The sequence below is a fragment of the Physella acuta genome, unplaced genomic scaffold (assembly GCF_028476545.2).
Source record: "Physella acuta isolate Inbredline_101_S28 unplaced genomic scaffold, ASM2847654v3 ptg000097l, whole genome shotgun sequence".
Taxonomy (NCBI): Eukaryota; Metazoa; Mollusca; class Gastropoda; family Physidae; genus Physella; species Physella acuta.
The window spans coordinates 152574-224662 of NW_026731617.1; the positions used below are offsets into that span (position 1 = coordinate 152574).

The 72089-nt window shown below is 34.3% G+C and overlaps 4 protein-coding genes across 7 annotated transcripts in view; 3 read left to right on the forward strand and 1 right to left on the reverse strand.

The window, feature by feature from the left end:
• Nucleotides 1-2999: 2999 nt before the first annotated feature.
• Nucleotides 3000-4755, forward strand: LOC131930111 (N-formyl peptide receptor 3-like). The gene is made up of 2 exons (XM_059286489.1): nt 3000-3812; nt 4705-4755. Exons 1-2 carry the CDS (start codon nt 3000-3002, stop codon nt 4753-4755), a joined length of 864 nt encoding a protein of 287 aa, XP_059142472.1.
• A 3457-nt stretch (nt 4756-8212) lies between these two features.
• LOC131930124 (uncharacterized) lies at nt 8213-34018 on the reverse strand. 4 transcript variants are annotated; one of them, XM_059286529.1, is made up of 11 exons: nt 33869-34018; nt 24973-25314; nt 24590-24702; nt 24191-24392; nt 23745-23930; nt 23412-23483; nt 22983-23228; nt 18278-18350; nt 16210-16228; nt 11152-11201; nt 8213-8486 (listed from the first exon to the last, which is right to left on the reverse strand). In XM_059286529.1, the coding sequence occupies exons 1-11, from the start codon at nt 33915-33917 to the stop codon at nt 8483-8485; spliced, it is 1356 nt and encodes a 451-aa protein (XP_059142512.1). In that variant the 5' UTR covers nt 33918-34018; the 3' UTR covers nt 8213-8482. The 4 variants fall into 4 exon arrangements, with proteins under 4 accessions (XP_059142512.1, XP_059142505.1, XP_059142497.1 ...); XM_059286522.1 differs by having other exon boundaries at nt 11152-11168; nt 18270-18350; XM_059286514.1 differs by having other exon boundaries at nt 18270-18350.
• Nucleotides 34019-34316: 298 nt separating this feature from the next.
• Nucleotides 34317-43964, forward strand: LOC131930120 (uncharacterized). The gene is made up of 5 exons (XM_059286500.1): nt 34317-34464; nt 37794-38117; nt 40816-40931; nt 43191-43383; nt 43765-43964. The coding sequence occupies exons 1-5, from the start codon at nt 34347-34349 to the stop codon at nt 43962-43964; spliced, it is 951 nt and encodes a 316-aa protein (XP_059142483.1). The 5' UTR covers nt 34317-34346.
• A 22030-nt stretch (nt 43965-65994) lies between these two features.
• LOC131930099 (uncharacterized) overlaps nt 65995-72089 on the forward strand; it is a 7237-nt gene continuing 1142 nt past the window's right edge. Inside the window, exons 1-7 of the mRNA XM_059286462.1 lie at nt 65995-66273; nt 66392-66709; nt 66890-67008; nt 68170-68383; nt 69165-69359; nt 70107-70178; nt 71186-71491. Coding sequence (XP_059142445.1) covers nt 66219-66273; nt 66392-66709; nt 66890-67008; nt 68170-68383; nt 69165-69359; nt 70107-70178; nt 71186-71491 — 1279 coding nt within the window. The 5' untranslated portion in view covers nt 65995-66218. The remainder of the gene's footprint in view (nt 66274-66391; nt 66710-66889; nt 67009-68169; nt 68384-69164; nt 69360-70106; nt 70179-71185; nt 71492-72089) is intronic.

The following is a 72089-nucleotide window of genomic DNA, read 5'->3' on the forward strand; positions in this document are numbered from 1 at the left end:
TTTTTGTAAGTTTTGTTTAAACTAGTAATGTTATTGGAGAAATAAATAATGTATTGAAATTTAATATTAGGAAAATCTATTAAAAATGAAAACGGATGGTAAATCTTGTTTTCATTGTGAGGTAGACGACGAAATTAACTGAGGCACTCAACTGATAAAGTATGGACGTTATGATACAAAGCATGAAATCTACTTGGCTTGGAGTGTTCGAACTAGCGTACATTTCTTGCAGAAGTTTGGAGGGGACCAGAATTACGACAAAAACCACGCAGACGGTGGCAAACATTCGAACCACTTTCAGATCTTTCATTTTCTTAGATACAAACGATGTTTTATTTTTAGAAGATTTCCGTATTAAAATACAAAGCTTAAATACAATTAATCCGGCACAGACAACGACAATAGCAAAAGGAACTGAAGTTGTGATTATAAAACGGTTTAAGTTAAAATAACTTGAAATCGAAGTAAAACTCTGAAACTCATCCGTTTGATCAAAATGAAAAATAAATTTACTTAAATAAATTGATATATAACTGTTTTCAAACAAAGATGCGAATGCTGAATATATTAAAACACAGATCACCATTATCTTGGTCAGGGTTACAGTGATATATTTGGAAAAACTCAATGGCAAACAGACATTGATACATCTCTCCACTGCTATCAGCGCCACTTGGTGAAAACTTGCCAGGATTGCAAATCTGTTTAGTACAATCATAATGTTCAAGTATTCAATTCTTATGCTGGCAGTTAACGAGTAGAAATGGTGAGCACAGATCACAAGAAAGTTATACTGTATTCCTGTGACAGAAAACAGTAAGTGAGTCACAGCCAGTGACGCTATGACAACGTTAGTGGAGTCAGAGAGTCCCTGACGCGCTACATCTGCTATCGTCAAGCTGTTTCCCAGGATGCCAAAGATGCTGAGCAGGTAGATCAGGACGATGTTTAGGTAATGAAACCCTGTCTCGTACATAGAGAAAAGTACAAGAGATTCTGGGAACTTTTGGGCCCCTGTCATATTGAAAGGTCTGTTACGGGCCAAAAAATTTGCCAGCTTCTCCATTACTGAATGAAATGAGATATTTCTGAAGCAAAATGATAGTGTACAAAATTGTTTTTCACTACAAGAATAACCTTTTAAACAAAAATGAACAATCGTTTTTACTCCTAAAATAGTTTTTCACCACAAGAATATACTTTTATACAAAAACGAACACACGTTTTTTTCTCCTAAAATATGTAGTATTCAATTCCAGCAGAAATTGAAAACTATCTTTATACTTAACACAAATTAATAATTATATATGATTATATGTAATAAAATATGAATATATAATAAGAATATTTATCAAATATGTATAATTTTTAAATAAACATTAACTTTAAAATGAAGAGTATTTTTTTCTTCTATTTTTTTAAACATACTACTATGTTAAATGTTAGAGAGTTGTTTGAACGTCTTGGCTTTTTTATTTTTAAAATCTCTCTCACATTTGTGTTTTTAAATTTTAAATAAATGTGTTGTTTCTATTTAATTAAAAATATAAATACTTACAAACAACGATTATGTATTTTTTTCCCGCAACATTTTCCGTTAATATTTTTTTATGTGGGTATTACGAAGTTTGAATGTAATACTTCAAAGCGAACTTTCTCAAAACAATCTCACAATAAAATTTTATCATCTGGTTAATGGATATTTTACAATGAGTCATCGTTCAAAATAAATCCAGCGTAATGCATTATCAGTTCTACCCATAAAAATAATAAATCCGACAAAGAAGGGTCATCACATTTAACGATAAAAATAAAAACCTCGTAAAATTCACACATCTTTTTCTACTATATTAACAATCACAAATTCTAATGTCAAGAAAACGACTTATCGTTATTTAAAAAACCCCTTTATTTGTCATTTCAAAGACACTTAAGAGAATTAAAGCAATACAATGAAACAGATTTTAGGAAACAATAAAACTATAACAATAATTTTCTGTTGAAATTTTCTTTATTCTCGATGGCACTTAAGAGACGAGATAAAGCTTGAACTGCTGAATTAAATGTTATTTCTATTTTCTACATTTACTGTTATAACACCATCATAAAATTCTTGTTCCATTTTTGTTAATGGAAACATAAGAAAATTGTTAAAACGTTTATGAAGGTTTATTCGATAATTGTCATTCTCGTTACTTCAATTTACCGTCCACTCGAAAACTATTTATTGTTGAACAGATTCTTTGTTCTCTGTCTTTTTGGGTTCGCCTAGCCGTTATAAAACCACAATACAAAATAATTCTATCTAAAGAAGAGTTTGAATAAAAAAAGGTCGCAGATTACTGAAACGTTTGGGTAAGAAAGTAACAGCTAGTGTATTTATATATATATATATATATATATATATATATATATATATATATATATATATACATATATATATATATATATATATATATATACATATATATATATATATATATACATATATATATATATATATATATATATATATATATATATATATATATATATATATATATATATATATATATATATATGTATTTATATATATATATATATATATATATATATATATATATGTATATATATATATATATATATATATATATATATACATATATATATATATATATATAAATACATATATACATATATATATATATATATATATATATATATATATATATATATATATATATATATATATATATATATATATATGGCTAGAAAAAAGATTACTCTTTTTATTACACCTCAAGATTTTATTTGTAGTTTTAAAATTGTCGTTTTATTTACATGTATTGTTATAGCTTATAAGACATAATTCAGAACAAAATACTTGGCATTGAAACTTTAAATTTTTACACTGTACCAGTAATCAGAAACCAATCAATACTCAGAGACCAATCAACTCATAAAACGTCGAATTAAAATCCGCGTTACTATTGAGACTAAGTTCTTCGAGTCGCTAAAAGATGGATGTATTGACTGAAATAAAACAAACCCAGGATACCTTAAATGTACTTGGGTTCAAACCAACAGTCAACTTTTCAGAGGAGCCCAGCGAAGATCTACAGATTGGAACACCATTTGTTAACTGTTACCCTGTTGTCATCGCATTCTACGTCTTCTGTAGCTTTGGCGTGTTTGGAAATTGTGTGACAGTTTTCATTGTGTGCCGGCACGGCCTCAACACGACAACCAACATCCTTCTATGTTCTCTTTCTGTGTCAGACTTAACTTTTTCAATATGCAACATTGTTGAATACTACAATATGAAATACTCAGAGACTCTCAACATGGAGACGATATTAAAAAGCAAGTCATCCCGTTATATTTTACATTTGATTTATGATCTGAGCTTATCTTTCAGCTACCACATTGTGGCTTTGATTTCTATTGAGAGACTGTTAGCAGTTTCTTTACCCTTCTCTGTCTCCAAATTCAGCACTCCACATCGTATCAAATGTGTCATCATTTTGTTATTTCTCTACGTGGCCGCTGTCGGCTCTTCAGAGAACAACATCACATATTACTACCAGAACAAAATATTCACTAACAACGATATGACGATGTCAGGATTGACAGGCATCGTGCGGACTCGTATTGTCTTCATCGTGTACAGGCTGACCTTTGTGTCCACTGTTCCACTGACCACAGTATTCCTGTGTACGTCACTCACCATCATCAAGTTGGTGATGACGTCAAGGAAAATGAAAAACCTAAACAACAACAAGCGGATGTCCAAAACGATCAAGAACATGAGGGTGATCAAGATGTTGGTGATGGTGTGTGTTGTGTTTATCGTGCTTGTCTCGATTGTCACCGTCCTACACACGGTGTTTAACATCACGCTAGATCCAGGCGAGGACGTTACGTTCGTCTGTTACGTACTTCACCAAATGATTGCATCGGTTAATTTTATTATTTATGTCAAAATGAGTTCTAAGTTTTCTAACGCTTTAAATATTCATCTTTGCCGTAAATGTAAGCCATTGTAGATATAACTTTTGATTGTTAAATATTGAATCTTTATAGAAAATATTTATCAAAAAACTTTATATGATTTGGCAAACCTCAAATTTGTTGTAAAACTGTTGGTTAAAAGAAATTGACATAATCACTAGGTTAACTGTTTCTTGTGTATGTATTTTAAACTTGATTTTCTCAGAAACAGTAAACTCCATTGTCCGATTGTTGCCACCTTAGCCAACTTCTTCTATTTCGTACTTAATATATTTATATCGCTATAAACCTAAACGAATTTTTGTGAGATGAAAAGATGTCACGATTAATAAAATTATCATTTAATTTTCTCTCTCCAGTCACCAGACTAAGCCTCTAGTAACTTGTTAAGATTTGTATAAGTGCATACTTTTAGTTTTTTCGCATATTTAAATTTAGTAGCCCATACCCACGAAGTTAACTAACTGATTCTTTATTTGAACGTGTGGCTTTCTCACCATTGTATAGAAATTTATATTCTACTAACTTTACCCGGTAATATTTTATTTTTAAATTGCACTTTAAAACGGCTACTGTTTTGGCGCCTTTTAATTTAATTTTTTTCCTTTGATGTAATATAACTTTATATTCTCGAACTATAATAGATCAAGTAGGTCCCATTTAAGCAGACAATTAGGAAAATAGATTGTGTTGGGTATATTGTAAATTGTTTAGCTACAGCTGGGGGATATATCCAGCAGCTATGCTCTGAGAGTTTCACCTTGAATTCCTCTACAGAACCCAGTGATAGTTCTACTACCAATATACCGTATGACATGTCATTCTATTGTCACGAAACTTGCACGAAACAGTTGGTAAAAACTCCACTGCAGTGTGTTTATACTTCCGATTGACATTAACTCAATGGACGATTGCAATAACTAAGACAAGCCTGCGATTTATCCACGATTTATCCACGATTTATCCATTTTGGTAGACATTATATTACCAACAGTTACAATCATGCTTTTTGTGTTTAGACTAGTTTTTACTAGTTTACTTCCCCTTATTTCTAATTATCTTATTTTTTCTAATTATATATAACGTTCTAAAACATTTTAATGAATTTTGTACACACATTTTCCTATATCTTCAATGGTTGACAGACAACTACAAGAGCTCAATATATTTCATAACACTTTTTATTCCTACATACAAGGGGTTACTGGTCGTAATCAGAGGCGTAGCGACCCTTCCAGGCGCCCGGGGACAAACTTTCGATTTGCCCTCCCCCCCTTCAAACTTTTGATTTGCAACCCCCCCCCCCCCCCCCTCAAGCTTTCAATTTTTTTTCCAACCCATTTTGACGCCCCCTAAGGTCGGCGCCCAGGGACATATGTCCCCCCCCCCCGCCCCCCCCCCCATCGCTACGCCTCTGGTCGTAATAAAGAAAATATCTGATTTGTTTAAGAGTTTTATTATCAGTTCGCCGTTTGCCGGAATAAGCAACTCGCCACATAATTATTCCAAAACGTAAATAATTGTCGGCAAAGATAGGTCAACTCTTTCAGTTTTATATAAAAAAAAACAACAGACACCCAGCATTGAATTAGCGGTAGACTTAACTAATATCTATTGGTAGGGCCTCACATTTCAAGACATTATCTCTTCGTGGCTTTTATTACATATTATCATTACTATTTTTTTAAATAATGGCTCCTCTGTCTATATACTGGACCCCTATATGTGTAATTTGACACACGACTGCATGTCATATTTAACTTGAAATCTGTGTAGAACTAAAAGTTTTGAGGCCATCAGCGTGATACAATAAATGATAGCTGTATACAAATCACACACCGTTGCTAAACATTTATCGTTGGTATTTTTTTGCTTCATCAGTAGTACTATGTGGCCCCATGTGCAGGAAATTAGTAGCGTTTTATACATTTTTTTGCGTCTTCTTTTTAATAATTAAACATTCAAAATATGATTTTTTTGTTCTAATTCAAAATAAAGATTGCTTGAAAATAAAAATGAACAGTTTCCAGCTTGAAGTTTTTAAAAAAATATTAATGTATTCTGATTCATTTATCTCGGCATATGAAGGGATAGTGTGGTCAGCACCATGCCCAGCCGCCTTTACTTTCCGTAACGTGAGTTAGGTACCTATCAGAGCAGGGTGGACTCAGGGACGTTCCACTGATTTGAACCCGGATTCGAACTCGAGACTCTCAGGTTAGCCGTCCCATTTTTTTCTTTTTCTTTAGGGGCTACAAATTATTCAATTCCCCCCCCCCCCTACAAATTTGTGTCGAGCTGTCTTCTTCCACCCAAACACGCAAACATCTTGCCGACTTCAGTGAAGTTGGGACATGTCATAGAAAGTTCATTAAAACCAGAAAAGCAAACTTTTTTTTTTTAGAGTTGGTCAAAATTGTAAAATTGTGGCAATTTAATATTGGTAATATGTCGAGCTCTAATAAAATAAAGAATGCTTTTCAGACTAATTAACGAATCGTCTTTCAATGTAAGGAAACCAGATCGATTCCAATATTTTTATAAAAAATTGAGCTGACCCCATTCTTGTGGGGTGTTTGCTGGGAAACAATTTTTTATCAGTAGAATATGAAAAAAGATTTTTCAGTGAGATTGTAACAGAAGGCCATTACATTGATGTCAATTTTAAGAAAACATGTTGTGGACTACAAAGCTCTACCTACAAATTAATTTAAATTTGTCTTCCATGTCAACTATTCTGTCTGGCACACAATACTTGGTTATTTAACTCAAATGTTTACTTAAAAAACTTTTAAGAAACATATATCACAATATGTGTGCACTTATACTTGTAATACGTTATTTTATTTTTACTTTTCATAGATCGTTTAAGATTTTGATCTGTTTTTTCGGTTGCTTCAGCAATCTTAAACTTTTACACACGATACACATGTTAACAGTGACAGTGCTATTTGTAATCTTTAAGACGTATTGTCTCTGCTGCCTAAAACTGTCCTCTCTTAACAGCTATTCTGTTTACAAAAGTTGTACGTTTTAATCAACTTTCGCAAAACCATCACATATTCTTCTATCTTCTTCTCTGATTTCTGGTTCCTTTAATTAAAAATGAACGTCTCAAATGTTTCACTGGTTTTGGCATCAAAATGCTCGCCAAACCCTTTAATAATTTTATTCATTTTGGATTTTTCTGGCATGTTCATGTCAATGTGTACCTCCAATCATTCAGGGTAAAAAACATTAAAAAATAAATTAATTTCTTTAATATTAAGAGGTTAACACTGGGTTAATACTGTGTGACTGTTAGCGACAAAATTCTAACCCATCTTAGGAAGCAGGTAAATTTTACTAAAGTTTAATCTCTCATTGATAAATGATTTATTTGCTGCAAGTGGCGTTACTGTAGGATTTAATTTAATTTTTAAAGATCCGGCAACCTAACATAGATATCGACCAAGTTTTTATCACAGAAACGACTATTTACCTCATTCTTTAAATGTCAGCAAACTCATCGTTAGTTAGTCATCGTAATATTTAATGACAATACAAACATCATCTTTATTTAACGTTGTATTCTTTTTATTTACATTATAACCAGAATATTAAAGGGAAAATGTACTCAACATATATATATGATATATTTTTTAACTAGTAATGACTGGGTAGGGTTATTTTTAATATGGACATAAATCATGCATTTTGTTTTCAATTTCATCCATTGAGTTACAGAATTTTTATATATAAGTTTTATTAATTTATTATATTAACATATTATTTCATGAAATATCTCAAATATAGTTAAAGTAAAATACCCTTTCGAAATGAACTATTCAAATGGAAAGGAAAATAAAAAAGAAACGTCAAAAGAGACGTATAGATGCTTTTCAGAAAACAACTGGCAAGAGCCGGATTATCAAGAAAATTGCTAGAGACTGGAAAAGACAAAAGAGCTTTTTTCGGCAGCCCCGTGTGTTGTATCCTGTGCAGAAGATGATGACCTCATAAAACCACTCGGTCCTTGGGTCTGGTGAGGTAAAGTTCATCTGTTTTCAGAGGATATTGTTCTTAACGCTTTTCCCCAGTCGTTTTTACTATCTCTAACTTGGTTCAGACATCAATAAGAGCTGAATGGACTCAGGGAAATTCTACAAATTTGAGCTGACGATCTGTCTCGGGCTTTTTGAGTTAGCTGTCGTACACTGTGACATCTGACAATGCCATCACGCAAATACAAAGAAAATGAATACTTTTTATTTTAAGGTACAATTTTATTTACACCGTTTTTTTTAGCTGTGAGGCAAATTCGAAAACACTTGCAATCATATACAAACATTTTTAGTTAGCAAATAATAACAGCAGACCTTATTAGTAAAAAACAAAATTTTATAACTACATATATTTTAATAACATTGCAAACAAATCTCTTATATTTAATCTATCCCTTGAGATTACATGAGGCTGAAGTTACGTTGATGTTTCTTCATGATTCCGTAGATCACCTATTAATTTTAAAAAGAAATATATTAAAATTTTGCTTTAATATGAAGACTTCAAAGACGTTTCGTATATACTTTTAAAACTACCGATTTTTTTCGGTCGCTAGACATAGGGGCTTACTAATGATTTGTCAACTTCCCCATCTTTTGTGTCGACTTAGAATACCGAGGTAGCCTGACTTATCGAAAACATATATGGAACTAGATTTAAGTCAGAAAAAAAATAACTTTGATCTAAGTTTGAAATTACTGTTGACATTGACCGTGAGAACTAGATTAACTTTCCCCTATTTGTCGCTTATTCCTAAACTTATCAGAACTCACAATACCTCTATTTTTTCACTTACTTGCTGTTTGGGGGTCACCCATAAATGACGTCACGTTTTTTTTTGACGATTTTTATCTCCCCCCATCCCCTCCGTCACACATCGTCACAAAAAGCCAGGACCCCCCCCCCCCTAAAATGATGTCACACCTCAGCCTACAACCCCCCTCAAAATTGCAGTTGAATTTTTTTTAAAGTCGATATTTTTCCAAAATATTGTCTGAACTCTGTCAAAATATACTATTTTAATCAATTCCTATTACACTTTATTAAAACAGTTTTCTAAAACGCGAAATAATGTCTTAAATACGTTTTCCAACATCGCTTTTTTATAATGAAAAAGTGTGACGTCGCACCATCTGAACCCCCCCCCTCTCCCCCTCATCACACACCATCACAAAATTATGGACCCCCTCCCCTCTTCGAGTGTGACGTCATTTATGGACGACCCCTTGAGGAAAAAATAAAAGTGACGTCACCGACAGCATCAGTTGCTCATGCTATGTCGTTTGTTATTGGCCTACTCCTATTATGTTTAAACCAATCTGATATCATCTGAATTGTTTGTTTTTGGTGGTGGTGTTAATTTAGCTATTAAATCAGTGGTTCCCAACCTTTTTCGAGTGAAGACCCTCATGTATAAAAAGTAAGTGACCCGCGACCCCCATAGAATTAAAAAGTCAAAATTAGTAAGGAAATTAATACGCACTAAAATGATATTTTCTAGTAGACTTTTAATATGCATTATTCTTGATACACCTTTTAATACTATGTGTGTAATTACATGTTATAGTTATAGCCTCAAAATTCGCGGTTGAATTTTTATTAACGCCAACCTCATGTCATTCTCAACATTTAATTCATTTCTTTGTTTTGATTTTAATTGAAGAAGTGTTGAAAATCTGTTCTTGCACAGATATGTAGACACAAAAGGAATAAACTTTCAAGTAGGTCAATATTTGAAGACAATGTATTAACTCTTTGAAAATTAATCAATATTTTCCTTATAAAGTACTAATGTTCCGCACAAAAATACACACAACGTTAGCTGTTTATTTGGTGCGCAATTACTTTTTCTATAAGATTCTATCATATTTTTAAAAAAATTAAGTGTTAAAAAATAAAGATATTCTTAATGATTATTTTTTTTTAAAAATTCAAGGCTACGATTTTTTTGAAAGTTATATTCAATTTCATGAACTAATGAAATGGTTAGTTGAGCACAATTTTAGACTCCAGAAATGTGGACCATAAAACGACTGTTATTTATTGCTATTTTGCAACAAAGCAGCAACAGCAGAAGAAAAAGAAGAATTGTATATCTTGCATGTCCTTCTTGACCTCATAGGTACCTAACAGAGAAATAAAGAACCTGATGTGATACCCGAATGCAAAAGTGGGAGTTGAAAACACAAGCAAGGAGCTTATTATGGGAGGAGAAGGCGTGAAATCGTAAACGATAAAATCTTCACACAAAAGGTCATCCACAGGACTACCTGGGCATTACCTGATGAAAACACTGATTCCAAAATCAAATCGATCACAATTACCGTATGATGAAGAAAAAGTATCTTGTTGCGATATTCAAAACCAATATGAAATAATTTAGTAACACCTCAGGCAGACTACTCTGTAAATTTAACATTAGCTACTTTAAAAAAAAAAAAAACAGGAATCCTTCATCTGTGAATAGAAAAATTCTAAGCCCTCTATTTTTTAATAGAAGAAAGAGAGGAAAACAATGGGCGAACAAATTTAAAACATCACCATGTACTAACATTCTGGGAGAGAATAAACAAGAAATGCGAGGAGTAAAAATAGTGGATGACACCAGCAACATGGACTTAAAACTAGAAGTAGAAGAGATTTCAAACAAAAGTTCAACCATTGCCAAGACCAAAAGGAAAAGGAATTTCTCACAACTTTGTATTGGGAGGCTAATCGAAATGTAAAACAAGAGAGTGCCAAGTGATACAAATCGATTCATTCATGAATTGACTAATATTTGATGTGTTAGAAATTGCAAGCTTATATTTTATACATGCTTCATCTATAGCTAAATTGCCAACAATCTTTACGATAAGATTTGAGTTCAGGCTACACATTCTATTGCTAGTAAAAGAAGTATTCTGCTTTTTGCTTTTGAAAGCTCGCAATATGACCCTTTGGTAAATGATCCTGCTAATTGAGTATCGACCCGGAGATTTTGAAAAAATTGTATATATAAATATATATATATAATTGACTAGAATTATGTAGGAAAACAATACTACAGAAGACAAAATAAAGAAGCAAACTAATCAAATCCAAAAATATATTTTAAATACTGGATTCATAACTTACTTTTTTGTTTCCATCTCCTTATGAGAAATATTAACATTGCAAATAATACTCTGCAGAAATATATAAAACTTAAGAAAAAAATGTGGATATATATTTAAATAAAAAAACAATTACATATATGTACACGTAAACGTACGCTCGCACACAATTCAGTATCTGTCAAGTCTTCGGTAAGACAGAAGTTCACCAGTCGTCACAAAACATTCAGGAGGTCGGTAAATGTAAGGAAACTCATTGTGGTCTTATCTTCTACATATTGTTTTTATGTACCATGAGCAACAAGACAACGTTACATCATACTATGTTAAATATGAATTCAATTAATAACAGTTTCTTGGAGTGTTAAGGTAGACCATTAAGTGAATCAATGCCTGCAATGATCAAACGTAAAATAAAAATTATGTATCTCTTAACAACAGCAGGCCTATTTTATAAACTGAGCGCTTCAGTTAACTTAATCATTAATCTTCATTCCCAAAACTCTATATAGGTTGAGATGACAATTCCAGTGAAATCGGGCAATATATATATATATATATATATATATATATATATATATATATATATATATATATATATATATATATATATATATATATATATATATATATATATATATGTGTGTGTGTGTGTGTGTGTGTGTGTTTATATATATATATATGTATATTTGTGACAAAACCGCTATTTTTATGATTTTTTGAAAATATGATATAACATAATCGAATTCTAAAGAATTTTTAGAAATCGAAGATAATGCAAATATCAAATAAAAAAAAAATTTGAAGGCATCAAAGGAAGAATATTCCCACGTTTTCTTTAACTTGCTTTCTCTGTGTCTGTGTTTGTTTGTCTTTCCAATCAAATCTTGCGATCGAAATTTCTGGCACTTCCCAGTTAGCTAGCGCGCTGAAATTTTCAGGGAAGCTTTCTTTTGGATGACCATTGAATATTCAATTGTTATTATTACTAAATTGATCAATGGAAACATTTTATTGAGCATTTTAGACCGCTATATAATCTATATATATAATTCTCCTCTGCGAGCCATTAGAAAAAAAACGAGCGACGCGTACCTCGCGCGCAGTGAAGCGAACGATCCCACGTCGCCACAGGCTTAGGGGAAGATAATTTAGTTTGAACCGAGTTTAAACTTACACGAGGTAGGCCAGTTTGGGGGAGACGATATGGTCGAGTGGTTGGGCACATGATTGCTATCCCACTCGACACGGGTTCAAATCTATGTGTTCTAGTCAGTAACGTATTCACACAACGTGTTTTTTACGAGTTGTCTTTTTACGAGTTGTCTTTTTACGAGTTGTCTTCGTTTACCCAAAAAAAAGTGAAAAGATAAAATCGATAGCAAGATTTTAATGCAAACAAACAAAGACTAAAAAGTAGAAAATAATAATCATTAAAAAAGTTTTTAAAAACCCACGTTTTCTGATTGAACTAAAAAGTAGAAAATAAACGCTATACATCACAATAATGCAAGCGATCACTCTACTATAAGCGATCAAAAACGTGGGGCGCCGTGATTTTCTTACAGTTTCTAATACTGTTGACTCTCTACAAGCTCCCTAATAAAAGTCAATAGTATTATCTAATCAATAGTAATATAACTTTTACTTCGGCGCCCCACGTTTTTCATCGCTTATAGTAGAGTGATCGCTTGCATTATTGTGATGTATAGCGTTTATTTTCTACTTTTTAGTTCAATCAGAAAACGTGGGTTTTTAAAAACTTTTTTAATGATTATTATTTTATACCTATGTATGAAATTTAGCCCACCTACGTGAATTAGTACTTGGTTAAAAGGCATTTAAGAAAACGGAAACAAACTAAATTACAATTTCTGGATATATAAGATACTCAAAACTTGAGAAATTTTGTCACCTAAATAAAACAGTACTCAAGTTTTAGTGTTTCCCACGTTATTATTAATGAAGTACAACTTTCTTTTACCGTAACCCGTTCAAATACATTCATTTTAAAATTTACTTCACTTAACTTTAAATATACTCACGATATAGGCTTTTGAGAAACTGGAAGTGGATTTCCTGGTTACCGGAAATCGCTCCAAAGTTGAGAGCAAACTACTAATATTTGATATAACACTTTTCTAAGTTTGATATAATACTTAAATATGCAATTTCCTCCACTTACAGAAACGATATTCAAGTTATATGTATTTTCAGACCTCTTAAGAGGTTCTTATTACACAAATAATTACGGTTGTTTTTCTCTGTTTTTTATGATTATTTGTTGACTACTGCAAAATGAATTAAACTTTTCCGACATCGTCACGCAGCAACATTAAAACAGTCTTTATAGACGTAATAAGACGATGGATGCATGAACCGCTTGACCAAATTGTACATTAGCTAGAAGGGATCCAGACAAAAGGCCGATAACACAAAAGGCCGACAAGGCGAAAGGCCGACTGCCAAAAGGCCGACATCCAAAAGGCCGACAAGACAAAAGGCCGACAAGACAAAAGGCCGACTGCTAAAAGGCCGACATCCAAAAGGCCGAAAAGTTTTATAAATAACAAACTACAATTACAAGCATGTTTAATATCTAAAATATGTAATTATATACGATATATTGGTCCATATATAGGAAAATCACAGCGGTAATTTTACACAAAACCAAAATTTACGTACCAATTTCGGCACACTTGTATCACAATCACAACAGAAATAATGAATCCAACGAATATATATACACTTTTTTTCACGCAATTCGCAATTGACGAAACTAATTCAAATATTGTCTGTATTTAACATGTAGTCATGTCATGGACCGCGATTGTTCTACTTCATTCGGTTTCCTTGATTTATTTGCGAAATATAGTGGTAACGCCACCTATCTGTTTATTCTTTGTACACTCCCGTCATCTCCAAGCGCATGGACCCCATTGTTCACCTTATAAGGATCGCAACTAGCATTGTCTCTTGGCTTTCCACCTTGTTGCTTGTAGGCGGTGATGCCGGCGGCTTTTGACTTGGTTCTTTTATGATTATCTCACCTCGACTACATAGAAGGAGCTATGAAAGACAGCAGTGACAGTATTTCGCAATATTTAGGTGTTGATCCGTTGTATTTAAGACACAAGCGTAATTTCCAGTCGCTTGACCTGATGGTTTACCTTATAAGGATAGCAAATAGCACTGTCTCTTCTCTTGAACGTCTCACCTTTTTTTCAAGTCTTTTTCGATGGTTGTCAAGATAGGAGCTATGCAGTAACACATATTTTGCGCTATTAGTATTTTTTATGATGGTCGGCCTTATGGTCTGTCGGCCTTATATCCTGTCGGCCTTTTGGCTGTCGGCCTTTTGTCCATGTCGGCCTTATGTCTTGTCGGCCTTTTGGATGTCGGCCTTTTGTCCTACACCCAGCTCGAAGAGAGGATTGATAGGAAACAAATAATTATTTATTTCTATGAAACAAAACAACATTCTTCATCTTTGACAAAGACAAAGTGAATACACCGATGACTGACGGAAGGATGGAATAACACACTACCTAGAGGCTTATATTATAGATTAATTAAATTAAACAAATACCGGCGTTTTATTTCGTCTACCTTATTTATTGAGACGCGAGTTTGTTCAAACTATCGCTAAGCGCCATAAGGTATTATGTGTGTAAGCCTTAAGTTTAATCACCTTTATACTGGTGAGGTAAAACACCCCTTGTTGATCGGCAAGTACCAGGGCTTCCAAGGGTGCTCTCGGGAGTTAAACTGAAACCGTGAGCGAGTCCTGGCTTGGTTTAGTCATGGTTAGTGTTGGGTGCTCCTCATAAAGATATGTAGGCACCAAATTGCTTATGGAGAAGACCAAGCGCTAAGATAGCCAATGGGGAAATATTTGCAACAAACCGAACCCTACTAATGGGACACTACCGCTATAATATGAGTGTTTTTAAATGGCAGAAACTTTCGAGTGAGTATTTTCAATAATTTCCCACAGTTTCATGACGCTCTATGAAAGTATGTAATCCTAATATATAATGGACCCCGTGCGCACTTCTCTCTCTCTCTCTCTCTCTCTCTCTCTCTCTCTCTCTGTCTGTCTGTCTGTCCACAAAATATTTTCGCCGGACATCACATCAGAAACTGCAGCGATATATGACTAACTTTATACGGACTTTTGTTGAAAATAATATGTTAGATGTTTTGAATGTATAACCACAATTTTATTTAAAGAAGAAAAATAAAAAAAGGCGTATTCGAATGTAGAAAAACAATTTTAATTATGCAACCGGAAAAGTGTTTAAACTTGGGACAAGAACGCATTTAACAATGACGTCGCTTATTGTTTACACTAAAAAAAAGAGCATGAAACTGATGACGTCATCTTCCGAGTTTAGAATAAAAAGAAATGAACTATTTCATTCAAATATGATTTAGAGCTATGTACGCTATGAAATGTATACAATACGATTTTCTCGGCCTAAACTTAAAAAATTATTTCATCTATTTGGATTCTAGATCTAGAGATTCTAGATCAAGATATTCTAGATCATCTTGATCTAAAGATTCTAGATCATCTAGATCTAGAGATTCTAGATCTAGATGATCTAGATCTACGGAAAAACTAGACTTACACAGATGTAGACCCTACCTAGATCTAGAATCTATTCAAATAATAAATTTCTATACTAAAGTATTTCAGGCCTTAATTACTTTATTGAAATCTTTGTTCATCTATGCAATGTGCTAATCTCTATAATATATAAAGCTAAGTTGTCGGGTGCCCGATAGGGCACTTCCCGGCGCCGCAGGCGCTTCAAATTTGGCAGGATTTTGCCTTGGGTCGACAGAACACGGGGGCCGGTTGGCCGAAAAGTCTACGATGAGGGGGTCAAAACTGACCTCGACTGACCGGCGCCTTATATGGGCGAATTAATTAAGCATTCAAATTCTCAATGTTTTCGAAAGCCTAAGCGAAGCTGGGCAGCATGCCTAGTATTCCATAAAAGACAATATTATTAAAACAATTTCTTTATTGTTTTGGTAAAATGAATTATAAAAAAAATATTTGTATACTTACAAAACAATCAGTGTGAGAACTGTTTAAAATAAAAAATAAAAGAAACTATTAGAAATTCGTTAAAAGCAATATTGTATTCTTTAAATGAAAACGATGAAAAATTAGGCTGGTAATAACATGATTTACGTGTGTACGTTGTGAATTTTTTAATAAAAAAATATCTAATTACAATTTTATTTTTAAATCTTAAAATACAAATGTGTAATTAAATGGCGAATCAACTATCTCAAAATAGCAGGTTATTTTTTTTTCGGTGAGATAGGTTGATAGGGTATGGACTTATAAATTATTATGTTGAGGTTTAGCATCCTAAAATCTAGTAGGTTTATATAAGTCAAATACTTGGGAAAATTCAAACTTTCACAGTCAAACGGAAAACAAAATGTGACGTCACATGGAACATATACTAAAATCTATATACTACTAAAACTCAAGTTTGTTTACGTTTGAATATTAATTTATGTATTCATTTTTGTTTGTTTGTCTATTTTTTTACAAGAGAGAATCTGCACTATGTGTGCAGCTGTAAATTACTATTTAGATAGAGAACAATGTCATTTTCGACCGAACTGTCAATCACAAATTAATTTAAAGACGTTAATTAATTAATTGATTTATTCATTGGTAGATTAACCACATTAATTATAAAAGTTCAGAACAATGACTTTACTTATAGTGAATAGTGACGTCACATGATTTATTTACTTTTTAAAAGAATAATGGCGGCTTCCATCGAATATTTTGTTGCCCAATCAAAAGTTTTACGCACTATAAAGCTAATTTTATGGAATAGACTAATTTGGGATAAAATTTAATTTTAAATAGATCTAATACTAGAGCCTATTCGCGTAAATCAAGTATCTTACGCGAAATAAAAGTAAAATATATCAGTAAAATCGTCCCTGTTCGAGACACATCATGTCAATGTTAATTTAAAAATTTTTTTTTTTAAGATGAGAATGACAAAGTTGCCTATTGTGACTTGGCGGGATACAGGGCAGGTGAAGTAGAGTTCAACTGTTTCTTTTTCCTCAGTATATGAAGGGATAGTGTGGTCAGAGACACGCACGGCCGGAGTCGTTTTTTTTAAACGATAAAAACATGTTGTCTGAGACTTGGAGGGACACTGAGAAGTTGAAGTAGAGTTGGGTAGGTGTAGTGTCTACCTGTGACTTCAGCATTTGAAGGGATAGTGTGGTCAGGCCCATGCTCAGCCGAAATCGGTGTTTCAAAAGACAAAAACGTCTTTTTGAATGTGGCGTCTGGTTATTTTGTGACAAGTGACAGACCTGATGTCATTTAAGGATGACCCCTGAAACCCACAGTTATCTAATGATAACGTGTAGTCTAATGTATTCTAAAGCCGGAAAAGTACACACAATAAAATGACGTCATTGATTCTGGAGCAAAAAGTTTCACCCAAGAACGTTTACCCCCCCCCCCCCCTTCCTTCCCCCGAACGAAATACATTTTATATAGAAAATATATACTTTTACCAGTGTCAGCCCCCCCCCCCCCCTCCCGCCCCCATTCCGATAACAAAGTCTGAAAGAAACGCAATATGAATGATTGAGGTTTAGCGGCCATAAGTAGGAAACGTGTTTAGATTATAGAAGTAGAGTCTACGTTTAGTCTGCATGATCTACAAATGCTAGCAGCGTTTCTTTCAGGTATTGTTCTCCCTGTAGGAGGGGCGGGGGAAGTAGAACTTGAAACTTTCAGGGGGGGAAGTATATTTTCTATACTAATTCTATGTCTTTATGGGGCAGTGGAGTCGGCTGGAAGAAACTCTAAATGCGAATTTTGTCAAGTTTGAACTGATGTGCAAAGTTTAGGGGTACGACTATGACTTTATTTATTATGAATATAAAGTAACGAATTCTGGATGAAAATACATTTTCAATGACATTTTTTGTTTCGGATTTAAAGTTAAGTTGGGGATTTTGATTTTGGTTTCGGTTTAGAGAAAAGACGACACTATCAACCATTTATCTAGTATTATAATATACATACAAATATAATTTCTAACTGTAAAATGCGATTTAAAAGCAAAACATTACATGCATACAATAGTATTTTAGGCAATTCCTGATCGATGATTCCAGCCGCATTTACTTCATCTGGTTCTCTTTGTACATTTTCTGAAATTAAACATTATAAAGCCTCCAAGCTTGTAAAAACAAGTTATCACCTGGTTTTGTTTTGGCTTATCGCTTGCAAATCGCATGTCATGTAATATTTATATTGTTTCTTAAATTTAAAAAATGCATTTATCCTTCGGGCTACCTGCACATAAATAGAAAAAAGTTTCACTTCCTTTCTATTGTTAATCAATATATTATTTATTGTGGGGTTTTTTTTTCAGGTTAAAAAAAAAAACGCATCTCGATGGCCTCGGTCAAAATACCGTCTAACTCCGAAAATGTAAATTTTACAGAAAAAAAAAACAACTTATTTTTTCATTCCACATCGCTCTAATTATACTTTTTTACTTTCTCGTATAAGAAGTATAGAGGAAGAATTGTAATCGTGCAAATAAAAAATCGAAATGTGTACATATATATATATATATATATATATATATATATATATATATATATATATATATATATATCGATGGTCTCGGTCGCAAACCGTCGAACTCCGAAAATGTAAATTTTACAGGAGAGACAAAAAACTGATTATTTCCTTCTCGATCGCTCTAATACAAATTTTTTTAATGATATCTCCGAAGAAACTCTCTACCGACTATACTGTAGCGTTTTAAAATGAGTTTTGTTAACATTTACAACATTATAGCAGGTTTAAAAAGATAGACGGTTTGCTCGGTCTAAAATTCTCGGTGCAGACTTAGCTGTTTTCATCCGAGAATTTCGGTCTCAGCCGCGTTCGTTCGTTTTGTCCAGTGAACGTGATTTAGTTATGTTTATGTTTTTAAGTTATAATTAACACTTCATAATATTTAGATTATAGTTTTGGGCTCATATTTAAATTATTTGAGTTTATTCTACATTATTGGGGTCAGTTTAATTTTTAGTATAGATGTTTTAGTATGGCTTTATCGCAATCGACTGTATTCATTATGTCTGTATAGACTTATTAACTGTTGACGGTTATGCTTTATTTATTACATCTTTCTATTCTCACAGCTTATTTTATTTAATCTGGTGGGTGCTGGGTTTGTAGAATGATAATAGTAAAAACAGAAACCGTATTGTCAGATATATTATGAATGAGACATAACACACTAATCACATTAATACTGACTTACTGTTTACTTATTTTACAAAAATGTAACAAAAAAATGTGTTTATTTTTAAAATTTATTCTTTGAATAAACGTCACATAAAGAAACATCAAAATGGCAACGTATTTTTTAAAATCAGGGAAATCATCATAAAAAGGTGTGTTTATGATTTGCTTTTAGGTGCTCAAATATGACAGCTTTTATCTTTTTTTCTGCTCTTGTACAACTTGACAGGGGCTACAGATTAGATCATAATCTTACGACCCTAGCTTAGCAATTGCCAGCTATCTGCTAATTCACTTTGAAGTAGACAGTAGCATCAGGCTTGTACTGCAGTGCACGAATATCTGTCGCTTTGAATTCTTGATAGGTCTGACTGGTCTTTTGAGATCGGCTGGTCTCTTGTATGGTAAGGCTGCTCTTTTTGAGAGAGGTTGGTGTCTAATGTCTGTTATGTGAGGCTGGTCTATTGTATGTTACGATTGATCTGTTGAGAAAGGCTGGTGTCTTGTATGGTAAGACTGGTGTGTTGAGAGAGGCTTGTCTATTGAAAGGAAGGGACTAATCTTTAGAGAGAGGCTGGTCTCTTGTATGGTAAGAATGGTCTGTTGAGAGAGGCTGGTATCTTGTAGGGTAAGATTGGTTAGTTAAGAGAGATTGGTCTTTTGTATATTACGACTGGTCTGCTGAGAGAGACTGGTCTCTTGTGAGTGCCAAGTTTGTTGATATATTCTGTGTCCTGTATGGTAAGATTGGTCATTTAAGAGAGTTTGGTCTTTTGTATGTTACGATTGGTCTGTTGTGAAAGGCTGGTATGAAGACTGGTCTGTTGAGAGATGCTGGTGTCAATACGATTTGTCAGTTGACAGAAGCTGGTGTTTTGTATGGTAAGACTGGTTTATTGAGAGAGGCTGATCTGTTGAGAGATGCTGGTATATCAAGAGAGGCTGGTATGTCGAGTGAGGCTGGTATGTTGAGAGAGGCTGATCTGTTGAGAGATGCTGGTATGTCAAGAGAGGATGGTCTGTTGAGAGAGGCTGGTATGTAAAGAGAGGCTGTTCTGTTGAGAGAGGCTGATCTGTTGAGAGAGGCTGATCTGTTGAGAGAGGCTGGTCTGTTGCTAGAGACTGGTCTGTTGAGAGAGGCTGGTTTGTTGAGAGAGGCTGGTCTGTTGAGAGAGGCTGGTCTGTCGAGTAAGGCTGGTATGTTGAGAGAGGCTGGTCTGTTAAGAGAGACTGATCTGTTAAGAGAAGCTGGTCTGTTGAGAGAGGCTGATCTGTGGAGAGAGGCTGGTCTGTCGAGTAAGGCTGGTATGTTGAGAGGCTAGTCTGTTAAGAGAGGCTGATCTGTTAAGAGAGGCTGGTCTGTTGAGAGAGGCTGGTCTGTTGAGAGAGGCTGATCTGTTAAGAGAGGCTGGTCTGTTATGTGGTAAGACTGGTGTGTTGAGAGAGGCTGGTCTGTTGAGAGAGGCTGGTCTCTTGAGAGAGGCTGGTCTGTTATGTGGTAAGATTGGTAGGTTGAGAGAGGCTGGTCTGTTGAGAGAGGCTGGTCTGATGAGAGAGACTGGTCTGTTGAGAGAGGCTGGTATGTTGAGAGAGGCTGGCATGTTATGTGGTAAGGCTGGTCTTTTAAGTGAGGCTGGTATGTTGAGAGAGGCTGGTATGTTGAGAGAGGCTGATCTGTTGAGAGAGGATGGTCTGTTTAGAGAGGCTGATCTGTTGAAAGAGGCTGGTATGTCAAAAGAGGCTGGTCTGTTGAGAGAGGCTGATCTGTTGAGAGAGGCTGATCTGTTAAGAGAGGCTTGTCTGTTGAGAGAGGCTGGTCTGTTGAGAGAGGCTGATCTGTTAAGAGAGGCTGGTCTCTTGAGAGAGGCTGGTCTGTTATGTGGTAAGACTGGTCTGTTGAGAGAGGCTGATCTGTTAAGAGAGGCTTGTCTGTTGAGAGAGGCTGGTGTGTTGAGAGAGGCTGATATGTTGAGAGGCTGGTATGTTGAGAGAGGCTGGTCTGTTATGTGGTAAGACTGGTCTGTTGAGAGAGGCTGGTATGTTGAGAGAGGCTGGTATGTTGAGAGAGGCTGGTGTGTTGAGAGAGGCTGATATGTTGAGAGGCTGGTATGTTGAGAGAGGCTGGTTTGTTGAGAGAGACTGGTGTGTTGAGAGAGGCTGATATGTTGAGAGGTTGGTCTGTTGAGAGAGGCTGGTCTGTTCTAAAATTAATCATAAAAGCATTTACTAAAGACAACTAACCATGTCGTTGAACATGTACGCCAAACATTTTGTAACCTACCATATAAACATTTCTTAACACGTATCTAAACCCTCAATCTAAAGCTAGTAGTGAATTAACAATAATTAAATTTATTGCATATCCTTGTGGAAATATAATTCGAATAATATTGTTTTGATTGATAATCAGTTTGGTTATTGAAATAGGCTATATTAAACAAATACTATTTGTTTAATATTCTTTAAAATGATAAAATGTAATAGAATAACTGAACATAATTAATCAAATATCCTTACCTATAAGTACTGTTAATGCTGTGCTGTAAAATTGTGTGATTGCGGCGTTCCCGATCAAAAGTGTACTGACAAATATAGCGATATTCGTTTTGCGCCGAGATTTTTAGCGCTAGAAATAATAGGCGGTTTGTTCAAATGATTATATCTCAATAATCATCCTACAGATTTCTCTAATATTTTCAGGCATTATGGGGAATCATATAGGCTTTTGATTTATGAAAAAAAAAATCGAATTTTTTTGAGTTAGACGGTTTGCGACCGAGACCATCGATATATATATATATATATATATATATATATATATATATATATATATATATATATATATATATATATATATATATATATATATATATATATATATATATATATATGTGAACACGATAACTTGAGTACCATTACGGCTAGGTTGATGAAATTTTATAAATAAGTATTTTATAAAATGTGTATTTCTGTATCAACTTTTCAGCGATTTTCGAAAAACGGAAGTGGAAATTATTTTGTTTCAATTTTTAAAAACATATAACTTGAGTACTTTTTCAGATAGATTAGTTAAATTTCACATGTAAGGAAAAAACTAGTTAGCTTACTTCTGTCAAATCTTGAGTAATTTCCGTTGACCGAAAGTAGTAATTTACGCTATTTCCGTTTTCTCAAAAAAAACGCATGTAAATTTTTAAAGTACTAATATCATTCCGCACTATAATACACATTTTGTTTGGTGTTTACTTGGTGCGCAATTCTTTTTTTCTAAGAGATTCTATTATATTTTTAAAAAGTTTCAGTAATTAAAAATGAATTAAAAATCATGTCTATATCCCGACATACCATCCCCCTTAGTGTTATATAAGAATATTCGAGAAAGTTTAAGGTAGGTCACTCTAGGTTTATTTATGATATGCACGAAGAAACTCTCTAAGGACTATATTATATATGATTAATTTATCAATATTATTGGCATATAGATTTAATAAAGAAGTATTATAAATGTATAATCTGCTTACTACTTAAAAGCTGATTCAGGCCAAATCTCGATATACAGGCATGGCCACACTGTTTGTCTCTCATTAATGAAGTGTCATACTGGCCTTTTTCTCTACACCATTCTAACAAATCAGTGACGTTTGGAAAACAAGATTCAACTTTTTTGTCTTTTGTGCAAAATTCGTAGTTGTAGAAACATAAGCCATGCCGACCACATATTTGCTGCCGTTTGTCTGGGCATGAAAACGTTTTAAGGTCCACTTTATCTGAAAATGGTAATAAGTAGAAAATGCACTTGCATTGACATTAAAAAACTATTTTTTACTAATTTAATGCACTGCATCAATGTCTGATTTGATCTGTTATCTGGTTATACTAATATTCAATCGAATGACTGGCGTTATCATCGTAACAAAGTGATGTTACGAATACTAATGTAATATAATTACCTCGGATCGTTAGTTTATAATGCATTTTTTTGCTTTTCCATCCAAGAGAGTTTGAACCAACACAAATGAAGTCTATACAAAATAAAGGTAAAAATCATTTTAATGTAAAAACAATTTTTTAAACCAAGATAATATTTAACGTTAAATTAGTAGTATAATAATTTAAGAGAGACCTGATGTAAAGAAAAAGTTAAATTCGCATAATTTACAGAATTAATTGTATCTGCCTGTAATATATACTACGCAACAATTGATTGTGGAAAGAATATGTATTAAAAGAATTACCAATATAACGTAGTGGTTAAATCATATATTAGTATTAACGTATGCTACCTGTTAAAGGTAGTTCCGCTTTCAAATCAAGTAATGCTTCGTCGTTCCCGATGGCCAAAATGGTGCTATTGTTATACCATCGAACTTCTGTTGTCAAATTACTAGCGTCAGACTTAGTACAGGCACAGTTTATTCTCTCACCCTCATTAACGTTAGTCTTACAATTAAATGCAACCTTTGGGCGATCTGAAATGGAATGAGACTGAGGTTTCAGCAATTACTAGGCGATACGTGCTGTGAATCAGATAACAATAAGATCTCCAAAATTATAGTTATAAATAGTGAAAATATACATGTGACTGAAAAAAATACAGCCGTGTGTCATACGTTAGTTCCTGATAAGTATACACATTTTATTCTCAAGAAGATTGCATGGTTAATATATAAGAATAATCAGCAGCAAATTGATTATGGCGACTGCAAGGCAACATTAAATGTCTGCTTACCAATTTTCAAATGAACATTCACATGGATTCCATAGTTCAAGTCATCAGATAAACTTGTCAAATTAGGATATGCAGTAACACGAAAACTATATTCATGCTCTTCTTTAGTTATTATCAAAGGCAAAGAACAATAAGAGATCACATGATAAGGGTGGTGAGGTACTGGAGCATAGGCGTGATCAACGTTAAAGTTTGATGGTATCTACAAAAAATGGTAAAACTCGTTGTAGAGGTGGTTGGGATAGAGGGAAAATTGGCAATTGAAAAAAAAAAAGATTGGACGTAAAGACGCTTACGTGTAACTTTTAAATTAAATTATGTATATAATACTATATTACGTATAAATGTTATTGTATAATATTATTGTATATTTTTATTAAAAAATTCGAATTAACTTACTTTTGCTAACGCATCTGTAAACAGACATAGACAGTTTGGATACGATTCAAATACTAAAGTCAGCTTTGTAGGCTGCGTCTCTTCAATGTAACTTTGGGTGTAAATAATTTTTCCTGTAATTATTGTACCAGATATCAAAATATTTTGAGTACAGATTTAGTATATGTTTTTTTTTAAATCAAGACTAAACGTTTATTACTGAGCAAACGTATTTTTTAAACAAAGCATAATGGAAAATAATGCTTACTGAGAGCTTCATTTAATACTTATTCGTTTGTGAAGAACATTTTTTACGTTTAATATGTTCACTTAATATATAATAATCTAAGCATTTGTAAGTAGTATTAATATGAAATAGTTTTTTTTTTAAAAAAAGCTCTTACTGTAGAATCTTGATTGCCAACTGCATAACAATACTTTGCTATTTGAAATGTATGCCGTTAAACTCCATTTAATCACTTGATCAGCTTCCAAAGCATTTGGTAAAAAAAATAATTTGTTTTCAATGAGCGTGCCATATACTTGGTTATGTCCAACAATCCTATCACTGTACTGAATGAGTGTTTTACATTTTCCTGCCATCCTGCAGTTACACACTGGATCATCGTCTTTGTGCCAAGTGATTGTCACATCTTCTGGAATATTCTCCCATATGTGAGTTAACACACACAGACTGTTTTCCTCGCAGAAGATCGTGGTATCGCACTTGTCTTGACCAAAGATTACTAAAAAATATTTTTATTATATTATGTAAAAAAAACACGTTCATCTGATTTACATTTTCCTATCGTCAACGCAAATGCTACAATTTTAAATGCTGTAAATCTTTAAACGTTATATTATTTTTTCCGTCAAAAAAATGTAGGTGCTGTATACGATCCGTCTCTGTAGTGTGTGTCTGTAAACAAGATAACTTGAGTGCCGCTTCAGTTATGTTAATTACAAGCTTTTATGTAATAAAGCTCTAAAAAGGAGAAAATAAAGTATTCTCTTTAAATATATAACTAGCCGTTATCGGCTAGGCTAGGTTCCATCCACGTATTGCGATGTCTGTATGTAAATGTTAGGGCAGATATGTATGTGTTTTAAGAACATTAAAGAGTTTTACATATTGCTACGTTCAAATTAGCAATAACATGTGATTTTAAAAATTAACCTTCACATTCCTCATTATCTTGGTTGGTATACAAATACAATAAACATCAGAGTCAATCCATTAAACCTAGGGTCTGCAAACTACGGCCCGCGTGCCGGATGCGGCCCAAGAGGTCCTCTCATCCGGCCCGCGGCTATCTTTTTATCCACTGAATAAATGTTGTTTGAGGTGACTGAGAGACTTGGCCCAGAAAATTCAAAACAATTTGATAATATCGCGTTGGGTGCAAATACCACTGCCCACCGTGTTGCAGACATTGGTGAAAACATTGTGACTCAAATAGTGAAAATTGCATGCAGGTTTCGTCATTTTTCCTTTGCAATCGACAAGTCGCTGGACAGCTGTTCCACCTCTCAACTTCTTGTGTTTCTTCGAGGAGTGGATGCAGACATGAACATAACACACGTACTGTTACAGGAGAGGATATCTAACCATAGATAGTTCAGAGACATGCTAAAATATACAAACACAGAATCGCAAGATTTACCATATTTCACAGGAGTAAGATGACTGATTTGCAAGAAAGTTCTGAGCAGAGTATTTAAGTTAGGAAAGGAAATAGGTGACTTCCTGAAAAGTAAAGGCAAGCCACAGCCATTAATGCATGATGAAGAGTGGGCTTAAAAATTGGCCTCTGCTGCAGACATAACTAGTCATTTAAATTTTCTGAATCTAAAACAACTTGACGCACTCTCTGCAGTGCAAGGTCTTTACAACTGCAGCAACCACTGAGTTCCTCGCGTCATTTGCATGCGAGATCATCAAAGACATCAAGCTGCTGTTTCAGTAGCGGTTTTTCGACTTAGATACAAAGGCAGAAAAAAAGAGACTGTTTCAAAACCGATTTGAAGCAAATGTGGCCAGTTGCAAAGATGAACTGCTGCTGGAGGTCATTGAATTGCAAGCAAATGACTTCCTTAGAGACACGTTCAAAGAAGGACGAGTGGAAGACTTTCCTATTATAGTGAAACTTTTGCATGAAAGTACCTTTAAAATTTTCAAATAACATACCTGTGTGAACAAACATTTTCAAGAATGAAATACGTGAAGAACAATTTGAGAGCAAACTTGGACCTCGAGTGTCTTGTTGTCCCCCGACAGTGTTTCTTTAAGACTTTTTTCTTCGGGGGGGGGGCGACACTTGAAATTTGTATATATTTCTATATAAATTATATTGCGTATGGTGAGGGGCGGTATACGTTCTTATGGGGGGGGGGGGGTGCGCCACCACACCAAAGAGATGCCTGGAAAAAACTCTGGCCCACAAGAACTGATATTTGATAGTTAATGCGGCCCTCAGGCTGAAAAGTTTGGAGACCACTACATTAAACAGAAAACCGCTTGTTACTTACATTCAAACTCCTGGTGAGCAAGATATGATATAATTAAAATATACAAAAAAAAAATACCGGAAGAGTATCATGTAAAACTGAATAGTGTTTTACACTGTAATAGCAAGCATTTGCATTTCTTCCAGGAATCTCTTCTGGCCCTGCCACCCCCTCCCTCGCCGAAGAAAGTCTATCCCCCACCCTGAATGAAATGGAATTTATATAGAAAACATACTTTTACCAGTGTCCCCCCCCGTACCCCCCCCCCCGTACCCCCCCCCCCCCACCCCCCGGAAAAATTTAGTCCGCCCCCTCCACCGAAAACATTAAGTGCCCCCTCACCCGGAGAAAATATTATATATATATATATATATATATTTATATTAATATATATTATATATATAGTAAATATAAATATTATATATATAATATATATATATATATATATATTATATTTATATATATATATATATATATATATATATATTATATATATATATATTATATATATATATATATATAATTATATATATATATATATATATAAATATAAATATAAATATAATATATATATATATATATATATATATATATATATATATATATATATATATATATATATATATATATATATATATATATGTATATATTTTTTTTCATTGTTTTATGCAGCTGAATGTATTTGTATTGGAGTGTTTAGTTTTTGTTAATATCTACATTTGTTTCTAAAAAATTAAATCTAATATATAAAATTCTGTATGTTTGTCACAAAAGAATTTTTAAACGTTTGTCGCAGATACTTCCATGGATTTAAGTGTTAGATCATTATAGTTTTATGGTCTAAATTTATGAGTTAAAAAATTACTATCGAAAGTCTTTAAAAACAATTTTCATTTTATATACTTAGAATAATAATTTTCAGTTATGAATATTACATAAAAGTTTTAAAAATTGTATCAACGTTTATACAATTTCTAAAATTCTATCTGAAATGTATTTGCATTTTGTCCTTTAGTTCACATAACGTCCCTTGATTTGGAAAACACAGTTACTTCCCTTTAAAAAAAACCATTACATCGGGGGAAGGAAGAATTTACTTTTTATTACTTTGTTTTGGTGTTAAGAAGAAAAAAACAAATAACTTAATTAGCGGGGATTGATCAAGTGCAATGTCGTTGGTATTTTTAATACTGTCTTTTATTTATTCTATACACTGAACATACTGTTTACTAATTATTTTTTAAAATCAATAACATTTAATAAGCCAGGTCCTACAAATCCTATATGTTTATTTCTTTCCATTTACGAATAAGCTTGGAGTATTATAATTTTGTTCACTAAATTGAAACAGGCGCGTCCGCCGGCGCCCCTGCACGGTTCGATTTGGCGCCATGGGCTATCATGTGAGCGCTATGCTGCATAAACAGTTCGATAGACTAAGGATAAGAAAGGTTACTATAGTCTTTAAGTGAAACAAAGCCGGGCGTCCTCCGGCGCCCCGACAGTGTGCTATTTGGCGCCCCGGGCCTTTCCGTTTACGCTATGGTACCTACGATCGCGTAAGTGAGTTCAAAAGACTATGAATAAGTTGGGTACTATAGTCGTTTACTAAGTTGAATCAGGCGGTTACGCCGCACGTCGTCATGGTGCGATTTGGCGCCCTGGGCTAGACTGTGGACACTTTGATTTCTTTTTTGCGTTTGTGTTTTCTTTGTGTTTGAGTTTGGGTTTGCGTTTGTGGTTGTGTTTGCGTTTGGATTTGGGTTTGGGTTTGTTTTCGTTTGCTTTTTTTCTTTGCGTTTGTGTTTTTGTTTGCTTTTTTTTCTTTGCGTTTGTGTTTTCTTTGTGTTTGTGATTGTGTTTGTGTTGTCGTTTGTTTTTGTGTTTTCGTTTGTGTTTGTATTTGCGTTAGTGCTATGTTTGCGTTGTTTTTTTTGTGTGTTTTGGTTTTGGTTTGGTTTGGTTGTGTTTGTGTTTGCGTTTGGATTTGTTTTCGTTTGATTTTTGTTTGCGTTAGTGTTTGTGTTTTCTTTGTGTTTGTGGTTGGGTTTGTCTTTGCGTTTGTTTTTGTATTTTCGTTTGTGTTTGTTTTGTGTTAGTGTTATGTTTGCGTTTTTTGTGTGTTTTGGTTGGTTGTGGTTAGGGTGGGCAATGCCGGATAAATACTGATTACTAAACATACAAGTTATGGTCCTTTACAGATACGTTTATCAGAGATGCCAGTGCAGGGCCTGGCCGGGACGGCTAGTAATTAATAGACACAGAATGGTCAATAATATTAATACCTAACTTAACCCTTTATCTGCTAACGGTTCGTATAAGTACCACTTTAATTAAGCGCCCGTATTATTTTTATTTTAAGAATAGTTTTTAAAATCATTTTTATAAGTAATAGTATTGTTTCCCCTGAGTCACGGGTAGTTGGCGGGATCGATGTTTTTGATAAGTTTCTCTATTTTCAATCTCTTCCTGTGGCGGTAGTTCACATTCGTGTAGTACAGGTCTGACACATGTTCTTAATTTGTCTTTGATTTACCTAAATATTCAAGTTTTCAAACCCAATATTTTGTATTGGCATCTCAGTTGGTAGGTAAGTGTGCTTAACTTCTAATTATACAATTTTAATCAAATTGTCTTTGTGTTAGTTCAGGAGTCTCCAGACTTTTTAACCCGATGGCCGCATTTACTATCAATTATCAGTTTGGGGGCCAGAATTTCTTCCAGGTATCTCTTCGGGGTGGCTGAGCCCCCCCCCCTCTCCGAAGAACGTTTACCGCCCCTCCCCCGAAGAACGTTTAACCCCCCCCCCCCCCCCCCCCCCGCCCCTCTCAATGAAATATAATTAATGTAGTAATATAAAAATACTTAAAACACATATTAAGTATCCCCCCCCAGAGAAAAAGTTTAAAAGAAACACTGTCCGGATCCAAGTTTGTGCTCAAATTGTTCTTCACGTATATCAATCTTGAAAATGTTTGTTCACACAGGTATGTTGTTAAAAAATTTGAAAGTTTCTTTGATGCAAAAGTTTTATATTAGGAAAGTCTTCCTTGGGCAAAAGCTCATAAAAACCCACCCGCCCTTCCTTGAACTTGTCTCTAAGGAGGTCATTTGCTTGCAATTCGATGACCTCCAGCTGCAGTTCATCTGGCCACATCTGCTTCAAATAGGTTTTGAAACAGTTTCACTTTTTCTGCCTTTGAATTCAAGTAAGAAAACTGCAGCTGGATGTCTTTGATGATCTCGCATGCAAATGACGTGGGAAACTCATCAGTTGCTTCAGCCATTAAGACCTTGCACTGCTGAAGTGTGTTAAGTTGTTGATCTGTAATTGTTCCAAAAACATGACAAGTTTGTTTTTGAAGACCTTAAGGTCGGTGTGTTGATTAGAAATTAGATTTCCCTGTCTTGAACTTTTAGGTACAGAACATTAAAATAACTTGTTATGTCTGCAGCAGATGCCAATTTCTATATCCACTCTTCATCAGACATTAATGGCTGTAGCTTGACTTTATTTGCCAGGAAGTAACCTATTTCTTTTCTTAACTAAAATACTCTTCTCAGAACTTTCTGACAACTTAGCCATCTTACTGCTATGTAATATGGCACATCTTGTGATTCTGTGTTTGTATTTTTCAAAATGTCTGTGAACTATTTGTTCCTTATTTGACCTTATTAAATTCACCATTTTCATCACATGATTCAGTACACCGCAAATGTCCATATATTTAGCACACAAAGCTTGCTGGTGAATAATAGAGTGCAGGAACATTGGTTGTAGAATATTTTTCTCATTCACTTGTCAAACCAAGTCTTTCTTTATGTCACTCGTGTACTTTCCTCCATCAAACGTCAGGTTGTTTAGACAAAACTATTGTCTATCAATATGATACAAAAATTGTTCCCTTTTAATTCATGAGCAAATGCTTAAAGTATTCATATATTTTTCTAGATATTCTGTCAACTGAGTATCATCTGATAAAGAGAATAAGTGTCTCCTGGAGAAATTACAATTGGCTGAAAGGAGCTTGTCCTTCAACTTCACTACACTGAATCAGAAGATAATAATGAGTTAACCTCTGCTTCATAATGAAGTGATCAAACAGACTGCCAGAGTTTCAAAAGACACTTTTCCTTTGATTCAGCATTTTGTATAGTAAGAATAAGGGAGAAGGACATGTTGGCAACTTCTGCTGTGTTTGGTACAGTCAGAAGAAAGTGTCTGTATATATATATATATATATATATATATATATATATATATATATATATATATATATATATATATATATATATATATATATATATATATTCTAGCGTACCAGTCTCCATGCGTTGCCGCGGGGATAATAGAAAGTCTGCGGAAATATGTAAGAAGGGTTTCATCAATGCGTTACCAATCCTATGTTCTTAGAGCGTGAACTTGTTTTCTAAAAGTGAGATATATAAATGTAAACAATTATCATAATTATCGGGACACGGGTTTACCTTCACTACCGCATGAAAACCTTGAATGTAAATTAATCACTCAGCAAGATAATGAGGTAAAACCAACTTCGATGACCGTCCATGTGTCAGGGAAGCAGAGGGGCGTTCTCGGTAGAAGCAAATTACACTACATCAGAGGCGCCGCTGACTGCCCCTGGCTACTTAAAACTAACATAGGCGCCATCATGCTCATAGGATAACCCAGAGTGCCAAATAGCATCCTGTTAACAATGATGCAGTTTAAGTCATTTGTTAAACTGACACCCTTGAACTGGATTTTTTCTTTAACACGTAAAATAATTATTTGCAGGGGCGGAACTACATTGCCGCCAGACCCCGCAATGCGGGGTGGCCCAGGCCGTTTAGGGGCCCACAGCCGACCATGATCAATTTTTTTTTTATAGTTAAAGAATAATTTTCTTGTAAAAAAAACAAACATATCTACTACAGTTGTGATGTACTACAGTAGCTAACACACACTGTATCGTAAAGTTGTAGTGTGTAAGATAGGCAATCATTCAAACCGCTTCCATGACTTATTTCCCTTTTTTAAAATAGTCAAATACGTGTGTTCTTAAGAAACTTTAAGTAAATTTGCACTAAACAAATTAAAAAGCAATTACATCTCTTAATTATTATTTTTTAAATACATAATAAAAAATGAAATAGTAAAAAAGGAAATGTGTTAAAAACTAATAATATAAATACAAAAAAACTTTAAATAAACATAAGGCGAGAAACCATTACACATACAAAGCTTTATTGCTTCATATTCTTTTGACCGACTTGCTACTTAAGAAACATTATGTCAAACATTGAAACAAAGAATTTCAAAACAGATTAATAGCACTTACTCATGATGTGTTGTTGCTGTATTGTGTTTTAATTAAAATAAAAACGAAGAATTTTTAATTCTTCAAACTTCGAACAAGCCCGAATTCTATGTTCGTATTTTGGTATGTATATATATATATATATATACATATACATATGAATATATATATATATATATATATATATATATATATATATATATATATATATATATATATATATATATATATATATATATATATATATATATATATATGGGGCCCAACATTTTTTTTTTGCGGGGTGGCCCAATTTTTCTAGTTCCGCCACTGATTATTTGACGATATTTAAAGATCAGTGTGAAGGATGTAATATGTTAGCGTTACTAATGGTCTATTATTAGATGCTGAGTCTGAATTTCTGATTGGATCGTCTAAAAATAGATGCTAATTGCATCATTCGCAAAGTGACGAAACTGTTTGGATTTTTACGTACAAAAAGAAACATCCCGGTTAACAATCTAACCTTGGTAAATTTTTATGATTATTAAAATAAAAAGTATTACAGCTTCCTCAGTGGTCAATGTCAGCCTTTGGGGGGCGAAACTGTAATTTTTGTTTGCATCCAAATTGCACCATACCAGGACGCCGGCGGGCTCCATGATTAAATTTAGCGAGCGACTGTAACAACCCATCTTATCTATTATATATCACACTGTTGAGACCGAACGGCAAAGACCAGAGCGCCAAATTGCATCCCCCCCCCCCCCCCCAGCAACCTTCTCGGGAGTATTCATCAACTCTCTAAAGTTTAATGACATTCGGATAAACGTTGTCGAACCGCATATGACTTTCATGTTTTTAAATATTTCGTATATAGAGAAGAATCGACCCCTCCCGTTCGACGCGCTTGCGAAATAAAAAAAAAAATTTTTCTACAGAAACCTCACCTGGAGTGTTTTAATCATCGTCCCAAAGTTTGATGGGGATCGGAAGAACGGTGTCAAACCGCAATCGACTTTTATTTGTATATACCGTATATAGAGAAAAAAAATCTGCAACCTCCCCAAAGAATATTATCAAAAACTGCCCAAAGTTTCACGGTAACTGGATGAAAGGTGTAGTCATGCATAAAAGACAGACACACAGATAGACAGACAGATACACAAACACACACATACATTGCTATATATAAATATATGTATATAATATAATATATATATATATATATATATATATATATATATATATATATATATATATATATATATATATATATATATAATATATAAAATATAGATATATATATAAATAAATAAACATATATATATATATATATATATATATATATATATATATATATATATATATACATATAGGTATGTTTGTAAATGCAGAAGTAGATGTAAATGAAGCTGTAGCTATACATGTGTAAGTACATGTACATGTTGGTAATTAAGGCTTTGAATCGAATTTAAGATTGAAGTCCTACCTTTCCAAGTTATGCATAAGCAGATTAATAACTTTAATTGTTCTGTCATTTTAACGAACTTTAATGATACATTTTATCCTTGATTTAATTTGGTAAACGTACAATAAAAGCAATGAGACATCTACACTAGATGTTTCTAACTGAATCTGCCTATAGTAAAGTTATTCAAAATGGCGGATAAAAATGGTCTGTGTATTCATAACGCATCTAAAAAAAAAACATCATATAGACATGACAAGCATAGCCGTGTTAACGCAGTTATACAATCATAAATGTATATATATATATATATATATATATATATATATATATATATATATATATATATATATATATATATATATATATATATGGCTAAAGGAATACCCAAATTTATGTTTCCAGTGTGTGCGGCACTGATTGTTCAGAATCGGGTCAGGTTCTATTCAATGACATTCCGCTGTGTAATGTGCAGCTGAAAATATAGTAATAGACTGACATGTGTGTAAAAACCTATTTTAAATTTCTTTCACCACCCAAATTAAATAGAATGAAAAGTATCAATGGAAGTTGGATGTTTATATTTACTGCATTACTATATATAAAACATGCTAAAGGTAAGCCAACGTCTTTAATTTGTATTGCAAGTTTTCATATGTTGAAATATATATAAATGTTAATCTATAGACTTATATACACAAATAGGTATACACATACACATAGACATACACATAATTATACATGTAATTATATATATATATACATAAACGTATCCATACACATATTTAAAAACATACACATACACATACACATACACATACACATACACATACACATACACATACACATACACATACACATACACATACACATACACATACACATACACATACACATACACATACACATACACATACACATACACATACACATACACATACACATACACATACACATACACATACACATACACATACACATACACATACACATACACATACACATACACATACACATACACATACACATACACATACACATACACATACACATACACATACACATACACATACACATACACATACACATACACATACACATACACATACACATACACATACACATACACATACACATACACATACACATACACATACACATACACATACACATACACATACACATACACATAAACATACAAAGACACAGACACAGACACAGACACAGACACAGACACAGACACAGACACAGAAACAGACACACAGACACACAGACACACAGACACACAGACACACAGACACACAGACACACAGACACACAGACACACAGACACACAGACACACAGACACACAGACACAGACACAGACACAGATACAGATACAGAGATACAGAGATACAGTGATACAGAGATACAGAGATACAGAGATACAGAGATACAGAGATACAGAGATACAGAGATACAGAGATACAGAGATACAGAGATACAGAGATACAGAGATACAGAGATACAGAGATACAGAGATACAGAGATACAGAGATACAGAGATACAGAGATACAGAGATACAGAGATACAGAGATACAGAGATACAGAGATACAGAGATACAGAGATACAGAGATACAGAGATACAGAGATACAGAGATACAGAGATACAGAGATACAGAGATACAGAGATACAGAGATACAGAGATACAGAGATACAGAGATACAGAGATACAGAGATACAGAGATACAGAGATACAGAGATACAGAGATACAGAGATACAGAGATACAGAGATACAGAGATACAGAGATACAGAGATACAGAGATACAGAGATACAGAGATACAGAGATACAGAGATACAGAGATACAGAGATACAGAGATACAGAGATACAGAGATACAGAGATACAGAGATACAGAGATACAGAGATACAGAGATACAGATACAGATACAGATACAGATACAGATACAGATACAGATACAGATACAGATACAGATACAGATACAGATACAGATACAGATACAGATACAGATACAGATACAGATACAGATACAGATACAGATACAGATACAGATACAGATACAGATACAGATACAGATACAGATACAGATACAGATACAGATACAGATACAGATACAGATACAGATACAGATACAGATACAGATACAGATACAGATACAGATACAGATACAGATACAGATACAGATACAGATACAGATACAGATACAGATACAGATACAGATACAGATACAGATACAGATACAGATACAGATACAGATACAGATACAGATACAGATACAGATACAGATACAGATACAGATACAGATACAGATACAGATACAGATACAGATACAGATACAGATACAGATACAGATACAGATACAGATACAGATACAGATACAGATACAGATACAGATACAGATACAGATACAGATACAGATACAGATACAAAAGGACTTTCAAAAGAACTAGAGACCCCGTCATTTTGGCTCTCGACAAATAGGCTCGTGTCATATAGGCTCCCGACATAAGTACTCCAAATAATAAGGTTCCTGACAATAGGCTTCCGTCATTTAGTTTCTCGACAAAACGGCTTCCGTCATTACGCCTCCCGACAAATAGGCTCCCGTCATATATGCTCCCGACATAACAGCCTCGTCATTACGACAAAAGGCTCCTGTCAATTTGGCTCCCGACAAAAGAACCCTTGAAAATACGTTTCCGTATTGATTGTGACACCTGCCAGTGGCTACCCTTCATCAATATTCTCTTGTTCGGCAGGCCTTATCTTTATATTGTTTTTTCTAGTAATATAATCAGTATGTTTTAAATATAAGGGTAATCTATTTATGACTTTAATAAATGAGTCGGTTATAGGTTTTTCCAACTAAGTGTGTGGGGAGAGGGATCCACACTATACATTCCTACATGCAGTATGCTTGAAGGTTATAAAAAAATGCAGTTTTCCTGTAAAAATCATGTATATAATACATTTACACTTCTGAGTTCGCTTTTAAGCAACATATCTTTACTCTTGTAAATTAAATATTATCAAAATTTTAGAGTTGTTGGAATTTAGCTTTTAAGGGCTCGATTTGTTTGTGAATTCCTGTTGGTTCACGAAAAACAATTTCATTCAGGCATTCAAGAGAGGTTACAGTGCTAGTGGAGGTATGTAGGGAGTCATTGTGTCGGGAGCCAATATGTCGGGAGTCCATTTGTCGGGATTCTGAATGTCTGGAGCCCTTTTGACGAGAGTCTATGTCTCGAGTCAATATGACGGAGGCCCATTTGACGGGAGCCAATACGTCGAGGCCCTTTTGAACGAGGCTATTTTGACTGGGTCGTTTTGTCGGGGGTCGGTTTGACGCAGACATATTAACAGAGCCTTTTTGACGGGGTCGATTTTCCCGGGCCGTTTTGACAGAGCACCGTTTGAGCTATATATATTAGATATTCTTATACACGCACACTCATATACCTTTTCCTATATACATACGCGTGCGTGTGCATAAGCAAAGGCATGGTCATGGGCATGGACATTAAAATACACGCTTATATGATACACGTTTAATAATTCACAATACATCATACACTATACTTCAGTAAACACACGTACCGGAACAGTACACATACAAAAGGGGTATCTAGAGCGTGAATCTTTTTTCTTGTTTTCAAAAACGAACTCTAGGCCTACTTGTCGTAAATAAGATTATATTAACACAATCAAAGTGAAGTACAGTACAGTATTTTATACTAGAGTGGAGTCTAGTCGAGGCGAGTAGAGCATAGCAGAGTGGAGCATAGCACAGCACAGCACAGCAGAGCACACCATAATAAAACATGTTTTTACATAGAACTAATTTCGAGTCTGTAACATTATCGTAGTCCATTTCTGTAAACATACAATATTTTGTCTATTTAAAAAAAAAGTTCAATGTACTCTTTTCGTTATTTTAGGCTTTCAATTAAAAAATCAAGTACTTTGTCTTGATGGGGGTCCATGTAAAATTGTGCACAGATGGCCGCTATTCCCCAAAGAAAATATTACTTTTACCTGGTATAGGTTTAATGAACCTGTGAGCAGCTGCACTACACAAGGACATTGTACAACATACAATGGCTACATTGACTGGATTATAGCAGCTTACAAGCTTGTAGATGGCACAATGTTTAATAAGTTACAATTTTTAGTTTTATCTAAAAATATTAGTGGTCAATGGATCTTGGAGGCAGATTTTGAATCAGGTTCAATACGATTTCCATTTACTGTGCAAACATACAGTAAGTATATAGAATGTGTGTACATAGACTAAAGTACTCAATCAACAATTTTTAATATGAACTAGACCACCTGTTATCCTTGGATAACTGTTTGTTACGGGGTTCATCCGTAAATGAATCAGCTTAGGTATTTTTGTCTTTTTAAAACATCGATTTTTTTCTATAATATTTTCTGTTCTCGAAGCTAATTTGAATAATAAACGAATAAATTAGATAAACTTGAAATTAATAATGATGAAATAGAAACAATGGCGCGTGTTGTGACTTCGTTCTGTGCTATTTCTATTAGAGGTATATAAAAAAAAAAATGACCTGATGTGTTTCGAACCTGTGGTAGAGATACGAACAGAACTGTAAAGCCCAGTTTTTCCGAATTAATTACGCGTAAAACGCCAAAATTTTGAAAAATCTGGATTTAGAATTTTGTCCGATTAAACTAAATCCCCTATATTCCGTGTATGATGAAGTACTGAGGTGTAAAACGGTGAAAACTGTCGACATTTCCAGTTTTTTTTTGTACACTCTGTAGGCCTATACAAGAAAGAAGAAAAATGTAGTAATAAAACAGATAGTGTTAGTTACCTCACAAGTTAAACACAGTTACAAATACTAAAAACAAAGATTAATTTCAAATAATTTATTTATGACTTGAAAAAGATTTGTATAGAAATACAATTATTCATTGAGTCTTTCTTTTTACTTTCTCGTATATATGAAGTATAGAGAAAGTATTGTAATCGTGCACAAAAATCACTTGAAATTTTAACAATTTTCACCGTATTACACCTCAGTCCTTCATCACATCCGAAGTATAGAGGACTTATTTTAATCGGGCAAAAATTATCAATCCAGATTTATCAAAATTAAGAGGTTTTATGCGTAATCCAGTCTGAAAAACTGGGCTTTGCAATTCTGTCCGTATGTCTGTGTGTCTGTGTGTGTGTCTGTCTGTCTGTCCGTGTGTAAACACGATAACTTGAGTACCGTTACAGCTAGGTTGATGAAATTTCATATATAAGAATTGTATCAAAATCGTAGATCCGTATCAACTTTTGAGCGATTTCCGATAACCGGAAGTGGTACTTTTTCTACTTTGAATTTTTCAAAAGCCTATAACTTAAGTACTATTTCAGATAGATAAATGAAATTTCACATGTAAGTATAAGATCTAATTCTCTACCTTTTGTCAAATTTTGAGTAATTTCCGTTGCTCAGAAGTACTAATTTACGCTACTTCCGATTTCTGAAAAAACTAATGTAAATTTTTAAAGTACTAATAATATTGCGCACTATTATGCACTTTTTTAGCGCAATTTCCATTCTGGAGAATTGCGTTTATTAACCCGTCATTTCTGGATGGATGGATGGATGGATGGATGAATGCGTGTCCGCAGCTTTAAGTCGTATCTCCTCCTCAACGAAGCAATATCGATGACTAGTTCCAAAAGCAATTATATTCTCTCGTTCGGTCACAAATTTTAAAATTACATAAACACCTACAAACCGATTGTTCTTCTAGCTTGAACGCACCCCAACATTATACGTCAGAGCTATTTTTAGACAACATAAGGAAATTGCGCACAAATGTCACTAGACTTTTTTAATTAACTTGTTTATTTTGCGTTCACTTGGTGTGCAATCTTTTGTCTACGACATTTTATTCTATTTTTAAAACTTTAAGTATTTAAAATGGATTAAAAATCATGTCTATAGCCCGAGTTCTCATCCACTCTTCTTTTATATAAGAATATTCGAGAACGTTTAGGGGAGATCACTCTCGGTTTATTTAGATTAATCCCGATTCTAGGTTTAGAATCTCTAGATAGTTTCTAAAATTTTTAGCTCTAGATACATTTTTGTAATCTCTATTTAGATGGCATGTGAAGGTAATAAACAAAGATTTTTATCAAATTTTAAGGACTGAAATAGTTTTATAAAGAAACTGAAGTATTTTTTATACTTGTTTTTCTTTTTAACTTATTAATTTCGGTTTGGCCTTAACTCTGGTTTATCTGTATAGGTTTCTTTTCTGTTTGATAAAATGCTATAAGTTTCAAGTGACGTTACAATAGATTTTATTTTTGTGAAAAAAATGTATTTGCTCTGAACTTTCATAAGAAATATGGTGTTTCTGCAAAAGATAATATTAATTAATTATTTATTGTCTATGGATTGTGTATATAATTTGTGTAAAAATAATATTTTCCTCTACATAAATACGTATTTTACAGTTCTATGTAAAGTGCGCATTGTCTCATCTAACGGAACAGAAGAATAAATCTACAATATTTTCGATTTTAGTAGTATATAGATATACAATAATTATATTTCACGTTTGTTTATTCCTTTGCTCTTTATGTTTTTTTTTAATTTGGTACGAATGTTTCGTTTCATTCCATTTAAGTAGTGCACTAAAGGGATTAGAGAGGAAATAAAACTTACAGAATTAACAATTAAGATCCTGGTTTCGTTTAACGTTTCTTTAACGATATTGTTAATAACACGTTATGTAGAAGTTAGTCTTGTTTACCTCTAAGAGTTATTCTGCATTATTTACGATTCTTAAGAGCTTTTGTATCAATTAGTTTTTCATTATGTCATCAGTTATTCAGAAATGTTATAAATTTAACTTATATAATACACCAGTAAGATAGAATCTTTATTTTGGCTGTACATATTTTGATAATTAATTTGACAGAGAAAATAGGTAGCGAGAACTGCAGATTTACTACTGATGCAGATATATCGCTGATCTGTTTTGTTCCTTTGGCCCTTCCTGGTACCAGATGTAGATTTGTTGAGACAATTAAAAAGGTTTGTATCGATTTCGTTACATGTACCGTCAAGTTTTTAAATTTATTACTTTAATTCACGTCATGTCGTTAATGTGGGATACTTGCGATCAACATTTAACTATTTTCCACGTCGTTTAAGATCCGTTGACAAGGCAATTTGACATGAGCTTTGACTTAAATAGATTTTATTATTTAAAACGAAATAATGCTTTCTATATAAGAAAATTAAAATAGCAATTTTACACATACATACACACAAACACATAAACAACCACAGATTTGCTTCGTTTAATTGGTTCGCGAATAAATAAAAAATGTCAATTACTTTAGTAATGCACATTATTTGCAAATGAAAGTCAATAGTTTAAACTTTTAAGAGTGTTTGAGTACCAGTGCATTTATTTACGTATATATGTTATTACTCTGTACTCGTTTAGCAGTCGACTCGGGACCGGGAGGGAGGTGTACTACGGAAGTCAACTTTTGTGAAGCTTTTAGTAGAAGAAATTGGCTTTCTGTAAATCCTATATACTAAACATAACATCCCATATCAACGTAAAATTTAAAAACCAAATTTATATATCTAATAGGTCAACAAAACAGACACAATAATAATGGCCCAAACTGATTCAATACGTTAAAATATAATTAAGTGAAAAGCCAGGTTATTTAATGATTTTTTTATTATTAATTTTTTTTTAAACATGTAAAAAATAATAGTTGAAAAAAATGTATTTTTTTCTGTCTACACTGATCAGTAAATTAAATAAGAAATAAATAACTTAATTCCTTTTTATTCCAGAATTAGGAGATCATTTAAGGTTCACGATTGGCCTCTATTTTACCACGTTTTCTTTAACTTGCTTTCTCTGTCTGTTTTTCCAATCCAATCTTGCGATCGAAATTTCTGGCACTTCCCAGTTAGCTAGCGCGCTGAAATTTTCAGGGAAGCTTTCTTTTGGATGACCATAGAATATTCAATTGTTATTATTACTAAATTGATCAATGGAAACATTTTATTGAGCATTTTAGACCGCTATATAATCTATATATATAATTCTCCTCTGCGAGCCATTAGAAAAAAAACCAGCGACGCGTAGCTAGCCTCTCTCTTGCCGCGCGCAGTGAAGCGAACGATCCCACGTCGCGAGAGGCTTAGGGGCAGATAATTTAGTTTTAACCGACTTTAAACTTACAGGAGGTAACTATTACCACTGGTGGCCTGTTTTGGGGAGACGATATGGTCGAGTGGTTGGGCACACGATTGCTATCCCACTCGACACGGGTTCAAATCTATGTGTTCTAGTCAGTAACGTATTCACACAACGTGTTTTTTACGAGTTGTCTTTTTACGAGTTGTCTTTTTACGAGTTGTCTTCGTTTACCCAAAAAAAAGTGAAAAGATAAAATCGATAGCAAGATTTTAATGCAAACAAACAGACAAAGACTAAAAAGTAGAAAATAATAATCATTAAAAAAGTTTTTAAAAACCCACGTTTTCTGATTGAACTAAATAGTAGAAAATAAATGCTATACATCACAATAATGCAAGCGATCACTCTACTATAAGCGATCAAAAACGTGGGGCGCCGTGATTTTCTTACAGTTTCTAATACTGTTGACTCTCTACAAGCTCCCTAATAAAAGTCAATAGTATTATCTAATCAATAGTAATATAACTTTTACTTCGGCACTTCGGAAGGACTGTCTGAGCGATCGTCATATGTATTTCCCATGCTTTTGGGTGAGATCGCTCATGTACGTAAGGGGAGAGAATGGACCGTATGAAAGGGAGAGCAAAAGGTGAACGGGTGTTGTGTGCTAGGACTTGGGACTTGAACTGTGGCAGTGAATGTAAGATGTCTCCATGACTTGGAGTCGTGACTGTGACTGTACTTGTTGAGTATCTTCTAATATGGATTTACCATGAATAACTATGGATTTATCATTCTCACTGTATATAGTGTAAATAAAGTCATCATTTGAAGTTGCCACTATTGCTTGTATTCCTGTGTGAAAACTAACCCACAACAACAAAGAATTCATGTTGTTACACCGCCATAACAGTCATATAAATACAAACACACAAACATACATTGTTTATGTATATATATATATATATATATATATATATATATATATATATATATATATATATATATATATATATATGTGTGTGTGTGTGTATTATAAACATCATATTTTAGATATGTATCTTTATTTAATGTAAGTGGCTATCATGTGTACTGCTCTAATGACATTAAATTCAACTTTGCAGAAACACTATACACATGTTACCTACCACACTGCTCCTGTACATCACAATGAGTACATTTCTTTCAACTGTTCAATCAGACTTCGGGTTACTGAAAATATGGAAAATAGATTTCACTTTGACGTAAACATTTTTCACAATAGTCCAGAAGAGGTAGTACATTATGGACCACACGTTTCTGTATCGTACTGCATAGGTAGGAGGTTAAATTATTTATTAAAAAGATGTTTAGATGAAAAGAAGATTTAACACATAATTGTACCGTCTTTTAATATAGATTTTTTTCCCATTATACATGGCAATTCTATGTTCACTATAAAATATCCGATACCCATACAAAAAGAGTGTGAAATACACTGATGATAACACATGTGAATCTCTTAAAGTCATAATTCATTTTTAAAATCTAATTTACTGTTATTATTTATGTATAGTTAAATGAAGTAATAAAATAGGCTACACCCGGTTAAAAAAACTGTTTGATGTATATATTTAGAGCATGCTTTATATCAATGTTTTATATTAATTTAGCTTCAATGTTACTAATGAAATGATTTTTTTTTATTTGTAAATTAAGGTCCACCTAAAGTTAAATATAACTGCCCTGAAGTAGTCCGCGAAGGTGAAGAATTAAACTGTAAATGTTTTAAGGACGACGATTGTAATAAGCTGGTAACTATTAAGTTGACACAAGGTACCACGGTCATTGCACATAAAGAAAACATAGCCAAAATCAAAACTACAAGCGAGGAGAGCATGGGTAAGCTAAAAGATTAAAGATTTTGTTTTCAGTTGTAATAATTTAAAGAACATCCGCAAACAAATGCACATATATATGCACTTTTAAACTCTCAAGTAAATTCACGTAGACATAGATTTTCAGCATATAGGCCTACATATCTTTTCATAATTGCAATCAAGACACGTGGGGCCGCCACAGAAAGCTCATTCCCTTTGTGTCTGTCACAGGCTATTTTCTTGGCAGTCCCCCCATGACAGTCCTACCTCTGTCAGCTGCTTCTACGCTGTGCGCCACTACATCTCCCTTAGCTTTGTGTATTTTCTTTTTCCTTGAGGTGTCCGGTTTAGAGCCATCCCTATTATATCATCAGGATTCATTAGTAGCTCGTGCTTCATCAATCGCTATCTTCTTTTCGAATGCTTACTTTGAGTCAAACTCCATTTGTATAAATACGACTATTAAGTTTTTCTTTTTTTTTTTTTGACTACTAGCTAGTAAAGTTATGTCGCCAGCAAAATCCAGGTCCTTTCGGCTAGTTGTTAGTGTCTATATGAAGCCTCTCGCTTTTTATAGTTTGTGTCATCAGCCAATCAATTCATAAGCTAAAAAGCAGTGGAGACAGAACACATCCTCGCTTGGCTCTTGTCTGAGCCATATATAGGTTAGTGATATGTTTAACACAGACAACTTTACATTGGAACACTTCATATATGATTTTGATGGCATTTACGATTATTCTGGAAAACTATGGCATAATAAAATTTTCCAGATGTTCTTTCTGGGTAGGCTACCAAAAGCCTTTTTAAAAAAAATTTAATGAATAATGCATTTATAGTTTTGTTCAGGTATTTGTCACAAGATAAATGTGGGATCACTGCATGATTTGCCTTTTCTAAACCCAGCTTGTTCTTTCCGCATTTTTTCATCTGCAGCTCTGGAAATCCTGTTTAGAATGATCCTGCAATATATTTTACTGGTGAGCGGTACGAGTGTGATGCCTCGCCATGTTCACAGTTTTTGATTTCCCTTTTTTTTGGCAGTTTCACTATAAGACCAGATTTCCATTCATATGGTGTTTTTCCATTGTTCCAGATTTCTTGCAAAACGTCACAGCTGATTTTCGGCGTGTCTGTGGTTTCTACTTTAAGCTTTTCTTCACGTATACAATTTGTTCATGGTGCTTTTCCTGATTTCGGTTTTTTTCTACAGCTGCCTGCACTTCTGATATTTGTATGGGTTCAGTATTGATGTCCAGTTTCTTTAGCTAGGAGTTTATCAATGTCTTGTGCTGGTTGTGGTCTGTTTAGTAGTTATGTAAAATGTTCCTTCACCTCTCGTCTTTTTATTATTCGCGTATTACACCCTCCCCATTTTCTCTGTTCATTCTGTGTCTTCTTTTAGAATGCTGTATTTTGTTTAGGTCGAATGTGAATGCTTTTTTGACTTGGATGTTCTCTAGTTTTTGTTTGTCAAAGATTCTGTTCCTTTTTTACGCAACAATAATACTTTTTAATTTGAGTTTCAATTTTGCTACTACTAAGTAGTGACGACTTCAATATCAGCTTCTTTCTTCACGATCACATCTTGAAGAGATCTTCTCCGTTGATTGTTGATAAGTACGAGGTCTATTAGGTATTCTGCTTTCCTATCTGGCGATTTCCATGTGTTTTTAAGAATTCGCTTGTGTTGAAACGACATGCCCCCAGTTGTTACATTTTCTCTTGACAAAGACTAATGGATATTTCTCCATTTGATTTTATAATCCCTAAGCCTTCTTACCCTTTAACTGCTTTTCTGTGTTCTCTGTTATTTTCAACTTTGGTGTTAAAGTCATCGACGTCCACTAGGATATCATGGTAACACATTGTGTGTCATACCCTTTGTAAACTGTAATATACATTTTGTTTTATTTCTTTTTTTTAGCATTTTCAGTTGGGGCATATTGTATTACTAATGATAGTTTTGAGTATTTTAATCCTAGCCTGACATACAATATTCTTTACTAATTGGTTTCCAGGCCAGCAATACATCGGAAGATGTTTTTTGTTTAACATCACAGCTAACCATGCTTGGTGATATTTTTCTTCTCCAAGAAAACGATTTCTCCTCTCCTGTCATATACATGCACTTGGCTTTTTCTTTGTCTTGTCAGTGGTGTTTCTTGTAGTGCTAGTATGTCTAGTTTGTATCTTTTCATTTCCTTAGCTACCTCTATCTTTTGACACTACAGATTGGTTCGTGATTTGCACGCATAAGTCGTGACTTTAGATTAAATATATTTCAACCAAAGTTACAGATGATTTTAAAACTTTTGTTACACATTTCTTATAACTTACTGAAGTTACAATTATACCAAAAAAACTATTTTGTTTTCATTTTTTAAATTTTATCAACCTGATTTTTTAAATTTTTAGATTTCAGTTGCTTTGGAATAAATACACTTAGCTGGAAAAGTAAAATAGTTAAATACTGTCCAAAAGTACACCGTAAGTTATTTTGTAAGTTTAAGTAACAGTTTAAATTATATTTAGTTAATAGGATAGGAATAGCGTGTAGTTTATGTTTTTAGTTTTCATTTGATTAATATATAGTGAGACAGGAAAAAGGAGAAGTGGGAAGGTCATGGAAGAGGAGACGGTATAATCTCAAAAAAACTAAACAAAAAATATAATAGGATAATTAGTTAGTTTAAGGCATAATTTAAAACAAAATATCTTCATTGTAATTAAAATTATTTTTTTTTAGTTAAGACTATTTTAGGATTTTAGCAGTCTGGGTTCAACTAGACTTGCGCTGACCTAAAAGTTTAATATAAGCCTAGTGATTAGATTAGACCCCCCCCCCCCCCCATGTCAGGGCTTACATTAATATCAATTTAAAATAATATATAATTAACCTAGTTAACCTAATAATAAAATAGTCAGGATCAAAGAATTGTTGACTCCAAAATACTGTGAATAAAGTAAATGCTGTTTTAGTCACTGCTCTCTACAGCTATAACTGACGAATAGCTGGCGCGGGAAGGAAGAAGTGTTTCCTCCAGACTTTTTTCTCCGGGGGGGGGGGGGGGGGGGGTAGACTTTCTACGGGGTGGGGGCGGACACTGTTAAAAGTATATATTTTATATATAAATTATATAAATTTCATTTCGTTGGGGGGGGGGGGGGTAGAAGTAGGTTTTTTTGGGGGGGAGGGGGGGGGGGAGCCCCTTCTGAAGAGATGCCTGGAAGAAACTCTAGAGGGAAGCTATTAATAAAGTTTTGCTTGTAGCATTGGTGTTTTTTGCGGGTCCATTGATATTCTGGTCCAAAATTACAAAATATTGCTCTGCCCAACTTGTGACCACTCTTGTCTCTCACGCTCTCTCTGTATATATATATATATATATATATATATATATATATATATATATATATATATATATATATATATATATATATATATATACATATATATATATATGTATATATATATATATGTATATATATATGACTTACTTTTGACTCAGTCCTCTTTGCTCCTTATGGAGCATAGGGCCTCCACCATTTCCTTCCATTCCTTCCTATCCCCGGCTATTAATTTTGTCATCTCCCAAGACATCCCTGTTGGCTTCAGTTCTTCAAGAAGACATATATATATATATATATATATATATATATATATATATATATATATATATATATATATATATATATGTGTGTGTGTGTGTGTGTGTGTGTGTGTGTGTGTGTCTGCATCAATGCGATACCAGTCAGGTTTTAGACACGGTACCTAGTTTTGCTAATTAAATTAAAACAAGCGCTATATTTCTTGGATCATAATTGTTGGGGCGCGGGTTCGACCATCCTACCTTATAGACGCCCTAAGGCGGGTTGAATGAAAGCCTTGAGTTTACGTAAAGTACGATCCGTAATAATTGCTATAGGAAATTAAATGTGTCGTATTTTTGTGGAGTTCATGGCTATTGCACTATGATATAAATCAATATAGCAACAGGAATATTCCATACAAACTCGATTTTGATCAGACATTTTTCTTTTGCAAAGATTTCTTTTTGCATTTTGATCCATGATGCATATAAAGTAAATGTTATCTCTTTTGTTGTCGCTTTGCGCCCTTTACTAGAAAAGTTTAGAAAGTAAAAACTAATTTTCTTTCAGCAAAAGTAGGAGACAATTATGAATGTCCTCATTTAAAACCCCTCCGATGCGGCGAACATGGCCAATGCTACAACAAGACGCAGTTCTGCAAGAACAATATGGACGTTGAGTCTTGTTTTCCGTCAAATGTAGAGCCTTATAATCTTAAAGAATTCTGTCTTAAGGAGGGTATACACAATGTGTCATCAATGAGAGATGAGACTTGTGATCAAGCTTGCTTCATAAGGTTTAATTTCACTGGTGGTAAGTCCGCATTTTATTCTTGACGTTTTAATACAGGCTATGCTTTGAGCAGCTTTGAAATTCAATGCAACTCATGAAGAAATTATTCAAATATCGAATATATATACAAAAGTTTATTCTGCATCTATACGGTAACAGTAACGGTAACAACAAAGTATATTAAAGAATAGTGATTGACTTTATAGGAAGGGTTTCATGAATGCGCTAACAATCCAATGTTCTTAGACGCGTGACCTTGTTTTCTAGATCTGAGTTATTTGAATGTAAACAATGCCTGCGTTTGGATCATAAATATCGGGACACGGGTTCACCTACACTACCGCATGAAAACCTTGCGTGTACGTTAATTACTCAACGAAATAATGAGGTAGAACACACTTCGGCGACACCTATGTGTCAGGAACGTAGAGGGGCGCTCTCGAGAGCCCCCAATTTCACTACCGCAGAGGCGCCATGGTGCTTGCAGGGGAACCCTTGGTGCTTCGAATCGTGCAAGCTATGGGCGCCGGCGGTTGCGCCTATTGAAGTTTTAACGCCGAATATAGTAGCACTCCTTACCCGCTATACAGGACACAATTAACGGATGCCAAGTGCTAACATTGTGTATTAACAAAAATTGCACCCTCCTGGGCGCCGCTCATATGAAATTTTTTTTTTTTTTTTTGCTGACAGAAACCTTCCCAGGAGTCTTCTTAGCAACTTCTTAAAGTTTTATAGCACTGTAATGAAAGGTGTCGAACCGCATCTGACTTTCATTTTTTAATATCTCGTAAATGTAATTACTGAAATAAATGAATAAAAAATTTCTATTTCCGGATTGCATGGAAGCCCCTTTCCCCTTACTGTTATAAAAGAATTTGCGAGAAAGTTTAGGGGAGATTACTCCCGTTTTTTTTCTTTTACTTGGCAGATTCTAAATTATTTAGTGAACTTATGAACTAGTTTGTATGGTAATTGTATCTATTTATAATGGTATAATTATACATTTAATTTATAACACTTATCAGACGATCAAGATAAAGAATTCCCGGAGTTATTCGGTGAAGCTACTAGCGAGTACATTGCAATTGGGTTCGCTGCAGTAATACTCCTTCTTTTGTTCATTATAGGTAAGATCTTTCTACAATAATACAATAAAAAAAGTGTTACTTAACGTAACGCAGATGCTTTTAGAAATATATTTTTTCAATGCTTCCTCCCCTTCTTAAACGATATAGTTCATAATGGTGTATATATTTATATATATAATATTATTCCAGCTAGACAAATCATTTTTTTTTACTGGTTTAGTACCAGTCCCCATCCACTCAACATTGGACAATTTTAATAAGTGTTTTCTGATGTAAAACTGTTATCGTAATTGTTTATACACGACGCAAAAATTATATTATTATTTGCAAAGTTTTAATAGTTGTCCTTCCCCCCCCCCCTCCAACATCCACTGTTGTCGCTCAGCGCTGTTCGAATTCCAAACTCACCCTCCACCCTGTGACCTACTTAGGTCCAGTAATGTTTTATTTTGACATTGTATAATACCTTATATGGATTGATGGTGCAACTACCGGGGTTTTTCCACTGTCTTATTAAGGGTGTCTAGGACCCAGAAATTTTCCATCAAGATCTGATTGATTAATTCTGATCAGATGACCATCCCAACCAATGGCTACATGAGTTGAGGATAACCTCCCCTGTTGCATAAGTCTTTAACTGGATCGCACACACGCAACACGTGGCAGTCTACCTTGATCAAACGGTCTATTAAGACCAGGCCGTCCATTTTTGTCCGGCAATAGATTCTGACCATTAGAACGTGAGAGAGCTTAAGTCCTGTGTGTGCTATGCTTTCTTAAGGTTTTAGTCTTCTAGTATAATATTACTTGTCGCCAAGTGATTCATGAAGCTATAGCAGTGTTGTGTGACCTGTGGCTATTTTTATACAGTGTTGAAATCTGTGATAGTGTTTTTTCTTACGCTTTGTAAGTTGGGTCTTGATATTTTATAAATTAAATATTTTATCTAGTTTAAACCTCGTGTTCTGCCACAACTGTGTTCGCTTATTAAAGGTTGTATGCAGATTGGATGAGTTGTTAACTTCAATAGTATCACTAGTTTTCCCTAGACATCGAGATCGAGCCCTAGTGTGTTGTTGAGTTAGTGTTCATCCATTTAGGCTTTAAGTCATTTGCATATAACCCCGAAAAAAGAATCCGGGGACGTTCACCATCTATCTGGCTGATAGATAGGTAAACGTTACAAAGTGGGGGCCCGTCCGGGATTTGATCTGTCGTTCCAGTTGTTGGTTATATCAGTTAAACACTAAGTTTAGTTTGATTTAGTTGTTTTTCTATCCAGTGAAGCCGTGTTATTGAAACGCGCGCAGGCTAGAATTATCTAGGTCAAAAGTCAGACGTGTCACGTCCTAGATTGAAGAGGTCAAGTACACGGCCCAACGCTCTATGTTAATTTAAAGAATCTAGGCTTGTTGTGATTTTGAAAGTTAGTGTTATGGAATCTTTTTTGGCTAATCCCACTTTTGAGGAGGTAGAAAAGTTGAGTAGAAAAGTTTTGATTAGTGTTGTTAAGGAATTGAAATTGGATTATTCTGTTACGCAGAAGTCAGAGGTGTTGAGAGATAAAATTGTTGTTCATTTTATTAATGAAGGGGTATTTGATGAAAGTTTGTTGGCTGGTGTGTTACTCCGTGAGGAGAAAGTTGCTTTAGAGAAGGCATTAAAAGAACAGGAGTTAGAGGTTAAAATTGCTTTAGATAGGAGGAGGTTGGAATCAGAATTTGGTAAAGTTAGTGATGTCACTTCTCTGGTAGATCCAAAAAAGTTGTCGGTGGGGCAAGTGATTGCCAAATTTGGGAAATTAGTTCCTAAATTTGATGAAACAGATTTGGTCGTTTTCTTTAACTCATTTGAGAGTTTAGCGAAGACATGTGAATGGCCCGAAACTTCCATTACTGCTTTATTGAGCTCGGTCCTTACTGGGAAAGCTGCAAAAACATACCAGGCACTCTCTCACGACGTTCAAAATAACTATAGTTTGGTCAAGACTGCCATTTTGAAGGCCTACGAACTGACGCCCGAGGCCTATCGGATGAAATTCCGAGCACTCCGCAAGTTACCCACTCAATCATATGTGGAATTTCTCTTTGAAAAGGAGAAAATATTCTCAAGGTGGCTACACTCTGAGGAAGTTTCTGAGTTTGAGAAACTCAGGTCACTTATCCTAAGGGAAGAATTCCTAACGTCCCTGCCTGAAGAGATACGACTACACATACTGGATAACAAGATAATTGACATCCAGAAGGCTGCTGAGTCGGCTGACACATATATGTTGGTGCATAAGAAACCACCAGTGTCAGGAAACCGCCTCAACCCCGTGCTTCCCCTTTTTGGCAGCAATCCTCCTGTTGGCCAATACGTGAAGGCATCACAGTCCAGAGAGAAACCAAGATCAACTCTCAATCGTCGAGCAGTATGCCAGTTCTGCAAAAGACCTGGTCATCTTGTCAAGGACTGTTACAAACGTCGTCAATATAACAGAGAGGTGGTGCGTACTTCTGCGCACTATGCTCTATCCCCTCAAGCAGCCAGTTCAACTATGAACTCTAGAATTCTAAACGACTCTAACCCTAAGTGTCCGCAAGAAGGTAGTCAAATCTCCACACATTATGTGCAGTCACATTTTGACTGTTCACGCCACCATCCAGTTTCTTCCGAGTCTACCGATCTCGAGGGATCAAGAAAAGTTGACTTTTCATCTTTCATTGCCGAAGCCATCATTAGCAAACCAGGTGATCCGTTGTCTCAGAAGAATATCACCGTCCTAAGAGACACAGGAGCGTCACAATCACTTCTTTTGAAAAGTTCAATGGACATTACACCAGAGACGAACACCGGAAATATTTCCATTATCCAGGGAGTGGGGACAAAATCTACTGTCGTCCCTCTACACAAGTTTGCCCTGAAACATCATCTCGTCGAAGGTGAAGTCATTTTAGGTGTGATAGATCGTATTCCTGTCCCAGGAGTACACCTACTTCTAGGGAATGACCTTGCGGGAAGCAAAGTATACCCCTGTACGGTTTCAGACCCTTTGTCAACAGTTCCAGATAATGATAATGAACTGTATCCTGCATGTGTGGTGACAAGAAGCCAGTCCAAACAATTGGCTGACACAACGTCTGAAACACACCTACCATCATCGTCAAGAAATTCGACTCCCAAACTGGAGTCTATGCTTCCAGAGAACACAAGTCTGGGCTTACCCCTGAGAATATCTCAGGAAGACATCATTAAAGCTCAACAAGTCGACGCGGAACTCAAGGCAATGGTCGAAAAATCTCTCTCATCTGACGATGGAGAATATTTCTCCGAGAACGGCCTCTTCTTTCGTCGCTCTGTACCAGTGAATGCCTCACCAGCCGAACCATGGTTGGGTAAAAACCAGCTGTGGGTCCCTCCACCTTATCGGCATGAAATACTTAAACTGGCACATGACCATCCAATGTCAGCGCACCCGGGAGTCACTAAAACGACGGCGAAGATCAAAGAACTGTTCTTTTGGCCCAAAATGAGAAATGATGTGTCGCGTTACTGCAGAAGTTGCACGAACTGTCAGTTGGCCGGAAAACCAAACCAGAAAATTCCTAAGGCCCCTTTGAGTCCGATTCCTGTATTAGAAGAACCCTTTTCTAAAATCGTCATGGACTGTGTAGGTCCCTTGCCTAAAACCAAGGCGGGCAACGAGTACCTACTTACCTTTATGTGTTCAAGTACCCGTTTTCCCGAGGCGTTCCCCTTACGGAACATTAAGGCAAAGACTGTAGTCAGAGCCATGACCCGGTTCTTCACTACCTTTGGATTACCTAGAATCGTCCAAACAGATCAAGGCAGCAACTTCACCAGTCACCATTTTCAGGAAGCACTAGCCAAGCTAGGCGTTACCCACATCACCAGCTCAGCCTACCACCCCCAGTCTCAAGGCGTACTTGAGAGGTTCCACCAAACCCTCAAAACCATGCTAAGAACATTCGCTAATAGTAACACCCAATGGGATGAGACTGTTCCTTGGATTATTTTCGCCGCGAGGGACTGTGTCCAGGACTCTTTAGGTTACTCTCCTTTTCAACTTGTGTTTGGACATTCTGTCCGAGGTCCCCTGAAGCTGATCCACGAACGTTGGACAGGTACCAGCGATCATCCTGTGGAAAACTTTGACGATTTTCACGTTCGACTGAAAGCCGTGTGCGAAATGGCTCACAAGAACTTAAGAAAGGCCCAAGTGAGAATGAAAGGACTGTATGATAAGAGTTCTCGTAAACGAACATTCAATCCAGGCGACAAAGTTCTTGTGCTAGTGCCTAATCTGAACAATGCGTTATCCTTGAGATATTGTGGACCCTTTACTGTGCATTCAAAATTAAGTGATTTGAACTATGTTGTCAATACGCCCGACAGAAGAAAGAAACAGACAGTGTATCATGTTAACTCACTGAAAAAGTATTATGATAATTGTAACAATTTTCATTCCACAGCTAAAATTACTTTACCTGTATGTTCAAATGTTTCTGATGATGTGATACATGATAAATTGAAACCCCCAAAATTGGTAAATTCTGCCTTTTTAGATAATTTAAATGACCACCTTATGCATTTGTCCACAGAGGAAAGCCATAGATTGTCTCAGTTATTCGAGGCATTTCCCTCTATTTTTGGGGATGTACCCAAAGAAGCGAAGGTTCCACCTCATGATGTAGACGTAGGTGACGCAAAACCCATCAAACAACACCCCTATAGAGTTAACCCGGAAAAAGCTGTTTTGATAAAAGATGAAATTGATTATATGCTCAAGAATGATATCATTGAGCCCAGTTTCAGCAACTGGAGTTCCCCATGTCTCCTAGTCCCGAAAGACGGTGGATCTTTCAGGTTTGTGACCGACTTTAGGAAAGTAAATGCGCTCACCAAAGCTGATTCCTATCCATTACCTCGAATAGAAGACGTTATTGATAAAGTTGGTCAAGCTAAGATAATTTCCAAAATTGATTTACTTTCAGGATACTGGCATATTGTTCAGTTGACTAACCTTTTTAGAAAATTGTCTGAAGTGAATTTTACTGTAAACTTGCATAAAAGTGATTTCTGTAAAGCTTCAATTACCTATTTGGGTTATCAGGTGGGAACGAACCAAGTTCGGCCCATGGAAGCTAAAGTAGATGCTATTGTAAGGTTACCACCTCCCAAAAATTGTAAAGAAATCAAAAAGTTCCTTGGGATGGCTGGTTACTATAGGCGGTTCTGTCAAAACTTTTCAGCTGTTGCTGAACCTCTTACTGCATTATTGAAAAAGGGTGTTGAGTTTGAATGGTCAAATAAATGCCAAGAAGCTTTTTTAACCATTAAGTCATTTTTATCTAATGCTCCTGTTATGGCTGCACCAGATTTCAGCAAGCCCTTTAAACTTGCCATTGATGCTAGCAACTTAGCCATTGGCTCAGTCCTATTTCAAGAAGACAACATGGGAATTGACCATCCCATTGCCTTTTTTTCCAGGAAGTTAAATGAGAACCAAAAGAATTACTCTACTATTGAAAAAGAAGCTTTAGCTTTGGTTTTGTCATTACAACATTTTGAAGTCTATGTCTCTTCTTCAACCAATCCAGTCAGAGTGTTTTCTGACCATGATCCCCTGAAATTTACCTCTAAGTTAGGACAGACAAATCAAAGAATATTGAGATGGTGTTTATATTTCCAAAATTTTAATCTGGAAATTTCACACATTAAGGGTAGTGATAATGTTGTGGCTGATTGTTTGTCAAGGATGTAAAATCTTATTGCACACATTGATCATGTGACATGTTTTGTGGTTCATTAAGACCATACACAAATGGTTGTGTTTGGGTGACACTCACATGAAAATGAGTGGTATGAGTTTTGAATTTTTCAAAATGTCAATCCTGTTACAAATTTTGTTTATTATCAGGTGAACCTTAATTAAAGGTGGTTTTTGATTATATGTAATCTTTTATAATAATATGTCTCATATGACTCAGTTGATATTGTAGCTAGTCATTGAAATAAAGGTCTTACCCTGGCGGGTTTACCACTTTTAATATCCACATGGAAATATTGTAATACCCTTTTTTGAGGGATTTTGATGTATAATTACTTTTTGAAGGGTTACTCCCCTTTCACCAATTGTAAAAGTTTGAGTTACTTCCCTTTTATGTTCAGGGATATTTTCATTTGGTATTAAGATTTTGATTGCCTACATTTGTAAGACATTTTTTTATTTTCATTGCCAGATTGGTTCCTTATGTATGTTTTTGTGGAAACCTATCTGTCACTTCCAAAAAGGGAGGGGATGTGACCTACTTAGGTCCAGTAATGTTTTATTTTGACATTGTATAATACCTTATATGGATTGATGGTGCAACTACCGGGGTTTTTCCACTGTCTTATTAAGGGTGTCTAGGACCCAGAAATTTTCCATCAAGATCTGATTGATTAATTCTGATCAGATGACCATCCCAACCAATGGCTACATGAGTTGAGGATAACCTCCCCTGTTGCATAAGTCTTTAACTGGATCGCACACACGCAACACGTGGCAGTCTACCTTGATCAAACGGTCTATTAAGACCAGGCCGTCCATTTTTGTCCGGCAATAGATTCTGACCATTAGAACGTGAGAGAGCTTAAGTCCTGTGTGTGCTATGCTTTCTTAAGGTTTTAGTCTTCTAGTATAATATTACTTGTCGCCAAGTGATTCATGAAGCTATAGCAGTGTTGTGTGACCTGTGGCTATTTTTATACAGTGTTGAAATCTGTGATAGTGTTTTTTCTTACGCTTTGTAAGTTGGGTTTTGATATTTTATAAATTAAATATTTTATCTAGTTTAAACCTTGTGTTCTGCCACAACTGTGTTCGCTTATTAAAGGTTGTATGCAGATTGGATGAGTTGTTAACTTCAATAGTATCACTAGTTTTCCCTAGACATCGAGATCGAGCCCTAGTGTGTTGTTGAGTTAGTGTTCATCCATTTAGGCTTTAAGTCATTTGCATATAACCCCGAAAAAAGAATCCGGGGACGTTCACCATCTATCTGGCTGATAGATAGGTAAACGTTACAACCCCCACTCCACTCCGCGCCTCAAAACATCATTTCTAGTAAATCACTTGTCAGCTAGTTATGTAAAGTCGAAACAATATTTACTCGTATATTAAATTACCTGTTTAAAAAACTCAGTAATTTACAATAATAATAATCAGTGGTGGCATATTTAATTAGCTAATAAATATGTTTAAAAATATTTAGTAGTTTTGAATAAAGCACAAATACAATCTTTTAATTTTAAAATATTGAAATAATATTGATATCTGTTTTGTTTTTATTAACAGTTGTCACTTACTGTTTGACGCCAAGAACAACTAATGTAAGTATTATTTTTGTATCTGTGGTATTTAAATAATAAAACTATTTGATTGCCAATACCAACGATACCATTCACTCCCCCCCCCCCCCATAGCACTGGGCAATAGACTGTTTGGACATATACTTTGGACACACACGTTTAAAAAACGAAATACTATTAATGTTGACGAGAACACAATTTATCCACACGAAGGTAGGGTAGATGTAGGCAATTCGTACAGTGTTCAATTAGTACAACCTTCATTTCGCTTAATCCGACCCATAGAAAATTAAAAGAGTACAATGAAATTACTCTAGATGATGAAATATATTTGCTGACAAAAATATTGGAATTAAAGGTAAAAGAGAAGCGGCTAGTCAGCTTTTGTTTTGTATCTGTTTGACGTAATGTTAGACTGACTTTCTTGCTGTGCTGTGCTGTAGATAATACATACATATAATCATCTTGTTAAAACTTACCATGATGCTAAAATGTAAAATAACAATCTCCTAACACCAGATATATATTTTTTTCTTGTAAAATTGTACTTTGTAAAGCTTTTATTAATTTTGTATTCACGCATTTTTGTATTGTATACCTAGTTTTTGCATCTTTAGTCGTGCAAAGATGGTGCTTCGGTCATAATAAAGAAATGATCTGACACAGTGAAAAGTTAGCTTTTCAGTTCGGAAAGAAAAAAATGTTTCACATAACTATCATAAAAAAGAATAATATTTAGCAAAGATTGGTCAATTCTTTCGGTTTTATAAAAAAAAAATTCCCTGCATTGAATTAACGGTTGGCGGAAACTACATTCATTAGTAGAACCTCACACTTCAAAATCTCTTTATAGCTTTCCTAGCTATACGATGGGTTTTCTGCTATATTCTGTAAAATATGTAATTGAGCAAAAGATATATTATGTGTAAACATTTGAACCTGAGTAGGTTATATTTAATTCAACAACTATGTCTAGTGATCGAAACTTATTGCGACCAGTAAGGTTCTACAATGACGTATAGCTTTATATATATTTAACAATTTAATGTTAATCATCTGATCATTATACCCCATAGTAATTTTTTTCTTTACGGACCTCTGTGCTTGTAATCAGTGCGGTTTTGTAAATGTTTAATAACTGTGCTCTTATTTTTAATAATTTCACATTAAAACAATGCTTTTTGGATCTAGTTTACATAATTGCTTCAAAATGAAGATACACTGTTTCCGACGTGTTTGTTAAAATTTAATTATTTTACCTTAGGGGGAAAAAAATTACCTTCCCTCATTATATTAATGTTAATGAACCACTATACTCACAAGATTATTTTTGTCTAAGTGAATGTTACTCGATAGTTAGTGAGTGATCTTATATGTATTTGATTATCTAGCGAGCACTGAACACATGTAAGATGTGTGAGTCGTAAAGGTCAAAGGCTAGAACTAAACGATGCATTTTTTGACAATAAGAAAGATGTGATTCATCGGCGGAATCTTAATTTATTTTCATCGCAGCAATAACAAATATATTGATAGCAACTGTTGTTCAAATGTTTAGCAAACACAATACATAAGAATAAGAGTTTCTTTCAGGCACCTCTCCAGAGAGTGGCACATCCCTTTCATTCCGGTTAAAATAGAAAAAAAAACATGCTATCTATTGAAAATATATGATTTAACCATTGTCTGCCTCTGGACATTTTAGGCGCGCCCCCACCCCGTAAGTTTCAAGTGCTCACCTCCACCTCTCGTAGATAAATGTCTGAAAGAAACCCTGATAAGAATAATTTTTGTCTAGTTATTTAAATAATATTTTTTGTTCTTGTAAACATGAATTTTTCTTATAAATAATCAACGGAGGTAAAATGTGTTGGTTTACAACCTTAACTTATTTATTGCTTAATGTGTGTTTTTATAAACAAATAGCAGAAACTTTGAAAAAATATTATAAGAGCGGTTCATCAATGCGTTACAAATCCTATATTCTTAGTCGTTTGACCTTATTTTCTAAAACTGAGTTTTTTAAATTTTAAACATTTCTTGAATCATATTTGTCGGGGCAGTGGTTAGCCTCTGCTACCGCCCAACATGTCGCAGGGCCTGCTGTATGAAAGCCTTGAGGGTGCGTTAATCACACTCCATCATGGTGAGGTAGAACACACTTCGGCGACCGCACAGGTGTCAAGGACGTAGCACGGCGCTTTCTTGAGCTCCCGGTTACACTGCAGCCGGGGCGCCGCGTAGGGCCACTGGCTTGGTTAATCATCTCAACTTACATGTTTTTGTCTTTTAAAAACTTTGATTTTTTCTAAAAATATTGTCTGAGCTCAAGTGTGTTCTACCTCATTATTTCGGTGAGTGATTAATGTACACTCAAGGTTTTCATGCGGTAGTGTAGGAAAACCCGTGTCCCGATATTTATGATCCAAGCGCAGGCATTGTTTACATTTAAATAACTCACTTTTAGAAAACAAGGTCAACAGTCTAAGAATATAGGATTGGTAACGCATGGATGAAACCCTTCTTATATATTTAGTCAGACTTTATTCTATTCCCGCGGCAACGCTGCGGGGACGGGTACGCTAGTATATATATATATATATATATATATATATATATATATATATATATATATATATATATATATATATATATATATATATATATATATATGTGTGTGTGTGTGTGTGTGTGTTACGGTCAAAGCCCGAAGTCGGCCAAAGCTAGGATTGGCCGGCCAATCCGCGCATTGGCCAATATCGCCTCCCATAGGTCGGTCAAAGTCCGAAACTTTGCTTGATTTCGACCTTTGGTAGCCAAACGCCGAAATCAAGAGCTATTTCAAACTTTGAAATAGCTCTTGATTTCGGCGTTTGGCTAGCCAGTCCGCGGACTGGCCATGGTGGACCGGCCAAAGTCATAATTGGAAAATCATCTGGCTAGGGACGACCGGCCAAAGCCCGAATTAGAAGATCATGAGCAGATTTTGTTTTTAATTATGCCGTAAGGATCATGAAATTAAGTCTTTATTGATTATTAATTAAAGTAAATGACAGAAACATTCAAATTTTTTATTGTACTATAGTCTTAATCTATCAATATCATCATTTGTTACAACAAGTTGAACTTTTATGGCATTTAGAATTACATAGCAGCTTGTTATTTTTACACTTGCAGCGATTTGTTGTGCACTTATTTGTTCAATTGCAGCGAGTGTAGCCTTGGCCCCCGGTCAATGATTGTGAAGATGCGATGGTTCGTAGTGATTTCTCCTCAGTGCCAACTGACAACAATAAGAGCAGTTTTTCGTGAAGAGTTGAAAACTCACTTCTAGCATACAGTTGTTCCGTTCCTAATTTGTAGAAACCGCCCTCGACGCTCATGACAACTGCAATCATGCTTCGGGGATCACCGTGACCTCTGTCAACATCTGGAAAACGGATGCGTACATTGTCACCCACTTCACCATCTTTAAATTTTGTAATTGATGTTTTAAGCATCTTAGCACCTTGAGTTTGAAAGCCAGTATGAGCTGCTGATCTGTGTTCCATGATGTCTTGTTTGTTGTGACACAATCTGCAGGTAATGTTCCCTTATACCCTTCGTCTGCTTCATTGGGTATTCCACAGGATCCACAAGAATGAGCTGCACTACAATGTTTTTCACAAACTATATATAATCTGTTGGCCACATTATTGTCACTCAACTGGTCTGGACGTTCCGCCACGGCAGCAGATGTGTTAACTGAGGATGTCATTGCATTTATGGCAACCTCCATTTCTTGTTCAATGTTTTCAAAATCTTTCTCAAAAACTATTTTATCGAGAGCCCATATATGGAAACTAACATGGATTTACATTTTTTTTCTTTTGACAGCCATCTGCTATGTCTGTCTCATGGTCTGACGGCCCTTTTGATCCATGTCGCATTGCATATAGAATGCTAAACAAACAATAGCTAAACAATACGTTAATATCAATGAAAATCACCCAGAATAATGAAAATGCAATCACAACTTAGTCTAGATAGAACATTGGCCAGGACATCCCGGCCAGTGCGCGCATTGGCCGGCCAATGTACAAAATACGCTGTCAAGTTTAAGCGCTTCGGACTTTGGCCAGCATGTCCCGGCCAGTGCTCGCATTGGCCGGCCAATGTACGAAATACGATCTTAGTGCTCAGTTCTTCGGGCTTTGGCCAAGAGAGCCGGCCAATGCGCGGATTGGCGGGCCAATCCGCGCTTTGGCCGCACTTCGGGCTTTGACCGTAACATATATATATATATATATATATATATATATATATATATATATATATATATATATATATATATATATATTCGACTCTATTGTAAAGTAGTATTCGAGCTAAGAACAATTATGTTGCTAATTATTGTCAAATTATGTTATTTCTGTAGTTAATTTAAGTATAAAAAATAATAGCAATATTAACTAAGCAAAAAAGTAAGTAAACAGCATGTTCAGAAGAAAATGTAAGTAACAAGTAGTTAATGTAAAAATTGATATTTTAAATAAGTGTTTTGGGGAAAGCCGCCTGTGGAATTTAAATTTATTTTACGAGAATTACAAAAACAATTTTGTTCCTCTGTGTCTCTTTTTTAAAATTTTCACACTGAAGCGAAACAAGGGTATGCAGCTCGTAAAAAATATTACACTGCTTGAAATTGGCAATCTATTTTTATTTGCAATCGACTACATAACAAATTACAAAACTTGAATCAAAGAGTTTTTTAAGCTAAGTTAAGCTTTCTATCATACGAGCCGACCCACAGCGTATTATACGCCGCTATTTAGTTGTTTTATTTTCTACTTTTCAGTAATTCATAATTTGTGAATTCGACAGTAACAATGCTGCCACTGAAAATATTTGCTTTAAAACACTATCAGATGGTCGTTAAGGACGATAACCCCTCCTTTCCCACAACCCCTACCCCCTCCCCAAAAGTTTGAAAGCAAACTCCTCTTAGTTACCTCCCCTAAGTTTAAAATCGTTTCAAACTACACTATCTGCCCCTAATAGCCGTCACTAAACCCATGAAGGGGTGGGGGTGATAGGGAGCTCGCTTACAGCTTGTTTTCTATCGTCTCCAAGAAGAGAATTTTATTGATAGATATAAAGGAATGCATGTGAGTGTGTTTTTGTTTGCCTGCATTATTACACCTTTCACCCGATCGTCATGAAACTTTGGGAAGCTGTTGAGATTACTCCTAGGGAGGTATCTGCAGTATGCAATTTGGCGCCCTAGGCTTTCCTGTGAGTGCGATGGCTTACGTTTGTTTTGAGCAGTGCGATAGACTCTGCATATGATGATGTATTAGAGTCGTTCGCTAAACATAATCATGTGCCTAAGCCGACTCCCCGGCAGGGTGCTATTTGTGCCCCGGGTTTTTCTTTGAGCGCTATGGCACATACGTTCGTTTTAAACAGCGCGGATGAGATGGCTGCGTTATAATCGTTGACTAAATTGAATCAGGCGCTTTAGCCGGCGCCCTAGTAGGGTGCAATTTTGGCGCCCCGGGCTATCTTGTAAGCGCTATGACACCTACGTTTGTTTTAGACAGTGCGATAGAATATGGATACAATGGGGCATTGTAGTCGTTCACTAAACTAAAACGCCCCAGTATATGTGCTTTTGCTCCCAGGACAGAGCACTATGGTTCCTACGTTCGTTTTAAACAGTGTTATAGACTATGGATGAGATTGGGGTATTGTAGTCGTTAAGTAAATTTCATCAGGCACTGTGCGATTAGGTGCCCTGGGCTATCCATTGAGTACTATGGCGCCTACGTTAGTTTTAAGAAGCATCATCCAATATTGACGGGCATTGTTTACAATTAAATATAAATATTTCAATTTAAATATTTCATTTAAATATTTAACTCAGTTTTAGAAAACAATTGGAGGGAACGCTCTTTTATATTAAACTGCAAAAACCTAGATTAACTAACATTTTTATATTAACATATGTATTTACATATGTATTTATATGTTTAATGGGTTCTACTTTTTTCATCATCAGAGAGACAAAGAATCAGAGACAAAAGAACTAAAGATAATCATATGGACACAGACTGAAATCACGCGGGAAAGCAGGCAGGCAGAAAAATAAATAAAAGCTTATTAAAATTTGGTACATGGAACATGAATGTAACGCGTTCCCAGCTGTCAAAGATAATATCTTGCGAGACGACTTTAAGCAATTCTTTTGGATTAACGTGTACACTTGCGTCACACTCCAATGACTATATTTTGTGGCATTAAATAAAGTCTTGTGCAGTGTTTTCTGCGTCTCCTTTACAGTGTTGTGGACGATAGCTGCAGTTTTCTTATATTAATAATCTTAATCTTACAGACAGCTCAAATTATCAAATTCAAAATTAAACTGAAATCTTATCGATTACTTTTTCAGAAGTTTAGGTTGAAATTGACATTTTGTTATGCTAAAATGACATTTACTCAATGATCAATTAAAAAAATAAATAATTGTAATTTGTTGTAATTTGTTGTAATACATAGGATAAAATGTTAATCGAAATGTTTACTATATATTTTAACAACCGTTAGATTTTTAAAAATAATAATCTGATGAGCATGTTTTATTGTTTTTAGAATAAATTAGTGAATTTTATTTGCATATGTGAAGTTAATCATTTTGTGTATATGTGTTTAAGTATGAGTGTTCGAATATGCACAAGCTAATGTGTTTGTTATAATTTTCGCTAATTCCTACATATTAAAAAGGAGAAAATAAAACTTAAGTAAAATAATTGCTATAAGTAATAAGCTTTATGCACTAAAAGTTATAGTAGAAAATTATTTAATACATTTAGAGAAAGCTTTTTTTTTAAAAATAGAAAACGTTTTTGTCTGTTTGAAAATGAACTTTAAAATAGGCTGTTGTATTCGGATTTAAACTGGTATGTTGTAGTGATAACAGGTATCGGCATGTTACATTTTTCTCCCAGTCTTTGCCAGGGAATGGGTAGTTGCAACTTGTAAGAACATGTTATTTTAAATTCTAATACGTCAATAACTCGGTCTGACACGTATACCAAACCAACCAAGCATGTAAAAATAAGTGTAGTTCAAACAATAGCAAGGAGACGGTAGGGTCTAGCTGTACAATCCATGCTTGATAGCACACATCAAGGTGGCAAGGAAAAGCCCCGGATGTAGCTGCTGATCCGAATCTTTATTGTGTTGTTTCCTGCATGACTTATTTTTTATGATTGAATTTCTTAGGCTTGTATAACACAAGAAAAATATAAGGTATCCAGAACATAGGAGTAAATTTTGTGCTGCATATTGCAAAACTTCATGAACTTATTTGCACAAACTATGTTGAAGACTTGAAGAAATCTAGTAACGTTATTTTTGTTTTAAAGTGTTCGATAGTCTTTGCCATCTAATGTGTGTGGTTGTACCTTACTAGTTTAATGTTTTTTGGCAACTTTAGAGAATTCCATTTGCTAGCTTTTGAGCTTTTATTTCTTAAACACTTTTAATACAAAAATAAATATTACTCCTTTCCATTATTGCAATGTAAATTATTCAATTATAGTTAATATTTTTCATTTGTTTCAATTACTTTAAAATGTATTACACTTTTTAAATAAGATTGTAAAAAAGGCAATTCAACAATAAAATCCTGGATGTTTAGAGAAAAAAAATAACATAGGCCTTATAATATGATTTAGAATATAGAACATGCACCTACCAACTACCTACGAAATGGAATATATCTTCCACAAGTGAGAGCCCATGCTTTTATATTTAATCATACCAGCATATATAGCTCTATTTATTTTTTACCTCTTAGTGCATATTTCATTTGTAATTTTTTTGTGATTTGTGAATATAATAAAATCTGTTTTCCTTTACATTTTTTCAAGCTTTTATTTAACTTCTTTCACCTGTCTGTCGTATGTCTAGATCAATACGGGAAAATAAAATTTGGGGCACTTCTAACTGACAGATTCATTTCAAAGTTTACACGTGGGTCAAGACATGAAGAAAAAAAAAATATGAAATTAAATTTGACTTAACTAGATGCCTATTTATATTTTTATGAATTAATTAAAATTTTCTCAGAATAGTAAGCAGCATTGTACTACTCTTTCCGCACTATTATCCACGCATTTTCATATTGATTTGGAGCGCAGTAGTTTTTAGTCATGTAACTCTGTTGTAAATAAAAATTATAAAGTACTGAAAAGAATTGCATAAAAAACGTTTTAATAACAAGCTTTTATTCTTAATACACTTAAATGAGAAAATAAACGATTCTCTTTAAATATATAAAAATACTCTACTATTTAAATTAATATAAAGAAAACTGTGAGTGGCTTCCTAAATATTAGTAAAGGTATCTTTATATTTATTTAAATAGCAGAGTATTCGAATAAACGTAAAGAAAATCATTTATTTTCTTCTTTTTAGTGCATTATTGCACAAAAGCTTGTTATTAAACGTTTTTAGGCAATTTTCAAATATTTTTTTGTCGTTCGTGTAAAAAGAAGTTGATACTACAGCAGACACACACAAACACACACATTGACAGACAGACAGGCAGACATACACACACACACACACACACACACATATATATATATATATATATATATATATATATATATATATATATATATATATATATATATATATATATACTGAGTAAGCTAAACAAAAGCCTTTATAAAACAAATATTTTAAAAAAGGATTACTTCCCTTGCAACGTTTTATCTTGCACAAATAAAATTATACAAAGGAATATATAAAGTTTAACGGTTCGATATATTGTTATAATAGTGTTTCTTAATATTATTTTCTCTCTGTGAATGCAAGTTGGTGTTTTGATAAAGTTTGAGAAATGTTTTTGTGCACTCGTTGCTTTTCCCCTTTCTCTCCCTCTCCCCCCCCCCCCCCCCCATCCTAACCTTACCAAAGATTCTATAAAAGCTTCTTGATATAATTCTAACAGAGGCCAAACTAACTGTACAATTACATGAGTAGATGAAAAATAGTCTTTCAAAATTCGAATTGGATTAACCCAGACGTCTAGTGACCTACTTTGTTACATTTTTCAAAACTGTCTTGCGACATACCCTGGAAAACCCTAGTAGGAAATGGGTCATATATTATGTGGCGGTAAAATAAGTTATACATCTTGCGAAATACTGAAAACAAACTGCACCGGAAGTTAAGTGTAACACTAGTGACCTTTTAATTCGTTGTTTACTACTTGTATCTTTTCTCAGTCCTACATACTCCGGATGCTCATTTCGTATCTACTAATACTCTGCGTCAAGTTTGAAAGAAAAAGACGTTTCAAACTGTTTTAGTGATTGTTATTGTCACAGAAGCCGAGACTGTTAACCTTTTGAAACACTTACTAAAATTATTTGGAGAAAACGTGTCTACATTAATTATTTTAGAAAACATGATATTTTCCAAAACCGCAACAGTTTTAATCATCATCTATCTCAGAATAACATGTAAGTATACTTAAATATATGCATTGTTTCGTTATATGTTTTATTTTATTTCGTATTTAATCATATTTTACAGCGAACAAACATATCGAATAATACATTCAATGTATACTATCATCAGCTGTTAATCTGTGTGTGCCCGCTGAGGAGGGAACTGAATATGTTCTCACCACCACAGTCCTAAATATACAAGGCCATTCACAATGGAACTGGTCACGTAATGAAGAGGTCGTAGGTTCATGTGATAGCAACTCGCAAACCTGTAACACTTACTCACAAGACTTTAAGATCACAGTTGAATACTTAAACAACAATCGTTTCAAGAGTAAACTCGAGATTTACAATGTTACCAGAGTTTCACCTCTGTTTGCTGAGAGTGTCTGGAGATTTATGGACGCCCGAAACACGGAACTATTTCTGTGCGATTTAAAAGTTTACTGTAAGTTTTTGAAATTTCAAAGCACTTTTCTTTATGAAACTAATAGTAGGGTAACATGGCAAAATTTATTGAAATGAGGACGAGAGGAAACAGGTCTTTATCGAGTGAAACATCGTCTATATGAAACATTGCATTTCTTACACTGTATTAAGAATGTGAAGAATCTTTGTTTTCTTACAGCTCGATGGACACAGCCAGTTTGCTCACTAGTCATTGGGGCCGACGGGTTAAACATGACATGTTCGTTGGCAAAAATTTACCCCTCCAGTAGCTGCCATCGAGAGTTATTCATAGACGAGGTATTTAAAAACTGATTAGTTTGTACCGTAACATTTATGAGATTTTCTAGATAAGATCAATTGTCACACACACACACGCACACACACACACACACACACATATATATATATATATATATATATATATATATATATATATATATATATATATATATATATATATATATATATATATATATATATATATATATAATTATATATATATATATATGTACATATATAAATATATACATGTACCTATATATATATATATATATATATATATATATATATATATATATACATATATATAATTATATATATATATATATATGTACATATATAATTATATATATATATATATATATATATGTACATATATAAATATATACATGTATCTATATATATATATGGGACGGAGTGGTCTAGCGGTAGAGAGCTGGACTGCTAACCCGTAAGTCTCGAGTTCGAATCCGGGTTAAAGTCAGTAGACCGTCCCTGAGTCCACCCAACTCTGATGATTACCTAACTCACGTTAGGGAAAGTAAAGGCGGCTGGGCATAGTGCTGACCACACTATCTCTTCATATGCCGAGGTCACAGAAACAAGTGAACTCTACTTTACTTGCCCCATAGACCGTCAGGTTTGAAAGGGAAACTGTACTTATATATATATATATATATATATATATATATATATATATATATATATATATATATATATATATACTAGCCGTCACAGCCAGGCCAAGCACTGGCCTCTGTGTAGTGTAAAAATACCTATCAGTAAAGGACCATAACTTATGTGTTTATTAAGCAGCATATACCCGACATGGACGTATGATAAAAGAACACATAGCCCTAATACCAACTCTAACTTTAAACTTAACACTAACCACAACCAACAAAACAAAAACCCAAAAAGAAACGCAAACATAACGCAGACACAAACCCAAAGACAAAGATAAACACAAAAAAGCAAACAAAAACACAAAAGCAAACATGAACACAAAAGAAAACAAAAAACGCAAACATAAAAACAATCAAAACACAAACACAAATATATAATCTTACAGTAGCAAAGCAGTACTCTCCAATTGATTACAACTCTGTTATATCCTGTATCCTATACATATCTTCATGTGTTCAAGTATTGTCTTAATAACCATGCATATAAATATAGGTTGAAAACTATAACCTTGATCGACTGGTAGTGTACAATGAAGCTATTGCACATACGATGCCAGTATACTACAACTCATGGTGCAGTTTGTTCATCTCTGTAGACAGGTTAAGGAGAGGTGTTTATATTACTAGACTCTTCATGAAACCAAACTTCGCTAACTCTTATTTTCACCAAAGTTTGGTGCATCAAACTACTTATAAGACGTTAATAGGTAAGTACATATCTAAGAATTTATGGGTGTTTTAATGTAAGAGTAAATCATTTAACCATATTTTTGTTATATTAATATGGTTTTATAATTTTAAAAGTATGTTTTTGATAATTTGTATTATGAAAGACGTCTCTGAAAGAATTAGGCTTTAAGCACACATTCTTAACAGAAACCAAAGTTATAAAATAATTAAAATTTAGTATATGAAACGTATTTCAAAAGTTTTAAATATTATGTCTATTATATTATAAAAATACTCATTAATTAAGAACTTATTTTAAGAAAATTAAATTAGCAACCATTATTCTATGTGCCGTGGTCACATAATTTCCCTAGGTCAATTAAACGCCTGTTCTAATCACTGTTACGTGAATATAAAAAACAAGTCGCTAAATTAGAAATATTTAAATTTACTACGCTATCGTTACTGATTCTATTTCTCTCTCTCTCTCTCTCTCTCTCCCTCTCTCCCTCTCTCTCTCTCTCTCTCTCTATCTATCTATCTATCTCTTCCTGCTAGCTTATATAATTCTCTTACCAACGTCTAAAATAATTTGGAATCTACATCTATGTTTAACATTTAAAAATATGGAATATTCAACTTCTCAACTTTGTAAATACTAAGGGAAACTACTCTAGCGTATTGGATATAAATAGTTTGACCTGATTTACCTTTTCGCGTGGCACAGTAACTCAGTTATAGAGCAATCAATTGCTAAAGTGATATACATATGTGTATTTTTACTAATAATGTAATTTCTTTTTTGTTTTATTTAAAAAGATAACCCTTTGGTGTACACCGAAGTCAACTACACAGTACAAAACAGCGGGGTGTTTATGTTGAATTGTGCTTGTAAGTTCGCGGCTTCTAGTGGAGAAATTAACTCTACAATAAGATGGTACCACAGGCGATCAAATGGAATACAGTCCATAAACTCGTCAGTGATATCTGTTGATATGGAGGAGAATGTTGAAGGTAATGTTGGAACTTTAACTTAAACTTGAGACTTGATATAACTAACTGGTAACAAGATGTTTACAGAAGAAAAATAAATGAACGTCAAGCAAGGCTTGCGACATGTTGCTTCTGTACTGATTGCGAGATGAATCTAAAAATATGTTATGTATTATATATTTGTTATCAGTTTAAGCATCTACGTGCAGTTTTCTCCTAATATTTATTAATTCAAACACACAACTTAATGGATTTTTTAAAAAAATATATATACTTTTAAATAATGGTTATATTTTATAACGATTCATTTTTTTGGAAACTTTAGTACAATGTATACATTTGATTTTGGAAACAGAATGTAAAAATAAAGATTGTTAAATTCGTGTTTGAAACGAGTTTCTTCATTTTACCGAAAACAGAATATACATTATTCAATAGAAAAAAAAGGCCCAATGGTGAGTTTAACGATTGGTAATTCATGTTTCTTAATAACGAGCACTAGGAAGAAAAATGTGGGCTGAAAGGTGTGGATGGGGGGGGGGGGGGGGGCAATCCTCAGAAGATGGAGTTGAAGCAATAGCGAAAAGGCAGAAATAATTTAAAAGATGAGCTGCCTAGAGTTAAATTATCCGTTAATTAAAAAAAGTTCCTTACAATTTAGTTTAAGCAAATTACTTTGATGTATTCATATATCTTTCAATTATTTCAACAACAGCAATCATAATATAGTCTGTATGTAATCTCTATAGCAGAATATTTGTGTTTTAGATTATTATTGTCAAGCCATCAATGTGATAGGAATGCAAAGTTCTGAAACACAATGCAAAACATCTCACAAATGTAAGTTTAAAATTAGCTGTGTTAGTGTAAGTTATTTTCTTAACACGGTTTACATTTTAAATGTGTTCACAAAACGGGCTATCAATTTATAACATTTTTTTTTCATATACCAGCACCTCATTGTAATATTTCATTATTGCATTTTTTTACAATTTTTTTTAAAAACCATTTTACGCAATATTAGAGGTCAAAACAAAAAGAAGATATTCAGTAAAGTTTGCTAGTATACTCTAAAACGGAAGACAGCTAGAGATTCGGAATGTTTATGTAACAGTTAAATGTAGATGAATGTATGTTTCGAGTGTGTATCTTAAAAAGGCGATATGAATATAAAATGTAGGATGGGTGTGCGCATGCGCTAAGGAAAGGAAGCAGAGAGAGGTAGTTAGAGCGCGAGGGGATGACGAAACTGAAGTCGTTGTTCTAGTAGTGTAGCTGCTATATTATCTGATATCAATAAAAGACTGTATAAACACCAATAATGTGGTTTGTATTTGCCTTTAGTTTGTGCCATGGACCCAGTCAAAGAAAGGGCTGTGACAGTTTATTAATACATTTTTCTTAAACTTTTACTACAGCGCACAGGAGCTCAAAAAGTTAACGCAAAAATTGATATGATTCGTAAATCCATTATTTTATCAACTTTAACTCATAGATATATTTTTCTACATGTAAGAAAGAATTAACTTAAATAGCTGTATCTGCTCAGTACAATTTTTCAGGTTTATATGGGAAATAAGGGGGGGGGGGACGGGTGAGGGAGTTCCTCCAACCACTTGGTCGAAAAAAAGATACTTTATAGAGAAATTCGTTTGCTTAAACCAGTGTTTTCCAACTCCCCCTCACCCCTCTAATCCACCGGAAATATTGTTACGCTTAAATTTTCCCCACAGAAAATGTTTTGAAAGAAACCCTTCTGTTCATGATTGCTTATAAACATACCAAACCATCATAGCAATGCACTCATCAACGATGTTGATCTAAAACTCGAATTATTTTACTTTCAGATAATACAACAGCTTGCCCAAAATTTTCGAAGTATCAAAATATTTCCAAGGAGCTGGGAGAAACAGCATCTTTTGAGTTTTGCCTGCCAACTGTTTTTAAAATAACAGAAGTATACATAGACGATTACTTGTTTTTGATAAACAAGACCAAAGGCAACATACATATCCGTTTAACCGAGGACAAAAATGTCCAGAGTTTAACAATTGTGGTCAGTAACTTGACCAAGCACGATTTTAAACGTTACGTCGTCCAGATGAAATTCATCTCTAGTTCTGGAGTTACGACGTCATTTACAATTAGTAAAGGTAATAGAAGACAGCAGCGCATAGTTTCAAAACCTATACATACATGTATATATATATATATATATATATATATATATATATATATATATATATATATATATATATATATAGGGGTCCATGTGAGGGGGTTATAACCCCCCTAACACCCCCCCCCCTTGCCTACGCCACTGACCAAGACCACAAGTTCAACAGACCATTTCGCTAACACCCCCACTCCCACCAGTCAGGTGAGCTGTCTACAATCGTAGTGACTGCTATTAGGGGCAGATCATTTAGTTTTTAAACGATTTGAAACTAAGGGGAGATAACATGTTGTTTGCTCTTTTCATTGTAGCCTGTAAACTATTGTCACAGAGCGCTGCTTTCACGGAGGCGGGGTGGGGGGAGGATGAGTGGAAATTTAGGGTGAGGATAATCGCCCTTCACTAGCTAGTGATAGTGTTTTAAAGAAAAATATTTTCAGTCGCAGCATTGGTAGTGTCGAATTCACAAAATATGAATTTCTGAAAAATAGGAATTTAACTAAATCGCGACGTATGCTACGTCGAGGGTCAGCTCGTATATATAAAACTACATAATGTTAGAATGTTCCTAGTAT

Coding starts and splice junctions, on each gene's coding strand:
- LOC131930111 (XM_059286489.1), top strand. CDS start 3,000: ATGGATGTATTGACTGAAATAAAACAAACCCAGGATACCTTAAATGTA. Junction 3,813..4,704: donor TGATCAAGATGTTGGTGATG/GTGTGTGTTGTG, acceptor TAAATTGTTTAG/CTACAGCTGGGGGATATATC.
- LOC131930124 (XM_059286514.1), bottom strand. CDS start 33,917: ATGACAGAACAATTAAAGTTATTAATCTGCTTATGCATAACTTGGAAA. Junction 24,703..24,972: donor TTGGCAATCAAGATTCTACA/GTAAGAGCTTTT, acceptor CAATAATTACAG/GAAAAATTATTTACACCCAA. Junction 23,484..23,744: donor AGCGGAACTACCTTTAACAG/GTAGCATACGTT, acceptor TATTTTGTATAG/ACTTCATTTGTGTTGGTTCA.
- LOC131930120 (XM_059286500.1), top strand. CDS start 34,347: ATGTGTGTAAAAACCTATTTTAAATTTCTTTCACCACCCAAATTAAAT. Junction 40,932..43,190: donor TTGTTGAGACAATTAAAAAG/GTTTGTATCGAT, acceptor TCAACTTTGCAG/AAACACTATACACATGTTAC. Junction 43,384..43,764: donor TTCTGTATCGTACTGCATAG/GTAGGAGGTTAA, acceptor TTGTAAATTAAG/GTCCACCTAAAGTTAAATAT.